This window comes from Zootoca vivipara, chromosome 8 (genome assembly GCF_963506605.1).
Source record: "Zootoca vivipara chromosome 8, rZooViv1.1, whole genome shotgun sequence".
NCBI lineage: Eukaryota > Metazoa > Chordata > Lepidosauria > Squamata > Lacertidae > Zootoca > Zootoca vivipara.
The window spans coordinates 26,083,150-26,155,238 of NC_083283.1; positions in this window are offsets into that span (position 1 = coordinate 26,083,150).

Sequence of the window (72,089 nt, forward strand, 5' to 3'; positions counted from 1 at the left end):
GCAATGGATCAAGAAGGAAAAGAGGCACTCGTGTGGTTAGAATAGCCATACATACTCCTGGCACTGTGAATATTACGCGGTATAGGAATCATTTATTTTATTACTACTTTTTTAAAATATTGCCTTTTTTCCCAAGGAGCTCACATCTATGTACACAATTCTCTCCCCAATTTGATCCTCATAACAGTTTTTACATCTCTTGGAAGCTGCATAGAGTGGCTGGGGCAACCCAGTCAGATGGGCGGAGTGGTATTAATTATTATTATTATTATTATTATTATTATTATTTAGGCTGAGAGATCTTGACTGGCCCAGGGTGACCTAATAAGTTTCATTAGCTGAGCAGGTATTTGAACCTGGTCCCCGCAGTCCTCTTCTGCCACTTTAAACCCTTCACCTTGCAGGCACAATGCCTTCTTGCTGTAGGAACTGAGAGCTCTGAAATGCAACAGCCTTATAATCTTTATTACTAATAATGAATGTATGTTTAATGCCAAACTAGGCTTCTTAATATTTGCATCTGTGACAGAGCACTTCATATCCACCGAGAGCAGCCAGGCTATCCCCTGCACGGCTCGTGGCATGAAGTGAGGGGTGCTCACCCCAAAACCATTGTAGCAGGAAAGCCAGGGTGTGTGTGTGTGTGTGTGTGTGTGTGTGGCTCAGACAGAAGCAGGTAGGGAGGGGCAATCCCTCATTTTGGACTTGATGCCTGGCAACTGTCCAAGTTCTCTGCATACCATAAAGCACTGGGGGGGGGGCGCTCGGGGTCAGGGGTCATCCATTCAGTGTCAGTTGTTTGGTGTGGATTAAGTGGATGACCATTTCATTCACCCATGTCCTCTGAGGGCACAAAGAACTGTGTGTGTTGTGGGGTGTGTGTGTCCTTACTTCCCGCCAGAGTTCAGAAAAGCTACAATATTAAAACTAAAATGTTATAAATGTGTTATAACACTATGGCACCAGATGGCGCTGTAGAGCTGAAATCGGAACTCTATGAAATTTTCCATCTTGAGCTTCAAAATGGTTTTTTTTCCAGAGCATTTTTTTGGGGGGGGGGGGGTAGCTGTGTAGATGCAGCCCAGGTCTGTCCCTCCTTTCTCTGTCTAGTCAAAAGAATGTGGTCTCCACCACATACAGCAGAGCCTTGCTAGCTGGGAAGTACCAGACTGAGACATGCTTACAGTACTTGAAAGTAAGGTCTACTGTGTTGCTTGCTCAAAAAGGAGCTGTAGTTGAGACTGCAGCTTAAGGTTGTGATTCTGCACACCAGAGATAGTCAACATGGTGCCCTCCACATGTTGCTGGACTACAACTATTGGGCATGCTGGCTGAGAATGATGAACCTAATAACACGACTCCCATCATCGCAGATCATTGTTGGGGCTGATGGGAGTTGGAGTCCTACAGCCCCATTGGAAATCCCTGCTATATCCCTGGGAGCAAGTTTCCCTTTATTCCACTGGGCCTCCTTTTGAGTAGGCCAAGCATTGGATTGTGCCACCGGCGAAGGAAAGAACCCTACACCAAATGTGACTTCGGCGCTCCCTCCTTTATTCAGTCATACATATGCATAACTCGTTGTCATGTATTCTGATAAGTTGCTGGAATACCAGGTCTTTATCTCAAACAGGCACAAATAAGTTTTTTCTCTGCGGTGAGTATACCAGAAGATGCCCTTCCTTTGTAAATAGTGCCTTCTGCTAATTGAATGCAAGCCATCTATTCACATTCTTAATGTCTGTTGCTCCCTAGATAAGACAGCATAATAAAGCGTTCCCTTCACATTTCAAATATTAAGCGATGAGGGTGTCTGTGGGGAACCAGAGGCCCAATGGAACAGAGAAAGCCAGGAAAAAGGTGCTGCTCTAAAGTTGTGTCAGGGTCACCCATCATCACAAGGGGAACTCATCCGCAAAGAGCTGTGAAGCCGATAAGCACGACAACATGCTGGTGGTCTCATTGTTAGCAGCAGTGCTAGATTTTTAGCCGCCTCAGCTTCTCAGCGCTCAATGACTGCAGCCTCATATAAGGGCTATGTTGTGATCCATACGTTAAGTCTGCAAGGTGTGGATCAGGTAGGTCTACTTCAGAATCTGGACGTCCTGATAAGATGCTATCTGCAGCATACCCTCTTTTGCAGAGTGCAATGGCTGACTGGGTATATAAAGGATGAGATCTTTTAGGTGTCCTGGTCCCAAGCTGTACAGGACACCTTGAAATGAAAATAAGATAGCTCAGTTGGTTAGAGTGTGGTGCTGATAACACCAAGGTTGCAAGTTCGATCCCCAGATGGGACAGCTGCATGTATAGGTTGGACTAGAATTAGATGATCCTCAGGGCCCCTTCCAACTCTATGATTCTATGAAACTGGAAGTTAGTGCAAGCCTTTCCATAGCAATATGGGAAGAGGCATAGCTCAGTGGTAAAGCATGCATGCAGAAGGTCCCATTCCCTCACATCTCCACATGGGTCTGGAAACGTCCCCTGCCAGTCAGTGTAGGCAATACTGAGCTAGATGGACCAATGGTCTCTCAGTAGAAGGCAGCTTCCCATGTTCCATAATGTAATATAATCAGGGTTTTTTTCCCCAGCAGGAACTCACAGGAGCTCAGTTCTGGCACGTCCCAGGTGGTGCCATTGCCATTTAAGAGAATGAGGGAGGTGTTTGTGGTGAGTTCCACCACCTCTTTTAATAATAATAATAATAATAATAATAATAATAATAATAATAATAATAATAGCAGCACCCAGTCATCTGGCTGGGTTTCCCCAGCCACTCTGGGCAGCTCACAACATATACTGAAACCTAGTAAAAGATCAAACATTAAAAACTTCCCGATACAGGGCTGCCTTCTTCTAAAGATAAAGTTCTTTATCTCCTTGACATCTGATGGGAGGACATTCCACTTCGCTTCTCATAGTGAGGGAACCAGCAGAAGACCCTCAGAGGAGGACCTCAGTGTCCAGGCTGAACTATGGGGGTGGAGATGCTCCTTTCAGATATACAGGGCTGAGGCCATTTAGGGCTTTAAGGGTCAGCACCAACACTTTGAATTGTGCTTGGAAACATACTGGGAGCCAGTGAAGATCTAGAAAATAGGACTGAATATAATATAAAGTAAGGTAAGGTAAGGTAAGAATTTGAGAAATTCTGCCCCAGAGAGCAGTTGTGTTGCCGCATTCTGGGTCAGTCTGAAGAGCAGCTGCTCGTAGAGCATATTGCAGTAATCCAGTCTGGAAGTTCTTAGCACATGGACGACAGTGGCCAGGCTTTATTGTCATATGAGCAGTGAATTCAAATTAGAGGAGGGGAAATGTAGCTGCGCAGCAGCTAAAAAAGCATAGAAGGGAGACTGGAGCTTTAAGTTCCTGAGCAGCAGCAGAGTAGCCATCAACAAAACAGTGCTGACAAATTGGGCATCCTGGATGACAAGAGTGCCGAGGGGCTCTTTGACAACTGTCTGGAAGGATGGAATGTGTGTGAAAGGGAGACAGGAATGGCTGCCGAAACCTGGCTGTGTGATTTATACGGAATAGCTTTAGCAATCCATGGTGACTCTGAGTGTGAATATTTGTCTGCAGTGTGCACGCGAGAGGTGGCTCCATAGATGGGCTTCTCATGAAACCTTTAGAGGATGTACCCCATGTAAGGGCTCTGCTCACACCTGACCAATAAGCACTACATACCTAAGCAGTAACTCTGCTCCTTTCTGTTGAGCTCTTCCCCCCTTTCTTCCTAAGGATTTCCAGTCATATTTGCCCATCGGTTTTCCATCGGAATATAGGAATCTGTCTTATATGGAGTCAGAGCATTGTTCCATCTAGCTCAGTATTTTCGACACTGACTGGCATTGGTTCTCCAGGACTTCAGACTGGGGTCTCCTCCAGCCTTCCCTGGAGATGCCCTGCAGGGATTGAAGCTGGGACCTTATGCTTGCAGAACATGGGCTCCACTGCTGAGCTTCTCAGGCTATAGGTGCTCCCCTGAAGCACATGGTCTAAGGGTATATGGTGCACATTGCAGGCTTGAATCTGGTCAGTGCTTGGATGGGAGTCTCCCCTGAGTTCTATGGTGGGAGGAAGGTAGAACAGAATGTAACAAATCTGCCTGCATTATAGTATTTAAAACCACTTTGTACTGACCTTGCTCTTGAGTACTATTGGGTTTTACTTTGGAGTGGCTGGAGGGGCAGGATAGTGTAGAACTGAGGGGCCTGGAAGTTTAGTACTTTCTTCACCGCTTGTCATTGTCAAACTAATAAATGAAAGTAATCCAGTGGGAAACTGTTTTAACTGATATAACAAGGTCTGTGGACCTTAAATTGAGGCTCATACAACAACAACAAATATTTAGGATATACTGGATCCCATTACAGTTGTTTATAAAAGGGCTATCTAAGGCATCTAACTGTTGGAGATGTAACAAAAATTAAAAAAAATCCTTCCAGTAGCACCTTAGAGACCAACTAAGTTTGTCATAGGTATGAGCTTTCGTGTGCATGCACACTTCTTCAGATACCATGAAAGCTCATACCAATGACAAACTTAGTTGGTCTCTAAGGTGCTACTGGAAGGAATTTTTTATTTATTTTTTGTTTCGACTACGTCAGACCAACACGGCTACCTACCTGTAACTAGTACTGTTGGAGATGTAATAGGGATAATGCTGCTCTAAAACATATGTTTTTTCATTGTCCTATATTGAAAGCTTTTTGGCAGAAGATAGCTGAAACTATTAACAGAACTGTATGAAACAACCTTACATTTACAGAGCAAAATATCCTCTTGGATTATATACCCAGCACCTGGAACCTTACAAAAGGGCAATATGAGTGGACTCTCCGTGTCCTTACCACAGCAAAAAGACTGATACTGATGAATTGGAAAAATAAAAATGCAGCTCCCTTCTACGATTGGATTGAAGACTTATACAAACTCACAACATACAAACAACTTGCATATAAACACAGACTTGCCATGGACAAATTCAATGATATTTGGAATCCATTCTTACAAATACTGTAATATCTGAAGAAGTGTGCATGCACACGAAAGCTCATACCAAATTAAAAAACTTAGTTGGTCTTTAAGGTGCTGCTGGAAGGATTTTTTTTATTTTGTTTCGACTACGTCAGACCAACATGGCTACCTACCTGTAACCAAATACTGTAATAGGTTAAGATCTGGTGAAGTACAATAACAACTTTGAGTCCCCCCCCCTTCTACACGGGTTCTGTTTCTCTTCTTCTTTTTCTTTCTTTTATTTACCGTACATCTCACCATGTTTAGTGCACATATAATTATGCACCTTTTGAATTTCCAATAAAGATGTTAAAAAAGGAATCCCTGTGTGTGTGTGTGTGTGTATGAAAGTACAGTGGTACCTCAGGTTACAGACGCTTCAGGTTACAGACACTTCAGGTTACAGACTCTGCTAACCCAGAAATAGTACCTCGGGTTAACAACTTTGCTTTCAGGATGAGAACAGAAATTGCGTGTTGGCGGCGCGGCGGCAGCGGGAGGCCCCATTAGCTAACGTGGTACCTCGGGTTAAGAACAGTTTCAGGTTAAGAATGGACCTCCAGAACGAATTAAATTCTTAACCCGAGGTACCACTGTAATCTAGATTATCAAAGGCTGTTGTAGGCTGTTTCCTTTTGGCTTCTTACAGCACCAGAGTAACTGTCAGAGAAGGGGATTCTTGACAAGAAAATGCTAATCCCTCCAGGAAAGGGCTGGCCTGTTTTTAGTGACCGGCAGAATGACCAAGAATGCACACACCTCACAAACAACTTTATCCTTGACTGCCTCAACCCTCAACTAGGTTTATGTGAAAGAGAAATTTTAGCTACACTGAAATGCCAGCTTGCCTTCTCTCTCTCTCCCCCCCCCCCCGCCCCGCATTTAGGAATATGTAAGAATAAAGGAGGGGTAAAGACTATCATGAAGTTCAGCTCCATTAGTTTAGGAACAAAATAATCCAGCGTGTCATTGACAATAACCATGTAATCCCCGCCAAAACACAGGGCCTTTCGTGAGAGTGATAGGAGCTAGCAACTATAAATACGTCAGGAATGTCACATTAATTCAAAGTTTTGATACATTGCCTAGAAATGCGCTCCTTGGTGGGCAGCACATCAGAAGCGTTTCCCTTCGTATGGGATAAACGGAAGCATTCATCATTTTGGCACCACTGCAAATCCTCCTTGGATTTTCTAGCATTCCAGGCAAAATGAATATTATTTAATTGTCTTCCTGCCGGCAAATCCTTAATCTCCGACCTTCGCTGTGGCTAATCCTTCACCTTCTGTCTAAATGCACACAAGCTGTTCCTCACAGATGTGGCATTTCCTTGTGGACGTCCTCTTTATCCTGTCGTTGTTACAGGCGAAGTAGGTAATAAAGAAAGGTGATAACTTTATCCTGCCATGGAAAGGGAACAAAGCAGCTTTTGCTCTGGGGAGTATGAAAGAGGCAGTTGCTAAAGAGAAAAGGGTGGCTAAGCATTTGCCTGCTACTTGGACAAAGAAGAAGGTATGGTTAGATTGCTGAACACCTGAACAGTGGAGAGTTTCTTCTCAGCCTGAGGGCCACATTACCTTCTGAGTCACCTTCCAAAGGTCACCTGCCAGGGTGGGGCAAAAGTGGACAGAGTGGCTAGTTGGCTAGTTTCTACATGTATACACACAAACAAACCCCTCTCTATCTTCCATTTAGACATTATCAGAAGCATTATCAGAGTTCCAGGACACATTTCAGCCAGACCTGAGGTTTTCCATCCCTGGTCTAAGATCTTTCCAGTCTGCATGGCACTCCACCTTCCCTGGTAAGTGTCAGACTTCAAGGAATCCTATCCCTCCCTTGGTGGGATGCCAAGAAGCAGACAAACAAGTAGAGTTCTTATCAGGTCGTTTATTCAATATTCACAGAGAGAGGCGAAGGCATGCGGACTCTCTTAGATAATGGCATTGCTCTGAGTCAAGTCCCACTCCCTCCATCTCTCTTATTCTACGTCATCCCTGCACTGGCTGATCTGTTCTTTCTGCCTCTGAGCTTTCTGTTCTACTACTCTCAAGGTACGCTTGGTCCAGGGCAGCAGTGGTCAGGAATACTTTCTAGAGACACTGTTAGCTGTATCTCCCCTGGTGCTTCTTCTTCCTGCTGCACTGCACTCCCAATATTTCCCAGCTTCTCCCCTCTGCAGCCTCTGAACTATGACCTTCTGCAAACCACTGTTTTAAATTTATACTGTCCTCTTCTTATAATAATAATAATTTATTATTTATACCCCGCCCATCTGGCCGGGTTCCCCCAGCCACTCTGGGCGGCTTCCAAGAAAACAGAAATTCTAAAATACAGAAATCCATCAAACATTAAAAGCTTCCCTAAACAGGGCTGCCTTGAGATGCCTTCTAAAGGTCTGGTAATTGTTGTTCTCTTTGACCTCTAGTGGGAGGGCATTCCACAGGGTGGGTGCCACTACCGAGAAGGCCCTCTGCCTGGTTCCCTGTAACTTGGCTTCTCGTAATGAGGGAACCGCCAGAAGGCCCTCGGAGCTGGACCTCAGTGTCCGGGCAGAACGATGGGGGTGGAGACGCTCCTTCAGGTATACCGGACCGAGGCTGTTTAGGGCTTTAAAGGTCAACACCAACACTTTGAATTGTGCTCGGAAACGTACTGGGAGCCAATGTAGGTCTTTTAGGACCGGTGTTATGTGATCTCAGCGGCCGCTCCCAGTCACCAGTCTAGCTGCCACATTCTGGATTAGTTGTAGTTTCCGGGTCACCTTCAAAGGTAGCCCCACGTAGAGCGCATTGCAGTAGTCCAAGCGAGAGATAACTAGAGCATGCACCACTCTGGAGAGACAGTCAGTGGGCAGGTAGGGACTCAGCCTGCGTACCAGATGGAGCTGATAAACAGCTGCCCTGGACACAGAGTTGACCTGTGCCTCCATGGACAGCTGTGAGTCCAGAATGACTCCCAGGCTGCGCACCTGGTCTTTCAGGGGCACAGTTACCCCATTCAGGACCAGGGAGTCCTCCACACCCGACCGCCTCCTGTCCCCCACAAACAGTACTTGTCAGGATTCTTGTCAGGATTCAATCTCAATCTGTTAGCCGCCATCCATCCTCCAACCGCCTCCAAGCACTCACACAGGACCTTCACCGCCTTCACTGGTTCTGATTTAAAAGAGAGGTAGAGCTGGGTATCATCAGCATACTGATGGACACCCAGCCCAAACCCCCTGATGATCTCTCCCAGCGGCTGCATATAGATGTTAAAAAGCATGGGGGAGAGGACAGAACCCTGAGGCACCCCACAAGTGAGAGCCCAGGGGTCTGAACACTCATCCCCCACCACCACTTTCTGAACACGGCCCAGGAGGAAGGAGCGGAACCACTGCATGACAGTGCCCCCAGCTCCCAAGCCCTCTAGATGGTCCAGAAGGATGTTATGGTCGATGGTGTCAAAAGCCGCTGAGAGATCCAGCAGAACAAGGAAACAGCTCTTACCTTTGTCCCTAGCCCGCCGGAGATCATCGACCAGTGCGACCAAGGCAGTTTCAGTCCCATGATGAGGACTGAATCCTGACTGGAAGGGATCCAAATGGTCCGCTTCTTCCAGGCGTGCCTGGAGTTGTTCCGCAACCACTTGCTCAATCACCTTGCCCAAGAATGGAAGATTTGAGACTGGGCGATAGTTGGCCATATTGGCCGGATCTAAAGATGGTTTTTTAAGAAGCGGTTTAATAACCGCCTCTTTCAGCGGGTCTGGGAAGGCTCCCTCATGGAGAGAAGCATTTACCAACCCGCGAAGCCCATCGCCCAGCCCTTCCTGGCTAGCTTTTATAAGCCAGGATGGGCAAGGATCAAGGAGACAGGTGGTTGGTTTCATTCGTCTAAGCAGCCTGTCCACATCCTCGGAGGTAACAGATTGAAATTGATCCCACAAAACTTGACTAGACAGGACTCTAGCACTCCCCCGCCCCGGCCCTGCTCCCACGGTGGAGTCTACCTCTTCCCGAATCTGAGCGACTTTATCTTCTTCTCAGGAAGGTGCAGGAAGAGGTGGGGGACGGTCCCCACCATTCCTCCTCAGTCCAGCCCTTGCCGGTAAGGCAGAGGATGAGGGGTGCCAGGTCCTTTTTAGTGGACTGTGGGACACTAAGAACATAAGAAGAGCTTCCTGGATCAGGCCAATGGCCCATCTAGTCCAGCATCTTGTTCTCACAATGGTCAAACATGCACCTGTGGGAAGCCCATAAGGAGGACCCGAGTACAACATTCTTCTCACTTGTGATTCTCAGCAACTGGTGTTCATCGGTGAAGGTAGAGTATAGACATTGTGACTCTCAGCCACTAAAAGCTTCATTCTGTATGAATTGCAAAGTTTAACAACGTGCTGTGAGAACATTCTTGTGAAGGTGTCCCTAATTACAGTTCTTGCCTAGATTTTTTAAACTCTGTAGGTCATGGCTAAAACAGAAGACTAAAGGATTCTCAACAACAGATCCTGCTTTATGGCCAACTCTCAACCCAGAAACATATTGCATATGAAATCTATACTATGTGATTATGTTCCAGTGGTTAGGTTTGCAATATTTTTGATGCATTGCTCGATCTCTTCCACATCTGTTTCCACTGTGCACATGAATCTGCCCTCCATATTAATGAAAGGTAAAGCACTTTGTCGTAATGTGTTTCCTTTATGTTGTCTGTATCTTTTTCTATTTCTTACATTGGTCAGAGCCTTTATCAAATGTGTAGCTTAGGAAATTGTTATGGGTTTCATATCAGAGTTATTTTAATGGGACCATCACTGTGGGTTTGTGTAGTCTTGGGCTTGACAAAGTAGTGCTAATAGCTTGAGATATTCAAGTGATGTATCTCCAGGGTAGCTAATTGGGAGATGATTGCTTATTGATGTAGAACTAGGCTGAAATGTTCTGAATAGGAAAAAATGATCAGGGAAGGGCTTAGGGAGTATCCCCTTCTCGCCGCCCCTCAGTCCTCCACAAACTATGCTTGATATAATATAGATCTCTTGTACTGGATGATAAAGTCTTAAACAGCCTGGGACCCAATAATCTGAAGAAGCAGCAGCTCCCTCTGTCTTGTCCTGCTTTGCCCATTCCCTGAGATCCACTGGGGAGAGACCCTTTTAGCCATATCATTGCTCATTGAAGTAGGGCCTTCTCAGTGGTAGCCTCTGATTGTGGAACACTGTGGGCCATGTTCACTGTGGCTGATGGCTGATAGGAGTTGGACTTCAGTAACATCTAAAAGGCTCCCCATACGAAACCTCACTGATCAATGGGTCAAGGCAAAGTGTGTCAGCTTATTTCATGGAAATATCCACCAGGACCCCTGTGTAGTTGCCATTTTTTATGGATCACCCCATATACTTCAGGAAAAACAGAAGCCTCCTCAGTTCAGAGTAAACACAGTCCTGAGGCTGATAAACCCAAAAATATTTTTTTTTACCTCATCTTGTTAGCTGTCTTTCTTTCAGGTAGATAGAATTAATGAACCTTGTTTCCTAGGAATGGACGTTAGTAATTAAAAAGTAATGGAGAAAAATGTTGAGTTGAAGCACTGAAATGGGAAAAGGGTGTTGAGCAATGAAAGAGCTACAAGTAGGTCATGGTTTCTTAGATCTATATAAAATGGCTTCCGGGTTTTTATACAACTGAAGTGAAGCTATGTGATTCTTAATGCACAATGAGAAAAGAAGAAGGTCTCCTTCGAAAGAGCTCACAAAGCTTTCAATGTGTTCAGCAGTGACACTTCAGGCACCCTTACGGCAATTTCAGATGGGAAATGGTTGTACGAAAGGAAAAAGCAAGCATACTTAGAAGATTTAAAATACATATCATTTCCTTCGGTTGTTATTATATTATTCCAAATGACTTGGAGGTTAGAGGAAGCACAAAAGAGATATTATTTAATTGATGTTAATTTGAGAGGATGTGGCAATTTCTCTGGGGCATGAATAAAAAAAGCACCACTGTTTGTTTTTTTAAAGAAGTGGCAGTGTGTTTCTGAAAAGAGGACAGCAAAATGTTGGTTTTGTATAAAGGATGATCACCTCAAATTCAGGATTCACAGCAGCCTATTGTGTCATCAGAACAAGTTCTTCTGAAACTAGGGGGTGCCATTGAAGATTTATGGCATTTTATAATATGTGAGCTTAACTAATATAGAGGTTGCAGTGGAGGCATGATCTAGCACACAGCCATTGCTGACATTAGATTTTCCAATAGAAGCCAACATCCCCAAACTACCGTTACTTTCCAAAGCCCCAAAATTCAGTGCTCTCTGAATTTTTCTTGGTCTGTCTCCATTCTACTTGAAAACTGCAGATTTTATTGTCTCTTTTGACACAGGCAGCTAGAATATATCATTTTTAACTTGGGGTGAGGTGGAGGGAAGGTCTGCTGCTGCCCATTCAGAAGACTCAAGGAAGATTGTGTACCAATTAGCTCCCATGGAAACAGATCACCTGTAGTTTTCCAAACAAAAGATGTACCTCACAATTTTGTCAGGGCTATTGAGCGGCCCTTCTGGCTCCATTAATCCTCTTCTGTTCAAGCTCTCAATCATTCAGCAATATATTTGGATGCCAACCTTAATTTCTGGTGAGAGCTGAGTCAAAATGCCCCTCTCTTGTTGTACCATTCACTAGCTGGGAAAGAGGGCTGGCACTTTAGCAAATTCTGGGAAGGTGGGGGCGAATATGGGAGTGGGGGAGACCTACCAATATTTCTCTCCACACTCATATCCTGCTTGTTAAGCTTCCCATATACCAGTACATCTGGTTAGCCATGATTTGAACAGGATGCTAGACTAGAGAGATGGGCCTTTGGCTCATGTGTTCTTACAGATCTTCTATACAAGCATCATTATCTGAGATGCGTAAAAAAGTGTCTACTGAATGTTTTCGTATGAAATATGATAGAAAAGGGAACATCTCCCGAGGCCTGGCATTGAAAGGCATGGTCATATACAAGTTCAAAGAGATGGGTAGCAGTTAGCCTGATGGTAACAACCAATTAGGAATCAGCTGAGCTGCCCTATGAAGACATGAAAGGAAGCAGCTTACACAAAGGTCTCTAATTTTAACAAGTCTCCAGCTGAGAAAGGGCTGAGGAAATAACCCCAGTCATTTGCTCCTCTTGTAGGAATTGTCATTTGAAAATGTAAAAAGAAACCAAAGGACAAATGTCAGAAGCTTAAGAAGGAAGCCAGAAACTTTGCAAACTTCCAAGTTGTGAGACACCGAAGAATAGATTCCTTCTCACAACAATGACCAGAACAATATACAGGGCTGTGGTTTGATGGACATGGTGAGGGACCATGACTCAAATCATGGAAGCCACACCCTGACAGTGAAGTCAAGCCCCTTGCTCTTGAGGTTTGTGCAGGGGAAGCTTGCACATAGAACCATCGAGTTGGAAGAGACCAAGGGCATCATCTAAACATTAGGAAGAACTTCCTGACAGCAAGAGCTGTTTGACAGTAGAATTTGCTGCCAAGGAGTGTGGTGGAGTCTCCTTCTTTGGAAGTCTTTAAGCAGAGGCTTGACAGCCACCTTTCAGGAATGCTTTGATGGTGTTTTGATGGTGTTTCCTGCTTGGCAGGGGGTTGGACTGGATGGCCCCTGTGGTCTCTTCCAACTCTATGATTCTATCTAGTCCAACCTACTGCAATGCAGGAATCTTTTGCCTAATGTGGGGCTCAGACCCACGACTCTGAGATTAAGAGTCTCTTACCAGGTGGCGCTGTGGTTAAACCACTGAGCCTAGGGCTTGCTGATCAGAAGGTCGGCGGTTCGAATCCCTGTGACGGGGTGAGCTCCCGTTGCTTGGTCCCAGCTCCTGCCAACCTAGCAGTTCGAAAGCACGTCAAAATGCAAGTAGATAAATAGGAACCGCTACAGCGGGAAGGCAAACGGCGTTTCCATGTGCTGCTCTGGTTTGCCAGAAGCGGCTTTGTCATGCTGGCCACATGACCTGGAAGCTATACGCCGGCTCCCTCGGCCAATAATGCGAGATGAGCGTGCAACCCCAGAGTCGGTCACGACTGGACCTAATGGTCAGGGGTCCCTTTACCTTTACTCTACTGACTGAGCTATCCCAGTTAAGTGTTCAACTGTTATTATATCAAATGCTCCGCACCTGGACCTTGACATCCAAGATAGTTTCCAGAAATAAGCTTTGGCTAAAAGGAAGTCCCATTGTGTGATAGCTAAAGCAGGAACAGCTGCACAGTGGGGCGGGTGAGCATTGCCTGCCTTGCTTCCCAACACAGAGGTCACTGCTGGTAACTGAGAGAGAGATGGGTGATGCAGCAGGACTGGCATTGTGGTGTGGATGCTCCTGATACGGAACTCACTGCACCAGTCTCCCTGTCCTTCTGCTACTCAGTTAGTAGTGCCATCCTGTGTTTTGGGAACCCAAGTAAGAAACACCCCCGTGTGCCTCACCAGCCATTACCGATTTAAAGTAGGGTCCAAGCATAGGGTCCCCTTTCATGCACATGCTATGATTTCACCCTATACCTATGTCCCCCATTTATGACGCGTGGTTGAAATTATGGAATCAAACTTTAAGATTCACCGCATGTACCGCCTTGAAGGAAAATGTATATAAGATGATGTATAGATGGTATTTAACACCAGTTAAATTAGCTAAAATGTATAGAATGAGTGAAAAAGTATGCTGGAAATGTAAAGAGAAAGATGGCGAATTTTATCATATGTGGTGGACATGCGATAAGGTAAAAAGGTTTTGGGAGATGTTGTATAATGAATTGAAAAAGATGTTTAAATATACTTTCCCCAAAAAACCGGAAGCATTTTTGTTGGGAATAATAGGAGAAGAGATTAGAAAAGAAGATCAAGTATTGTTTATGTATGCGACAACCGCGGCTAGGACACTGTTAGCCCAAAAATGGAAATTACAGGATTTACCTACAATTGAGGAATGGCAGATGAAAATGATAGACTATGCTGAATTAGCTAGACTGACTTACAAGATCCGAGACCAAGGAGAGACGAGGTTTCAAAAGGACTGGAGTAAATATGTGGACTATATGGAGAAAAACTGTAGATCTTTAAAAACACTTGCAGGATTGAAATAAATCCTACGAATTGACTGAAAAAAAGTTAAAAAGGAACTGCGAAAATGGAGTTAACAAGATACCCGCATGAGGGGAGGGGGGGAAGTCATAGCTCGGCAGAGCAAGATGTAAGAGGAAAATATAAGATGTTTTGTATAAAAGATTGTTTTTTTATTTTTAATTTGTTAAATTGGAAAATTGAATAAAAATTTATTATAAAAAAAAATACCTATGTCCCCCATTACCATCAGAGCCCAAGTATGGAAGCTCAGTTTTCCCCCTCATGGTAATAGAGATGCAGCCTGGGTCTCTGGGCCTGGGTAAAGGGAGAATCGGGGTCAACACCAAGCATAAATTTTGGCTGGCTACCTTGATGCGTTGTTGACCGTTGGTGACCAGCAAATTGCCACGCAAAAGAAATATCACCAATACCAAAAAGTCAACTTTTGTTCCAGAAGTGAGTTGTTAATAATAATAATAATAATAATAATAATAATAATAATAATAATAATAATAATTTATTATTTATACCCCGCCCATCTGGCTGGGTTTCCCCCAACCACTCTGGGCAGCTTCCAACAGAATATTTTGAACACAATAAAACATCAAATATTAAAAACTTCCCTAAACAGGGCTGCCTTCAGATGTCTTCTGAAAGTCAGATAGTTGTTTATTTCCTTGACATCTGATGGGAGGGCATTCCACAGGGCAGGCGTCACTACCGAGAAGGCCTTCTGCCTGGTTCCCTGTAACCCCATTTCTCGCAGTGAAGGAACTGACAGAAGGCCCTTGGAGCTGGACTTCAGTGTCTGGGCTGAATGATGGGGGTGGAGACACTCCTTCAGGTATATTGGGCCGAGGCCATTTAGCATAGCTGCCAAGTGCCCCGTTTTCAGGGGAAACCCCCGTTTTTACTTACCTTTTCCACGTGGTCTCCCGTATCACTTCGTCTCCCGTTTTTCTCCGTTATTTTCTCCTGCCAGCGGCCATTTTTTTCCTTTCCAATTTGCCCTTCTATGGGCACCAAAAATGGCCACCGCCGGCTTCAAAAGTCACATCTATGCATGTCCGGAAGTGCATAGAGGCGACTTCCGGTGTCGGCGGCGGCCATTTTTGGTGCCCATAGAAGGGCAAAGCTACACTGGAAGTTATGTCAACACAACCTCTGGTGTCACACGGCTGCCGGTCCCAGATTCTGCAGTCCGGGACTTGGAAGGTAAGCCATTTAGGGCTTTATAGGTCAGCACCAACACTTTGAATTGTGCTTGGAAACGTACTGGGACCCAATGTAGGTCTTTCAAGACCAGTGTTATATGGTCTCAGCGGCCACTCCCAGTCACCGGTCTAGCTGCCGCATTCTGGATTAATTGTAGTTTCTGGGTCACCTTCAAAGGTAGCCCCATGTAGAGCGCATTGCAGTAGTCCAAGCGAGAGATAACTAGAGCATGCAGCACTCTGGGGAGACAGTCTGCGGGCAGGTAGGGTCTCAGCCTGCGTACCAGATGGAGCTGATAGACAGCTGCCCTGGACACAGAATTGACCTGCGCCTCCATGGATAGCTGTGAGTCCAAAATGACTTCCAGGCTGTGCACCTGGTCCATCAGGGGCACAGTTACCCCATTCAGGACCAGGGAGTCCTCCACACCTGCCCGCTCCCTGTCCCCCCAAAACAGTTCTTCTGTCCTGTCAGGATTCAACCTCGATCTGTTAGCCGCCATCCATCCATCCTCCAACCGCCTCCAGACACTAAGTTAAGCGAGTACCTCAAACCGCCTGTAAATAACAGCAGTTTCACACACTGGATTAAAGGATGCACTGTCTCTGTTGTCTTGGCATGACCATCACTTAATGTGTGCTTTATTTCTTGGCATTGCCATGGTTACTGACCAGGAACTGAAATGACTGTGTGATATGCTTTCTACCCAGCCACAATTACCCTGAACCTAACAGCCAGTCTCTAGTAATTAAAGGAGGCAGGTTTGAAGGTGTGTCTGACAGAAATCGTTACAGCCGAAGGAGGGGAAAACAACAACAAAAACGTTGCTGTATTTTGGGGGTCACCCTTTCCTGACACGGAAGCTGCTTCAGCATCAGCAGAGTAATTGCAGATGTAGCCGAAAGTGGAGTACTTTACTTTAGCTACAAATGACATCCTTTCACAGGATAAATGCCACGGTAAAGTCTAGGCAGATCCACAAAAACAAATCTATCTTAGTTTAAGTAGAAAGGAAACAATTGATTTGCTTTGGCAGACGCATGAAAATGGTTTCCCTTGTACTTTCTCAAACGTTGATTCTTGACCTTCAGACAAATCAATTCCTCACGGGCCACAAAGGGACCTCTAGGACAGGATGAAGCCCAAAAATCAGGTGTCCTGAACTCGTTGGCAAAGTTACAGGTAGGTAGCCGTGTTGGTGTGCCGTAGTCGAAACAAAACAAACAAATAAATAAAAATTCCTTCCAGTAGCACCTTAGAGACCAAGTAAGTTTGTCATTGGTATGAGCTTTTGTGTGCATGCGCAAAGGACAATTTGCTGATTTCAGAGAGAAAGAAGGGTTGGATTATTTACAATCAATCCAAACTCATTAGTGTGATGCTAGACACTTAATTAATGTGGATGTCAAGTTTTATATATATTCTTCTCTTTTGCGCTGGGTGACATCATTTGATTTCACACCAATATGTGCCTGATTTTATAAGGCATGGAACAAGTAATTTTTTAAAAAAGCAATCTAGACTTAGTTAAAATTTAGCTATTATTAATAATAACTAAAGTATTAACTATTGACACAACTGTCAAACATGCAGAACACGAAATTATTATTGTTATTTGCAGCTTCCAACAAACAACAGATACATACACATATACCCTCCCAAACCAAATTTCATTTATCTCAAATGATCTGGTTGAAATGACTAAAGAATAATGCCTGTAACTAAATCTGCAATGTGGCTCTTGATGCATGTAAACAAAGCCATAACACACACACACACCCCACACACAATATACGGCTCTTGCTTTTAGGAAATATTTTGTTGGCATCTGTCTTGGGAGACAATGGAGGAGTGCGCCTTTGGGGGTAAGGTCAAGCTGCTGGAAGGTTGCAGCACCTGCTGTGACTGTGGAGACTAATGCATGAGAGAAATGTTTTGTTGCAGCTGGGGCAGATGAAGGTGTCTGGTTTTGCTGCTGTAGATGTACCACGGTTTCTTCTTTCTGTGCTTCTCCCAGTGGTCTGTCCTGCTCTGGTCACTGCTATGACCTGACTCACTGTCTCAAGGCACTGCGGCTGATCTGCAAGGGATTCCCACATGGCGTGGTTGATGTTGCCAGCCTTTATGTCACGTTTGCAGACAACTTTGTAATGCAGAGTTGGATCTGCCAAGTGGCCTGGTGCCAGAAGTCAGCTCCCCGTAGAGCATGTCTTTGAGGATCCTGCCATTTTCCATTTTGTGGATATGACCAAGACAACGAAGACGTTGCTGAGACAGGAGTATGAACATGCTGGGAATGTGGGCTTATGGATGAACAAACCGTAGCAGTCCATGGGGTTGGCTTCCTCCTCTTTAGTATAAGCATCACCTTAGATTCTTCTAAGGCTGAGAAGCATTCCATTCATTTTCTCTCACACATCAGAGGGAATGCATTGTCTGAGATGGCCTTTGCCAGCAGCATCCAGTGCAGTGGTCTCCAGGTGTTGTGGACTACAACTCCCATCAGCCCCAGCCAGAATAATTAATACCTATTCAGGGATGATGGGAGTTGTAGTCCTCAACATCTGGAGAGCATGACGCTGCCTGCCCCTGGCATTTGCTACCTGCAGTGTGTGTGTGTGTGTAGACTTGTACAGTAATACCTCGGGTTATGAACGCGATCCGTTCCGGATCGCAGTTCGTAACCCGAATAGTTCGTAACCCGAACGCGATGCGCAGCGCCATTTTGCGCATGCGCAAAGTGCGATTTTCGCGATTTTCGCGCTTTGCGCATGCGCAGACTGCCCGTGTGCGTGCGGCAAAAACACTTCCGGGGGTGCGCAGTTCGTAACCCGAACTGTTCGCAAACCGAGGTGTTCGTAACCCGAGGTACGACTGTACTAAAATTAATGCAGTATATTTAAAATTGGCTGCCTATCTAATTAGGAACTCTTTTCATTTGATGGAAATATTTTAATTGCTAAACGTCCTACCTGATTAATTGACCACGCCTACAGTCCAATATGCACTTGCCTAAGAGTAGGTGCCATTGAAGTTTGGGCTACAGCTCCGATCAGCCCCAACCGGCATGGGCAATGGGGCAATGATGAGGATTAGAATTACAGCATCGTGGAGTTGGAAGGCACCTCGAGGGTCAATTAGTCTAACCCCCTGAAATGCAGGAATCTTTTGCCCAATATGGGGCTCGAACCCATAACCCTGAGATTAAGAGTTGTACTCTAATACCACCTGGAGAGCACCATCGTGGTTACCACTGCTTCACTGGGTAACCTTGGGGGAGGGAAATAATGCCTTTTTGCCTAACCTACTCTGCAGGGCTGGTGTGAGGATAAAATGTGACTGTTCCCTGTCTATGCCCGCCTCTGTAGCAGGCATTGTAGCAGAAGGGTAGGGGCTAGAGATGAAAAGCTAAATAAACAGCAGTAGTGCAATGCGATGTGATGTTAGCAAGGGTAGGATGTTCTCATTCTGTTAACCATTAAACCAACTCTCTCCAGGTGGTTCAAAGTTCAGATCTGTAACTCTTCATCGCTGCTAAATAAAGAATTAAAGCACAGAACAGACAAAGAGGTTACCATGGCCATCTGTACCAGCAGAGATAAGGCAACTACCTTTAAAAAGCACCTTTCTTGTTTAAATAGGACACTGCAAGCTTGCAGCTCCTGTGTAGGCTGTGATTCAGAATCAAAATGTGTGGGTTCTCCCCCCCCCCCCCTGTTCTGAAAAGTGAGATAAACATTCCATATTCCAGTCATGAGTAAGCCCCACGCTCTTATTTTCATTCATTCTTATATAGCAGCACCATCAATGCATTTATAGCACTTTGCTAAGTAACAAAGAGATAGGCCCATGCCCCATGGATGTTACAATCTGCTATTGAAGACAGGGGAGGGGGTGAAAAGGGCAGAGGAGGAAGTTGGCAGGGAGGATAATAAGGGAAGAAGATTATGCATTCAGTTCAGTTACATGTGCATTTCTGGAGGTCTGGTTGGTCTTTCCAATTGGGATTCATTTAATGCATATTTTATGCCATTGGTTTTTACCACTGGATGGGTATTTTAAATGCATTGCTTCCCATCCCAAATCTCAGCATGGGGTGGATAAGAAGGGAGTAACATTTTAAAAGAGTAGACAACAGCCTGGGGCAGCACTTTGCAGGAAAAAAGCCCTTTTTCTTCCCAATGCCCCCTGCCCATCAATTCATCCCACCACAAACATGTATTCTACAGAAATGTCCCACAAAGCAAACGCCTTAAGATAACAGTCAGAAACAAAGCCATAATGGGATATGGTGCCTGTGGGGCAATGCCCTCCCAGCCTCCCACCCTACTTGTCTGTGTACTGATTTTCCATTATTTTCTTCCATCACCCCTGCACAAATATTATTTATTCTTAAGGTATTAGTTATCCTTTTTATGACATTCAGCACCAATAAATGCTCTGTAGTGACATTTTATTTCCCACAATGCTGTGGGAATAAAGATGGAGGCTGCTAGTTGCTCATCTGAGCCACGCAGCTGTTTGGCTCTCACCAAAATGTAGACCTCGCCCCTATGAAGCTATTGTGGAGACTGAAGGTCTCCGCCTCCCCACAGCTGCCTGAATCCCCTCCTCTCCAGGGTTTTCCCCAAGGAATATGAGACTGTGTCTTTGCTATTCCCATTTCATGCCTCTTCTAGTTCTGGGAGACCAGGGGAGGGAGGAGCTTATCGCAGCAGGAGGGGGAAACTCCCGTGTCTATTCTCCAGTCAGACTTCTCTCTGCCTCTTGGCCTCTCTCCTCTCCTGCTTCAGCTTCTGCACTTATTTCTGCCACAGACTCTCCCTGCTCACTAAATCCTGTTACCTCTTCAGTGTCCAACACTTCCTCCTCCCAGTCTTCTCCCTCTGACCAGTCATCTTTGTCCCATCACCAACCCGCAGGCTTTGAGCCTTTGTCCCTTGAGGGTTCCCCAACTGGTTCCTCCCACCATTCCTTTTCGTCCAACCAGTCCCCAAAACTCTCCTTAGCTGATCCATGCAGATGATCTGATAACGCCCCCCCCCCCCATGAAATGACATGTGATGACTGGGAAGGGATGATCTGCATTTTTTTCAGGGTGCTTAGGTTCAGGCACCCCAGTGCTACGTACACTTTATTTTGCTCCTCCTTTACTGTAGTTGAAAAAATGGTAGGGTTTGGGAGACATATAGAAATTTGATTGGGGGATAGCTATCTCTGCCTTATCAGGATATCATGATGTCATTTCAAGGATGTTTCAAGTTTCTGGCAGGAAAGTATTGCAGACAATATACTTGGCATCAATGGCTCTACCTACCTTCCTTCCCTGAAATACTAGTTTCAGATAAACCACATTGCACTTGTACCATAAGGCATATTGGGGGGGGGATGTCATTATAAAGTAAACAATAATCATTAATTGGCATTTCAGACTGCTGTTAGAAATATGCATGCATTACTTGACACAAATAAAAATGCTGGTGTTTGAATATTTATCCCACAAGCTGTCCATTAAAATAGATGAAGGTGTTTCAGAATTGTTAAGACACCTGTTTATGAAAATATAATGCAATCATAGGAATTCATTTCAGCTGCATCCATGGCTTTAAATAGCTTCCAAGGTTCATTGCTGCTTTTCACCATAATTTCATGTTTGCTACAGGTTCATGTGATGCTATTCAATGGAATTTTTTTTGAATTTGACAAAAGAAATATGGAATTGTTGCTTTGGTAAAAAAAGAAGAAGAGTAATCCTTTCATCGTGGGTATGTCAATCAGATTATAGAACAATGAAAGAGCGATCTATTTTTTTTATGCCCAAGAAGAATAGCAACGTAAGTCTCTGGGATTTCAGCAGGCATTTGGCATGAAAGCTTTGGGGTTTTCTGCTTACAAAGAGAACAAGAAACCAAGTGATAACGTCAATCACAAAAAAAGCAAGTCCCATGGGATTTCTCAAATGTCATTAGCATTCTAATGAAAATGGGTTTCAAAATTAATTGAAGAGATCTCTGGAATCTTAGCTGCTATTAAGAAGAAGAGAAAGTTGGGGAGGGGGAATAGAATGGCCAGCAATAATCTCATTTCATTGTTTCCTCCGCTTATTGTCCTGGATCTGCTGAGTGAAGAACTCAAGACTCTGGGCTTGGCTTCTGATGAAGGTTTTAATACATAAATCAGATCGGTACTCAGGCAAGGCACAGGTGACAAAGCACGTCAGGTACACAAGAGGTTAAGCAGAAGCTAAGAGGTTGATCCAACAAGCGACGACTGTCCCCTGCATCTTCCTTTTGAAGAGCAAGGTGGGCCTAGCTCATGCGTAGGAAGCAACAGAGACCCAGGAGTAGGGAAGTAAACAGGCACTCCTTTGAGTAGGTTGGAACTGCAAGGTTTGTTCATGCTGGCACTGGAGTCTCTATCTCCTTGGAGATGGAGGTGGTGCCAGCTCAGCATCTGATTTGCTCTCAGTTGCTTCTCCAGAGGCTCTTCAACGATGGGGGTGGGTGGGGAGGGACACTGGGAAATCTTAGATATGCAGCATAACAGGCGGGGTTGACTGGAGAGTGAAAGACCATTGGGTTGGATTAGGAAGTAACAGTGAGTTACCCGGTTAACAGAAGTGGATGTCTCAGCCCACCCATTCAATGGCATATCCCAAGGCCCCCAGAACACTGGGGGGGGGACCCTGAATGGGGTGAGCTGTGGCACGGGGGTGCTAATGGAGAAGGGAGAGAACTTTGCAACACCGGTAGAGGCACGTTTGATGACTGGAACTCCCACTTGTGGGAAGTTCTCCCACCTAATTTGGGGGATCCCCTTAGCCCCCAGTGCCTATCCCACTAAGAGGATCCTGTGATGCTTGGTGAAGCATTTTGGGAGGGCGGTGCCATGGAGAGGAAGGGGTGGACAAGCAGGTTTCTATCAGTCTCATTACACATGCTTAACTCTGGATCCAACCCAACGTCCAGTGTTGGGTAAGAGATGGCCTATAGGAAGCTACCATATACGAAGTAGAACAGCTTCCTCATTTGTCCCAGTAGTGTCCCTGTTGACTACTAACAATTCTCCAGATGTCTTTCCCATCACCTGCTCCCGGAATCTTTCAACAAGAGATGTTATGATTTGAACCTGGTGCCTTTTGCTTGCACATCCTGCTACAGTGCCTTCCTAGAGAGCAACACTAGCCAGTGAGTCTGATGACGATGATGACGATGGTGAAAACAACAACTTCTGTGCTCTGTCTACCTAACTGGGTTGCCCCAGGCACTCTGGGCAGCTTCCAACATAATATACAGAAACACAATAACAGCAACATCATGACAGAACATCACATGGTCTTTGTTTGCTGTGCCTACCAATTTTTAGGGGAGAAACATAGCACTTATATGGATAATTAATGTCCTCTCCATATTTCTGTTGATGGGATGAATACATCCCTGGAACATCAATGTTTCCATGATAGCATCTAGAATTAAGTAAATTCTGTTTAGTGACCTCTCTAACCTGGAAAATGGCTCTGGGAGCTGGTCTCGAACTGCGCAGAGTTACAGCATGTTTCTTTTTAACAAGCTAGCATCAAAGAAAGCTTCCTTGAAAGGGAAGAGGGGTTTTATGAATGCATTTCAAAGTTGCAATGGGGTTTTTAACGACCTGTTTTCACAAAAATGTGGCCTTTGATACAAAGATTTCTCAAGAGTTTGGCATTTGGATAAGAATAAGGTCTAACATTAAAATGCCGAAAGTGTCCACAAATTAGTATTTGGGGGAACAGGTTTCACCTTAATGGCATTAATGAATGCAAAGTTATGCAAAAGTATTAAGAGAATGAATCCAGATGAGACAAATTAGAATGCATTAAAATATTGCTCAACAATGCAATTAACCTTTCCAAATTGCGGAAGAAAATGAGCATTAGCTTGATTTTAGAAAAAAGACTGTAAACAAAAGTGTTAAACATTGAAAAACTACCAAATACACCTTTTATTCTCCTGTTAATTGCAGCATTTTCTAAACTTCTGAAAACTGATGGATCAATGGTCTGATTGAGTAGTCACTCTTAAATCCCAGAAAACACCTTCTGGACTTTAAGGTGTTACAAATTATGAGATTTATTACTTCACTTTCTTAGAAATGAGTGGTAAACCTGATGTATTCGTAGGCTTTCTTGGTCACTCTGTTGAGTGGGTCCCTGGACATCTGCCCTTAAGTCTTCTGTGAGGGATCCCCCCCTCACTGCTTTAACATCAGAGGCTCTCCCTGTGCTTCTCTACAAACAGGAGAAAAAAACCTCGAGTGTCCAAATTGGACTTGTCTCCAGAGTACCTCAGGCGCTGCGTTCGAAACCTATGGCCACCAGTGGGAAGTCCCTCCCATGGACCCCTACTGCTACAGTGTGCCTCTCCCTTAGGCAACTATGTGGCTCCTTTGGCTTTGCTAACCAGCCCTTTGTATGACAGGAGAAAAAGCAAACAGTTTCCTCTTCCCCAGGAAAGCTTTGTTCTCCCCTCTTTGTCACACCTCTGAGGGTACTGAGACACTGCCGAGTCAGTGAACGTTTAAGCACATTTAACTTTATTATTTAACTTATAAACATGAGTTTCTTTGGTTCTTAAAAGCACATATCTTCCTTTTATTTAACACAGACTTGTTACTACAGCTCCTGCATCCCTCTCTGACACTCTACTCTCCACAACTGCCAACTGCCAACTGCCAACTGCCAACTGCCATTTAGAATCCCCTCAAGCTCCGCCTCCCAAGGAACACCTGCCAAAACTGGGAGTGATAGATTAACCCATGATGAACTGTAGTCATCATCAGGCACTATTCCGTCACATCTTCCCTTGACAGCACCGCTGCCTCAAAGTACGTCCTGCGTTCTGCATTGCCACTGGAGAATCAAGGATGCATGCAGAGACACTACAAGCAGACTCCTCTGAAGGCAATTGTAATCAGCCGGAATGTAACAGTGGAGGGGAATGTGTGGCCCTCCAGATGTTATACTCCCACCACCCCTGGCCTCTAGCCATGCTGACTGGGGCTGATGGAAATCCCACAACATCTGGAATGATAAACGAGGTTCCCCACAACTGTAGCACAGATACTACGGCCCCATCTGCACTAAACATTTACATCAGCATTATGCCACTTTTAACAATCATGGCTTCCATCAAAGTATCCTGCGACCTGTAGTTTGTTAAAGAATGCTGGAAGTTGTTAGGTGACCATTATTCCTCTCGCAGAGCTACAATTACCAGAGTTCCTTAGAAAGACAGAGTTCCTTTCTCTCGATTGAAGTGCAGAGTGTTTGAGGACCAGGACATTCGCAGGGAAACCAAAATGCTTGTTTACAAAGCTATTGTACTACCAACCTTACTATTTGCTTGTGAAACATGGACCACTGATAAACGCCATCTCCAACTCCTCAAAAGATTCCATCAACCGTGTCTCCGAAAATTTTTACACATCACTTGGGAAGACAGGCGAACTAATGCCAGTGTACTGGAAGAAGCAAAGATCACCAGTATTGAAGCAATGATTCTTCAACATCAACTTCGTTGGACTGGTCATGTTGTGCGGATGCCTGATCGTCTTCCAAAGCAACTACTGTATTCTGAACTTAAAAATGGAAAGTGTAACACTGGTGGTCAACAAAAGAGGTTTAAAGACTGTCTCAAGGCAAATCTTTAAAAATGTAGTATAAACACTGACAACTAGGAAACACTGGTCTGCGAGTGCTCCAGTTGGAGAGTAGCCTTTACCAAAGGTGTCATGGGCTTTGAAGAAACTCGATCTCAGGACGCAAGGGAGAAACGTGCTAAGAGGAAGGCACGCTTGGCAAATCCACATCACGATCAACTCCCTCCTGGAAACCAATGTCCCCACTGTGGAAGGACATGTGGATCCAGAATTGGCCTCCACAGCCACTTATGGACCCAATGTTAAAGCCGTGTTTATGGAATACAATCTTACTCGGCTATGAGTGATCGCCGAAGAGAAGAGAAGAGAAGAGAAGAGAAGAGAGAGAAGGGAAAGACAGATTGATTGTTGAACCACTTTGGGAACTGTACACCTCTGAGGGAAACAAACAACTCTCAGCACTCTTAAGAAACCACATTTCCCAGGCTTCTTTGGCGGAAGCCATGACCAGAGGCGCCATCTTGTGCCTAAGACGGGGGGGGGGGGGGGCTGGTGTGTTCTGCAGAAGCTGGCCACTGGACCTTCATTGTGTTATGCTCATTGTGCATGTGATGTCATGTGCACAATGCACACAGGGCCGCCACAACATTGAGGGGCCTGGCCCCCTTGAAACAAAAATTGAGGTGGCCGAGGTGCCTTCGGCCCCCTAGAGTAGGCATGCCTAGCCATGACTATTTAAACTGGGAAATGATATATAATGAATTGAAAAGGATGTTTAAAACAATTTTTGTTAAAAGTCAGAAGCTTTTCTTTTGGGAATTATAGGAACAGAACTACCGAAACTGTATACAGGGCCGGCTCTAGGTAGACCCCCGGTGGCACAGGGCACCATGGCGCCAGCCCGCCAGGAGGGCGCCGCGAGCTGCGCCCGCCCACCACGCTGGGAAACGGGGCGGGGGGGGGCACCGGAGGGATCCGTCGCTCCACGGCGCCAGGGGCGCTTAAGACGGCCCTGACTGTATAGAAACTTATTCATGCACACTACTACAACGGCGAGAATGTTACTCGCCGCCAAATGGATACAAAACTTATGGAATATGCAGAAATGGCGAAACTTACCAGAAGATTAAGAAATCGAGATAACAAACTTTTTTTTTTTATAAAAGAATGGAAATGGTTTATTGAATATTTACAGATAAATTGTAAAAGATAAGAACACTGGCAGGATTATTGTAATAACCTGCAGTTTTATAAGAGTATATATTTAAAGTAGATGAATAAATGAGCAAATTAAGTTAATCTGGATATGCAGAAGATATTAAAAATAAATTTAAGGAACCACAGAAAGAGGGGGAAGGAAGTCAAGTTTTGAAATGTTAAAATGATTGTAAAATTAGTGAAATGTATAAAACTGAAAAGCATTTTTTTTAAAAAAGGATTATTTAATGTGGTATGATCCTGTTTTAATTCTATAGTGCAGATGCAGCCCAGGTCTCTCTCTCTCTCTCTCTCTCTCTCTCTCTCTCTCTCCCTCTCTCTCCCTCCTTTCTCAAGAGAAATGGCAAATACAGAACTAGTAACCAAAATTTTCAAGGAGAAGATGCTGTAATTTAAAGGTGCCATAGTAACAGGTTTGAAAACAAAGGTCATAAGAAGAATCTGCATTCTACCACAATGACTGATAAGATGTGTTGCTATAGAGACTGAGGGCAAAATGACCTATTGAGGGGGAGAATGATGAATGCTTAAAAGAATAAGCGTTAGAGCCTGCTTCCCTATCTACCGTGATGAACTGCTCAAACTTTCCTGGACTCTGACTCTGAATTTTTATTTTTTCTTACTTTTGTACACTGCTCAGTTTTGTTTGCGATAAATCATATGTTGCGGTTTTGTAGTTTTAAGGAAATTTTATTAAATGCCATTGCATGTTTATTGCATTAAGCAGTAAACAAATGTGGGAATGGGACCTTTTTTAAATGAGAGAAATACTTTAAATGAGAGAAATGAATCCTTGAGTCATTTGCTTTCATCCAATTTTAATAATCACATTAGCTTGTATTAATATATTTTTTATAAAGGTAAAGGTACCCCTGACCATTAGGTCCAGTCCTGGACAACTCTGGGGTTGCGTGCTCATCTTGCTCTATAGGCCGAGGGTGCCAGCGTTTGTCCGCAGACAGCTTCCGGGTCATGTGGCCAGCATGACTAAGCCGCTTCTGGCAAAACCAGAGCAGCGCACGGAAACGCCATTTACCTTCCCACCGGAGCGGTAACTATTTATCTACTTGCACTTTGATGTGCTAGGTGGGCAGGAGCTGGGACCGAGCAACGGGAGCTCACCCTGTCATGGGGATTCAAACCGCAGAGGTAAAGGACCCCTGGACACTTAAGTCCATTCAAAGGCGACTATGGGATTGCAGTGCTCATCTCACTTCAGGCTGAAGGAGTCTCCTGGCATTTGTCCACAGACAGCTTTCCGGGTCATGTAGCCAGTATGACTAAACCACTTCTGGCACAACAGGACACCGTGAAGAGCGCCAGAGCGCACGGAAATGCCGTTTATATTTTTGTATACAATAAAGGGCTTATGGGGATGGGAAACTGAGCAGTTCATTTTGACAAGAGATCCATCAACCCCGGATTCCTTTGGGTTTACTGTTTTGTGGTAAACCTCTACGTTTAGGGAGTTAGGTCAATATTCCTGTTCAAAAGCAGGTTAATACCCGAGATGCTTCTGTGCAACAACATCTGGAGGGCACCATGTTTCAATCCAGTCCCCTAGATGTAAAGAATCCTAGAACTGTAGAGTTGGAAGGGACCCTAAGGGTCATCTAGCCCAACCCTCTGCAACGCAGAAATCTCAACAAGTCCTGAAGAGCAATGATCACAAATGTGCAATACTGGTTTCCCCTAGCTTCCAACTTTAAGGAATCGTCCCAGCCAAATTGCTGGCCATACGTGGAAGTTAGCTTTTAAACTAATCAGGGCAGTATCCTCTTAATTTAGAATGGGAATAAAAAGTTTATTCATTTTTTCCATTAAAAAATCCTTATCCCCTTCAGGGCAAGAGATCTTTTGCAAGTGTAAATTGCATAAGCTCCACAAAAAAGTGTGGTTAATGATGGAGATCAAGCAGCAACAATCAAAGCTAGAGAGCTACTGGGAGCAGACCGACATTTCAACAACGCAGCCCATTTACTGGAGGAAGCCTCCTGCCCTGTGGCAGGACTGCAAGTTAAGTAGTGCTGCCTATACTGGGAAATGCTTCCCACACTCCTATTTATATTTCAGAATAATATGAATGCTGCTATTATGCTGTGCTTACTATCTTTGCCTCTTTTCGTTGCCTTTGAAAAGCACAATAAACAGATATGAAAATAGCTCCCCCCGCCCACTTTGGCAATCCAAAGCCTGAACCATGTTTGAAAGTGGTTTGCTGGGAAGTTCCCTCCATCCCCCTTTGCCTCCCTGTAGCTGGGCTATATTTAAGCTTATGGCCTTGCACTTTACATATTTAGAAAACAAGTGGAACCTGCAACAAAACGCTGCACTATAAATTGCTCCTGTTCAGGATTCCAGCCAGGCATGTCCTCCCCTGGGGACTTCGTTCTGCTCCTCAATGGTGTTTCAATAAGTGATTTTATTCATTTTCACAAATATTTGGACCTGCATGGTACAAGCCCTAGAAGAAACCAGAAGCAAATTCTTTGGCGATCACTCGTAGCTGAGTAAGTTGTCTTCCATAAACACGGTTTCAACAGTGGGTCCCTAAGTGACTGTGGAGGCCAATTCTGGATCCACATGTCCTTCCACAGTGGGGACATAGGTTTCCAGGTGGGAGTTGATCACGGTGAAGGTTTGGCAAGCATGCCTTCCTCTTAGCACGTTTCTCCCTTTCATCCTGAGTTCAAGTGTCTTCCAAGCCCATGACACCTTTGGTAAAGGCTATTCTCCAACTGGAGCGCTTGCAGACCAGTGTTTCCCAGTTGCCAGTGTTTATACTACATTTTTAAAGATTTGCCTTGAGACAGTATTTAAACCTCTTTTGTTGACCACTGGCATTACGCTTTCCATTTTTAAGTTCAGAATAGTTCCTTTGGAAGACGATAATCAGGCATCCAAACAACATGACCAGTCCAATGAAGTTGATGTTGAAGAATCATTGCTTCAACACTGGTGATCTTTGCTTCTTCTAGTACACTGGCATTAGTTCACCTGTCTTCCCAAGGGATGTGTAAAATTTTTCGGAGACACGGTTGATGGAATCTTTTGAGGAGTTGGAGGTGGTGTTTATAAGTGTTTCACAAGCATACAGTGAGGTTGGTAGTACAATAGTTTTTTGGTTTCCCTCTGCACTTCAATCAGGAGAAAGCTGCACTCGCAGAGCTCAGGTGATGCTGGATTTCGGCATCAATGTGGAAAGATAACTGCCCAGGTAGGAGAAGTGATCAACATTTTCCAGCGTTACACCATTGAGTTGGATTTGTGGTGCTGCAGAGGGATTGTTTTGTGCTTGTTGGTGCAGCACTTTGGTTTACAGTGTATGTTTACAATAAGAAATATTCTCTGTCTCTTGGATTTGGACCTAGTGTGTGTCTTTTGAAGACCCTCCATCCTTGGAAGTTTTTAAGCAGAGGGATGGCCATCTGTCATGTATGATCTAGTTGAGATTCCTGCGTTGCAGGGGATTGGACTAGATGACCCTTGGGGTGCCTTCCAACTTTACAATTCTATGAATCTCTGAAGATATAACTAGAAAAACTGAACATGAACATAAAAAATAAGATAAACCAACAACTCCCACCCCAATCTCACCTGTGACCAGGTAAGCATTCATGTATTTAAAATGTTTGTTCCTTTGTTTAGTTTTTCTATGATTCCCACAATGCATTTCACCCTAGCAGACAGTGGTCTATGGCCACTAAGCATGCTTACTCCTCACTGGGCTGCTTTGAGGGTTCCCTAAAGATTTTTCGTGAAGTGTTTCTGTACTTCTGCAGAAACGCTTCGTGAAAAAGTTCAGCCAAATCTCCTGATCTCTCTCTCTTGTGTGTGGAATGTGCTGATATAAGATATGGCTGGTATGGGAAGGCTGTTTATTATGATGTTAATGTTTCATATGATTCCCCCCCCCCGGTATAATGCATTTCTATAAGTTGCCTGGAAATCTTTTAGGTAACAAGACAACAACAACAACAACAACAACAACAACAACAACAACAACAACAACAGACGCAAGTCTTGATAAGCCTGGTACAAACTGAACAATGAGGTCTTACTTGTCTTCTTTTTCTAGTGCTGTGCCAACTCCCCCCCAGTGGTTTTTGTTTTTAACCATTCTCCATCAATTAATAAGATAAGAAACTGCACTTGAAAATCATCAAAGGAGAGAGAAAATGCCAGTGGAATTCTTATTAGTACAGCCTTTCATTGTGCTTACCCCACTTTGGAGGTGGCTGAGGGTCGATCGTATGTACCATCCTTCCATTGGTTCTGCATCTCATCTCATCTGTGGCCTACACTCTATAAGCCTTCCCAGATGCTCTTGCTTTAATTAATATCATAGGGTTACATATCGTGAGGTAACACTGCCCATGGGACTTTTTCAGATCATGAAGTGCAGGCAGCTGGGGAGGCTGCAGAGTAATATTTACTGGTAAAAAAGAAAAACCACACACAGCTCCCTCAACCAGTAATGTAGCAGAAAATTCAGAAGTCCAGGGTCGCTTCATGACAATCCTAGCCACATCCCCCCACAGCCATGCCCCTTCTAAAATCATACAACCTTCTAAGATTACATAACCATCATAATTACAGATCCACTGCCGCCGTCTTGTGTTCCCTTTCAGCTAGATCTCCTGTTTTCTGTGTACATACTTGGGAAATGATTTGGAGTGCTCAATATATTCTTCCGGAGTGACTTCAGTTGCCTTTTCTGTGAAATTCCATTGTACATAACCGAACTTGCACACCATTCTCTTGAAACTGAAGCACCTTGTGTTTTCAGTGTTCCTAATGGATCATACAGCGGTTAAAAAGCTCTCCTTTTATGCTGACTTTGCCACTCTAGGATGCTGCAGAAAGAGACCCTGCTGCAGAAATAGTAACTGGTCTTCAACCTTCCCTCAATCCCGGACCATGAAACGTCTGTCCTCAGCCGCCTCATAACGGTAAGGTAAACTCAGAACCCCACACCCACAGAAATTCAAAATAAATTCTGAAGTGCTCTGAGGCAGAAAAAGGAAAGTCTCTTTTACAGGGGAAGAAAACTTTTGAGCAAATGGATGGCAGATTTTGCCACAGTGCTTGGTTCTTTCATTATGCACTTTTAGTAAGGTCCCTAAAAGGCACCTCACCATTACTGTATATACCCTGTTCAGTATACCCAGCAGCTATCAGTAAAGCAGTGGGAGTGGGGGAGAGGGAGAGCGGGGGAGGGGAGTCACAGAAAGAATATGCCACTCTGTCTTCCTTAAATACAAAAACCAACAACTTGGAAAAACAGCACCACGTACCACTGTCATTGAAGGAAGGATCTGGAATGACTATGGACTGACAGAAATCATCCTAGGGGGCCTGGAATTGTACCATTTGGGAGAAGAAGAAGCTATTTCCATGGCAACAAAGAATAAATTATTCAAGGAAAGAAAGAAAGAAAGAAAGAAAGAAAGAAAGAAAGAAAGAAAGAAAGAAAGAAAGAAAGAGAGTTGCTGAAGGAGGAGGATTCAAATATGGGTTGCTGAGTTCTTTCTCCAAAACAAGAATGCAGGTTTAGCAATCGAGAAAAAGCACACAAACACATTCTCTCCCCCTCTCTTTCTGTATCTTGTAAGGGTACGAGAAAGTGAGAGCATGAAAAAAAAAGGCAGGTGGAATTGCTACCTTTAAATCATTTTTCTCAGATCATGACTGCAAAACCCCAATCTCAGCCACTCTTCCCCAACGAACCCCTCAGTAAAGTACTCTGCAGATACTTAGGTTTCCAGGCCAACCTCATCCTTTCGCATTGGCTGAACCATCAAGGCTTTCTCCTCCTTGTGTTTGCACAGAAATGCGCAACAGAACTGTGAGCGGTGGAGGCTGCTCCATTGTCTGCCCTCAGCCACTCTGCACCTCCCAGCCGTCTTGCTTTTAAGTGGTCCAAGGTGTGGCAGTTTCCGCCTCCAGTTTCTGCATCCTCCCCAGTCTCAGGTGTAGAACTCAGCAAGGGCAGTGGATGGGAGCAAAACTAGAATGAGTTGGCTCTGCCTGTCATTGGTTAATGGGTCCCCTTACTGTTGGGGTCCTAGCTCTCCACTTTACCAGTCCCAAAGGGTATGTGGCACTGCTGAGCCTGCCTCTCAGATAGGGCTATGTTATAATCTTGAGTTGTGTCACTTTTCCCTATTAGTTAAATATTTTGAATGGCCACTGATTTCAAAACAGCCCTCTGCGCAAAAGGACATCCGGTCTAGGTCTAGGTTTAAAGATAAAGGTCACATCTACATCACATTTAATGCACAAGCCACCTGGTCAAGTCCTTCCTCATGGCAGTGAGATATATTTCCATTTAAATACCGGTAACAGTGGCTATTTCTAAATTGGTATCTATGCATGTGACTCATATGGAAATGGGTATCATCCGCTGTCCTCTTTTTGGTGATGCAGGCATAGCAGCTGCCCTGTTTTCAAAATCCCGTTTCATGTTTGCTAGCTGTCAACTCTGATTCCCGCATAACATATGCCATCCTGTGTGGTGCCCAAACGGAGCTGAGTTTCAGCAGCTTGGTGCAAAGTTATTTTACGTCAGCGACAGGTAAAGGTAAAGGGGCCCCTGACCATCAGGTCCAGTTGTGTCCGACTCTGGGGTTGCGGCGCTCATCTCGCTCTATAGGCCAAGGGAGCCGGCGTTTGTCCGCAGACAGCTTCCGGTCATGTGGCCAGCATGACAAAGCTGCTTCTGGCGAACCAGAGCAGCGCATGGAAACGCCATTTACCTTCCCGCTGGAGCGGTCCCTATTTATCTATTTGCACTTTGATGTGCTTTTGAACTGCTAGGTGGGCAGGAGCTGGGACCGAGCAACGGGAGCTCACCCTGTCGCAGGGATTTGAACCGCCGACCTTCTTATCAGCAAGCCCTAGACTCTGTGGTTTAACCCACAGCGCCACCTGGGTCCCTTACGTCAGCGACAGCACACGCCGCAACTCCAGCACCGATAACAGGGGTTTATACCTATCATTCATCACGGACCTAGTTCAAGTCATCATAATGGAAAAATGAAGAGCAAATTAAGGTCCATCACTCGTTATTTAATCTCTGCTTGTCTGAGAAGGGTCACACACTCCTGTTGCCGGGAGCCTGACAAGCTCTGGCCTTCACAAATGGCCAACCTGGCTGACTCTGTGTTCCAAAGTCTATTGGATTTTATTTTGTTTTATTTTTCCTCTAAATGAAAGATCACCCGAGTATATATGAGTTAAGGGTTTTCATTCAAAACGGCACTAGCCAAATGCTTTCCAACAATGCCTTGCTGGTACAGATTGGCTGAGCAGCCTCAGAACCTTTTGCTGGAAAGGGACAGAGAGGTATCTTGATACCTCCTTGCTATGTTTGGCACATAAAACTGGGCTACAATGCAGGGGAACACCTGAGCACTGGGGAGTTGTGATGCTTACAGTGAAATTACGAAGCGAGAAAAATGAACACTATTTATTAATTAATTGAGCCAGAAACCTGTGCGTGAATCGAGCAACCTACATTTTCTGCGATAATTTTAGAGCTGGTTGTCCCTTGAGTTGACAAACCCTATTTTGCAGGAAGCAATGACTTTACTATCAGATTAATCCTAATTTATAGTACTTAGCAGGAGGGAAAAAAATCACCCGTGGGCAAGCCTTTGAAATTATCATGATAATCAGATTAATAAAAATAATACAAACCTGTAATATAGGCCATTTCATTACCCCGTGGCTCTCCAGATATCTTTGGACTCCTTGTTTGCATCAGCTCTAGCCAGCATGATCAGTGGTAAGGGAAAAATGGTTCACTGGTCAGCTCAGCAATTCCTGGAGTGTCAGAAGCTAGCCATCCCTGTTCTAGACACTTAGAATCATAGAATCATAGAGTTGGAAGAGACCACAAGGGCCATCCAGTCCAACCCCCTGCCAAGCAGGAAACACCATCAAAGCATTCTTGACATATGCCTGTCAAGCCTCTGCTTAAAGACCTCCAAAGAAGGAGACTCCACCACACTCCTTGGTAGCAAATTCCACTGCCGAACAGCTCTTACTGTCAGGAAGTTCTTCCTAATGTTTAGGTGGAATCTTCTTTCTTGAAGTTTGAATCCATTGCTCCGTTCCGCTTCTCTGGAGCAGCAGAAAACAATCTTTCTCCCTCCTCCATATAACATCCTTTTATATATTTGAACATGGCTATCAAATTCATGTAAACTACATTGTTGAGTGGTCTTGAGTCCAATAAAATCTATTTACACTGTAATCCTATCCAATACAAGTCTACTCAGAAGTAAGTCTTTCTGAATTCAATGAAGGCTTTTATAAATAAATAAGCAAGCTTTGATTTTCCTGTGCTTTTCCTTCGTGGCACTTGAATTTGTTAGAAGTCCAGAAACACATTTGTTTGGTTATTTGAAGAATTTTTTATCCCCTCTCCCCGAAGGTTCCCACAGAATGGCTGACAGTTTACAAAAAACCTAGCCACTTGCCCCCAGGATTACAATATAAAAAGATATAACACAAAAGGAAGAATGGATTGGGAGGGAGGAGGAAAGCAAACCCAGACATGTTGTTAGTTCATCTAATAACTAGCTGGGTGGAAAAGCTCAAGCAGAAAAACCCACTGGTTGTCTGCTGCATGAATGGAGAGACCCCCAAACTCTTTTCTTCCCTTTTCTGTTGCAGACTGATGGAATGGCTGTTGCTAGGTGACAGTTGGAAGGGAGGAGGGCTGCTTTGGCTCAGTCGGAGTTGGTACATAACTTCTTTTCTGTCCTCTGTTACAGCCTGATACAATGATGGCTGTCAAGTAGCAGCATACACAGGCACTGTCTTTCCAATACAATTAGCGTACTGCAGTTCCAGTTTAGTTAACAATTTAGCATCTGTGGTGGCCACTGTGAGAACAGGACGCTGGACAAGATGGACCTTTGACCTGATCCAGCAGGCCTCTTCTTATGTTCTGAGACCTTCCATGTGTCCCTATTTTCCAGGGACAGTCCCAGTTTGATTCCTGAATGTCGCTTTCCCTTAGGACGTTCCTATTTTCAGCAGAGAAATGTTGAAGGGTATGGAGTTATGCAACCCTCAAGCCAAGGAGATACAATCTTTAGAAGACATCTGAAACCAGCCCTGCATAGGAAAGTTTTTTTTAATGTTTAATGATGTTTTTATGTATGTTGGAAGGTGATGGGGCAACCTAGTGAGATGGATGGGGTCTACATATAATAATAATGATAATGATAATAATAATAATAAATAATAATGATGATAATAATAATAATAATAATAATATTATAAGACTCCCTATTTTCATCAGAGAAATGTTGGAGGGTATCTGTTCTCAACAGTGTTAAAATGTGACAAAGGTATTTTATTTATTGCTATTCACTACTTTAGACTTATTTGGCTTCTATGATGTTATCTAAAACCTTCCGATCCTGTAAGTAATAAAATACCAAGAAACAACGGATTGGCTTCCCCCGGAAGTTTCGTCCTGAAGTCTAAGGACGAAAATAGCTTTCTTGTTTATTTTCCAACAGCAAGCCTTTTGCCCTCGTGTGGCTAATCCTAGTAACTGCCAGTGACTATTCCTGCAAGTTTAAAACAATACAACATTGTATTACAACACGTTAAACCGTCCTCATGTCCATGTGCTGACTCCCCCAACAGATTCACATACTGAGTCATATAGGAGTCATAAGCTGCATAGGAGCTTTGTGTGAATTTAGGTTGAGCTGTCAGATAATCTTTGATGCACAATGTTGATCGCTCTGTAGTTTAAAGCATGCTTTCATATTTTCCTGTCCCTTTGCATGCAAGAAGACAAATTTGTATATCTACCTCAAGAGAATGCATGGTGTCCTAACTGTTCAGAGGACCATCAATGAGAGCTTGCCTTACCGTAGGCTCCTGCATGTCCTCAGAATCTTGAAGGTCTGTACACCACGGGTGGTTAACTTGTGGTCCTTCATATGTTGTTGAGTCCGAACTCCCATCAGCCATAGGCAGCCCAACCGATGGTTAGGGATTCATTCATTCTTAATTTTATTTTTCCACAAAAAGAATCATGCTCAAAGTGGCTTAGAACAAAGAGAACAGGAATACATCTCAGGATCAACCATGGCATGAACTTGTTGGCATCCATCTGTCTCTTAGGAGACAATAGAGGAGTGCACCTTTGGGGGTGAAGTCAAACCATTGAGTTACAGCGCCTGCTGTGGCTGTAGAGACTGATATGGGAGAGACATGTTTTGTTGCAGCTGGGACATCTGCTTGTGCTGCTACAGATGCTCCATGGTGTCAATGGCATGCAGTGAACTTTTTCGTAGGGGAACAGAAAAAAGAACCAGCGAGCTTGGAAGTTTCAACTTGGTCCTAGAAATACTTCTTGCATGGTGTGGCTCATACTACGGCTCCTGCAACATCTTCTTATAAGGCTTCCAAAGGCAGGGGTAGGTTAGCTTGAAACACCCCTTCCATGATGTTGCTAACAGTCCCTCTCACCATCCTAGGGAAGATGAGAATTGTCACCCAACATTTAGAGGTCCAAAGGTCCAAATCTTCCCTTCCTGTACATATTCCTGGGACTTCAGTGAGCCAAAATGCTACTGCTATAGAAACTAAAAGTTTTGCTTCCAGACCTCCACCTTTTTGTGCCAATAATAAAACCATGACATTCTCACTGAATAATTTGTGGTTTCAGTTTTAATTTTTTTTGAAGTGTACATCTCAAAATGTAACGTCTGAATGTGATGTGCAGTATGATGAACACGTTTATCATACTTTTGCAGCTGGGATTCAGCTCCTTGTTCAGTATACAAATTCAGTAACAAATCCATGTTTCTTGCTGGTGTAATGTGCGAAATCAACAGGCGGCATATAGGACACTCTGGAAAGGCAAGTAATTTATTTCATTATGCACAGATATGGTGCAGACATTTTTGGCTGTTGGTCGCTCCTCAAACTTTCAGTATGTATAATGAAGGATGATTTGCAACAGCTGCTTCAATTCTAATTAAGAAACGCCAGAGAGCTCTTCAGTTTTTGAGTGCTAGAACCTACACAGAGGGGTGTGTGTGTGTGTGTGTGTGTGTGTGTGTGTGTGTGTGTGTGTGTTTCCTGCTCCACTGTTAATATTTCCTGGAAATTAGGATGGCACTTCCATCTCCTGTTAAAATGATGCATCATCTGGATTCATTACCTAACCCAATATGTGGAACATCTCAAGCAGATCCAATTTTGCAGTCATGCTGGAGACGGCTCAGTAAACCTGGGCAGGGCAGAAGAGCCTCTTTGGAGTAATTTAATGCCTATTCTGCAAGTTCTGCAAGAAGTCACGCAATGTGGCTAATAAATATGGATCATCTTTTGAACCATATGAGGAAAGGCTGTAATATTTGGAGCTTTTTAGTTCAGAGAAAAGGTGTGTAAGAGGAGACATAATAAAGGCATATAAAATTATACAAGCTAAGGAGAAAGCCACTAGTGAAAACTTCTCCGCTTCCTCATTATACTAGAACTTGGGGACATCTAGTGAAGCTGAATGTTGGAAAACTCAGGACCAATCAAAATACAACACTTCTTTTCCATGCAGTGCATACCTACCTGGAGGAACACGAGTTCCCCACCCGTGTTCTCTTTTGTTGGAGAAGAATTCCGATTCTTAGCCTTTATTTCCACCAAAGGGGCGCAACAATAGATGCTTTGGCCCTTGCCCTGAGACTTTTTCATCAACTCAGCACATGGCAGAGCCAGGCCAAGGGTGGCTATGCCCCAAACTGGACCCAGAGGAAGTGTTCTCCGACTCAGGGTCTTTTGAGGTCAAAGGCTTGAGTTCTGAGCAGGAGGCCAGAATGTAGTAAGTAAAAGGGGGCAGCATAGACAATCTGGTTGGGTCTGCCCTCCTCTGCTCCCCTCTCCTAATTAACCTCCATCTCCAGGGCCTGTCCTGGGGCATCACTGGGGGACCACTCCATGACATCATCGTGGGCCGCCCCTAGGTTTCAGGTTTGGACCCTGAAATTCCAGGGTCTGACCTGGCAACCCAACTTGTATCCTTAAGCTAGCTTGAGACCCTCAGGTTAGATGGAGTACACTATCTTGTCACCAGGGCTAAAGTAATATTCAACAGCCAGTCTGGTCAGCTTCTGCAAATGGAAGAAAGAGAGGAAAGCATTTTGTTCTTTGAACTAAGCAGTAAAATGTCCTGAGCTAGTCCCGGATGGCTCTTGCTCATTGCAGTTGGCTTGCACTGTGATACAGAACGTGGGCTCTTTGTGCCCAATAAGTTTTTGTGCTCATGCAATCCAACTAGAAAAATAGTCTAATATAGCTCAATGCGAGTTACAACAATCGTTCCTTTAATAATTTAAGTAGAGGGTGCGAATTGCCTATTTAATTTCATAGGAGTGTTATTAACACATTTTCTAGTGCAATCCCTTCTTGTTTTTTCCACTCAATATGTTTTTTTCATACCTGAATGGAGATCCTCATTGTGGGTGTCTGAGGCAATATTTGTAGTAATTATCCTTCTCTGAAGGAAGCCTAGGAAAATAGTCTGGGCCATTACTGTTCTCTTCATAGCTGCCCAAACACCGTTAAGAAATCAAAACACTTTTGCATTGCATTTTGAGCACCTAGTCTACCTAAATAAATTGTGCCTTCCTACACTATCAAAATATGATAGGATGCCTTACGAGTGTTCTATGTCTCTTACAAATAAGAATTTGAAATGGAGAAAAATTGTGCATTTTTGAGATTAGACGAAATGCTCTGCATCCTTGCTCAAGAAAATGGCTCTGAAGAAGGTGTGGGGAGCTGGATTTTGTACTCCAACTCCCATGAGCTCTGGCTTAGCATGGTATATGGTCAGAGATTATGAGAGCTGTAGTTCAACAGCATCTGGATCTAATCTGATTTAAAAAATATGCCTTCTTTCTTAAATCCTATGGGTTGAAAAGTTTATATAGGATCATAAAGTTGGCAGGGACTTCAAAGGAGTCTGAACTCTTATCAATGACACAAACCCCACTATTACAGCACCCCTAATAGGTGGCCACCAACCTTCTTCTTAAAAACATTTAATGAAGGAGAGTCTGATATCTCCCGAGAAAGGGCCTTTCTACTATCAAACTGTGGGAGAAACAAACTTGTGGGCAAACAAACCTAACAAATGCGTATTCTTGCTGGTTAGCATGAGAAGGGACCAAGCTCACAGAGCTGGATTGCTGATAGACCACAGAAATACAATGGGAAAAGAGGGCTCTATGTGATGTCATTTCCCCTCCTCTCCTGGAGAGGAAGGAGCATATAGTACTTCCTGTTACTCTCTTTCTTTGACCAGCCATGAGAGCAGGTGTGCTTAGTGCTTGCTTCAGTTCAGGCAGATGCCTGAAGCTGGTTATACTATAAATTGAAGTATTTTACTTCCATAGATTTGCTGCTGCCTTTGCTGTGAACCAATGCACAATTATAAAGTAAGTAAATCTTATCTTTAAACTTACTTTGCAAGTTGCCTGATTCTTTGTTAAGTGGGGTAAGGAGGGGGAAGGCAGCTTATACTTCATGGCAGGACATGCTGAAAACATAGCTGCTAAGTTTTCCCTTTTCTCGCGAGGAAGCCTATTCAGCATAAGGGAAAATCCCTTTAAAAAAGGGATAACTTGGCAGCTATGGCTGAAAACAAGGTTTTACAGCCTAATTCCTATGCTTTTAATTTTGCTGCCAAGGATGAGATTTTGAAACTCACACACCTGGGCACCGGGAGAGATAAATTGCAATTAATGTATCCCCTCCTACCAATTAAAACCTATCCCACATGAACAACTCATAACACCAGGAAGCTCTTCCTAATGTTTCTTCTAGACTTATTCATAAGACAAAATGGAGTTATCCTCCATGATTTTGCAATGACCCTCCTAACATTCAGCTTTGTTGGATGGCCCTGGGTTCAAGTATTACCGTATGTGAAAGGGACAAAAGCTTCTCTCTGTACTCCTTTCTCCACTAATCTTCAACAGAGAGGCACAGCCAGGGGCTCCAGAGGAATAGCTGAGAGTGCAGCTCGCCATTCCCGGTATCTGCCACCTAAGGCAGTTGCCTCACTCTGGCAAAGGGTAGGACTGTCCTTGCATGTGCTCTCTCTCTCTCCCCCCTCCCCCCTCTCTGTGTGTGATGCGCACTTGAGAGAGAGAGAGAGAGAAGGGATTGTAATTGGCTTTTGTGCTGAAGTAGAATAATTGATGTTCTTTGGATTCATAGTATATGAATAATATCTCAGATGAGCTGAAAAGTAAAGCAACTCAAATGAATAACATTAATGAGAAAATACTGTATTAGTAGCCTGCCTACATAAGGTAATTAATATAATTTTCAGCAAAAGACTTTTCCTAAGAAAGGATTCTAATTAAATTAAATGTCACTCAGCCTAGCTTTCCATCTTGCCAGTTTACCAACTAACAGCTAACTTATTATGGAAAGGTTTTGACAATTCCCTGCATACCGATTAGTGAACAGCGAGCTCTTTTTTCCCCTTCACACTTTAAAAGTATTATCCAGTTTCTTCTTACTTCAGCTCTTTTCCTATCTTACATCACCTCATTTTGTGGTTTTCCCCTTCTTTTTAATCACTTTGAAGCTCTTTTTCTTTCTGTGAAGTGATAAAATCAATAAACTAACTCACTATAGCTCAGTCGATGGAGCATGATACTCTTAATCTTAGAGTCGTGAGTTTGAGCCCCACACTGTGCAAAAGATACTTGCATTGCAGAGGTTGTACTAGATTACATTATTTTAGACTGCTCTTTAATTGTGTATTTAAAAAAATTAAAAAAATGTTTTTAACTGTTTTTATGTGGGCTTTTTTGGGGGGGAGGGTCATTATTCAGCTGTTCCTGCTTATATTGTGATTATGTGTTTTGTGTTTTTATGTTGTAATTTTATCTTGTGAACCACCCTGAGACCTGCGTGTATAGAGCAGTATATAAACTTTAATAGTAGTAGTAGTAGTAATAATAATAATAATAGACCCTTGGGGTCCTTTCCAATTCTATGATTCTAAATGATAAGTGAGACAAACTACCTGCCATTTGTAATATATGGGTACCTGGGATTGTGAAGCACAGCACAGTTTGAATTATGTGGACTAATCTGTAAAGTCTGTAGGCATGAGGATTAGATTAAATCACCTCAATCTGGAGATCTGTCTGGACACAAGAGCTTCAATAGCGAGCACAACCAACCAAATAGATTCCAGAAGCACTTTAAGAGTGACAACAGTAGACTTGTGTTATAATGTGTGTACATGCGTTTGATGCTAAAATGAAAGGGACACTACAGCACCCCGTCTCGGGAGATTTGTGGATCCTGTTCTATGGTTCCATGTTGATAGTCTACACTACTGTATTAAAAGCATGAATCATGATTTGTGTGCCTTTCAACCCATTCTGCCAGGAAGCTTTATTTGACAACAGTGCTTACGATTAGTCCCTCTCTCCTCTCCTCTCTTCTCCCCCCACCCCATCCCACCCCCCACCTTTCAAAACATTGATGCAAGAGATAAAAGGCGGACAAGAAGGTCATCCGGTTCTCCAAATTAGCAGGATGAGAGATGAAATCCCGCAAAATGTAATTAATGGTCTGGTTGCCAAATGAGAGCTGAACACAAGTAATTGAGAAACGCACATCACCAACACTTATCTGGAATCAGCCAGACACCATTTAACAAGCACTCTGAGCTTTTCAGCAGGCTTCCAAATACAAGAGCCACAAAGGATTTGGAAATCCTTTCCAAAACTAAACCTCACAAAATTATCTGCAGATAACATGTGCAGCACTTAAGACTTTATTCACACTGAAGTGGGGAATCTGCGTTTGGGTCCGACCACTCCGATTGCAGGTGGGGAGCCACATCAACAAATGCTTCTCTATAGAAAAATAATGAGGTCTGATATAGTCTCTATTTCGACAGTCTAGTTTACTATGCATAGAGGTTTGGTATTTTGTTGTTGAAGGATCATTCAATCATATGAATACTAGAACCCAGGACTATCCAATGAAGATGAAACTTGAATAATTCGGGACAGATGAAATAAAGTGCTTCCTTTTGTACTGCATAGTTATACTGTAGCATTTTCTCCCTCAGGAAATGGCTGCCCTTTTGGATGACTTAAGGGCATCATATTCTTTCCCTGAGCTGATATCCTTCCAGGATACCCTTTCATATGCAGTGGAACAACTCAGATCCACTAACCCAGGCACCCCCAAACTTCAGCCCTCCAGATGTTTTGGACTACAATTCCCATCATCCCTGACCACTGGTCCTGTTAGCTAGGGATCATGGGAGTTGTAGGCCAAAACATCTGGAGGGCCACAGTTTGGGGATGCCTGCACTAACCAGTGCAGGATCCTGTTCGCTGAGCTTGCCAACAGGTGCTGGGATGGCAACTTAGTTGGCGCTAATGCTCACCAAGGTCAGCAGACCAAGTGCCCTTGAACCCCTGGAACCTGGACCCACCTATTATGCAGGCGGGAGGAAGGAAGTACCTGGAACCAAACTTCTAATGTTCCAAACAGGTGATCAGGAATATCAAACAGCAGATTAACAAAAGCTTATTTCTGCACATTGTATTGCAGCAATCCCACTGCACATTTATTAGTGTAGACATGCCTCACTGAATGTGAATGTTTAATTCCCATTTGTCAGTTTCCTCCAGATCTCTTTTACAGCAACCACCAAAATATATTTCAAAGCTATCTGGAAAATTTTAATTATTGTTTTAAACTGTAATAATAAATGCTTGCTGCTATTCCCACCCCCCTTTTCTTTCAAAGCAATGACACGCAACCAATTGAATTCACCATTTGAGTTTGGGATAGTCACCTTCTGGCACACGGCTTTCAAGAGGTTACTCTTGTTTAAATGAAAATTATTACCAAGCATAAAACCCAGGCACAAATGGCACATCACCTTTTCACCATTCTAGGATGATACGTGGGCAGATTTTCTGACATGCAACCCTCCAACAGCTGTCTGATCTTTTAATCTGATGCATATGCTCCATCTAATCTCTCACCATGGCTAGAGAATATGGAACTGCAAACACTTTTTTGCCATGCACATTCTGCAGACTGGAATGTCCTCCTCTGAGTCAACAAAATATTTTTATATTCATTTTGATGCATCTATTTAAGAAATCTAATGCAATAGATTGATGATTTATTTTTATCTTTAAAAAAAATGCTACATAGTGTACTGTGTAGGTGTATAATCTGATCGCAAGGCCTCCAAATGTTAGGTCAATGTGAGGCATCCCTTATTTCTATTTATTCATTTACTCAATTAAGTGTCTGTTCCTTTGATACAAATCTCCTTTTAAACTCTCACAAGACCAAAATTCTCCAGTCTAGGATTATTGAAATTGATTAAGAGATCAGTGGGCAAATGTTAATTTGCGTGTTACAAGATCAGCTCTGCCAACTCCCTTGGAAGCAGTAGAAGTCAAACGCGGCGGCTGATATTATTGGGACATCTAGAATTGAAGGCTCTAGATATGGTGAAGCTCTAGAACCGCACAGGCAAGATGTTTTTCACTTTAGCTAGGCCTTTGAACTCAGAAGAAGCGACTTAGATTGTCTAGTTCACGCTAACCATAGATTTGGCTTATTTTATTTATTTTATTAATTGTATTTAAGCTATCTATATACTAATCTATAATCAAAGTTTCTAAGCGGTGTACGTCAAAATGGAAAAGCATACTGATTGAAGCATTCTGGTGTGCAAGTTCCTGATTTCAGGTGGTGGCTTTTCAATTTGCCATCTTGATCTTTTTAGCCATATATCTAGGTCAGAACAGTTGGGACCAATCAGTAATATGTCCTGAATGATGCCACAGCTGCTGCCATTTCTACCTGTACTATCGATTGCCTGCTGCTGCCACCAACAGCTGCAGGACATTAATTTTGAAAAGCTAATTGCACTGTGACACCTGCTTAGGGTGGCCAGAAGCAAGTGAGGAGAGGGCTCTTGGACCTTTCTAAGGGAAAATGGGGTTCAAGAAAGGAGTGCACTTTTGTCGTGCCCAGTTTTCACTTCCCCAAGAAGCCTGGGACCCAGGGAGGCTGGGATATGGCTATTACAACGAGGAGGACAAATTTTCCCGGATCATTAAGGTATGCCCAACTACTTCATACTGCAAAGACAATCCCATTTGTGCACACACACAAATAGAAAACTTGCCTTGAAACAATTGAATGGACAGAGAACATTTAGAACAAGGCAGATAATCTGATTGTGATTGGCTCTTTCCCATCTTAAGTTCCATCAGTGGGGAAGGTGGGGCATAAATATATTAATAACAACAACAATTTCTAAAAAGATTCCAGGAAGTAAAAAAAAAAAAAAGGAAACGAAGAAGTGCAGTCGTACATTGTTTGACGAACAGAATGCGTTCCAGGAGTCCGTTCGACTCCTGGAACTGTTTGAAAACCAAAGCGCAGCTTCCGATTGGCTGCAGGAGTTCCCTGCAGCTAATCAGAAGCCGCAGAAACGGCGCCGGACGTTCGGCTTCCGAAAATCGTTCGAGAACCGGAACACTAACTTCCAGTTTTCAATCGTTCGGGAGCTGAAACGTTTGGCAACTAAGTTGTTTGTCAACCAAGGTATGGCTGTATTCTGTGAGCTTGTTGTAAACCATAATATTCAAAGATTACCGTATACAACAAAATAACCAGTAGGGGGAAACATTCATGAAAATTGTCAACATGAGCATTAAAAAAAAAAAAAGTACAGGAAAGAATCACGGAGAGGAGTAGTAGTAAGAGGAGGAGTTTGGCTTTGATATCCTGCTTTAACACTACCCAAAGGAGTCTCAAAGTGGCTAACATTCTCCTTTCCCTTCCTCCCCCACAACAAACACTCTGTGAGGTGAGTGGGGCTGAGAGACTTCAAAGAAGTGTGACTAGCCCAAGGTCACCCATCAGCCGCATGTGGAGGAGCAGAGACGCAAACCCAGTTCCTCAGATTACGAGTCTACCGCTCTTAACCACTACACCACACTGGCTCCTCTGGCGAGGAGACTGGATTGATTCTATGATTACTCCCTGTGGTTGTATGGAAAAGGAACAGAGCAGAGCACAGGGGTGGCAAGCAGAACATACCAGGTTCAGCCCCTGGAACCTCCACTTCAAAAAGGATTAGTAACAGTAGGTGATGGAGAACTTTGCTTTGAATATTGGAGAACTGTTGCCAAGCAAGAGCAGATAAAGCTGGGATAGGTAGAGAAATAACCTGGCCTGGACTACATGCACACCACCCATTTAAGAGTCATGGCTTCCCCCCCAAAGAATTCTGGGAACTGTAGTGTTATGGGCATACACAGAACCCCTTAACAGCACCCAGGATCCTCCATGACAGTTAAAGTGGTGTAATAATAGCTCTTTAACTGTATGGTGTAGCTATAACCTGTGGCTCTGCCCCTTCCCCCAAACCAGGCTTTTAGCTTTTGCAGGTCCAGCTCTCTGGAATCAGTTACCAGTTGATACCACACTGGCACCTATTAAGGATAGTGAAGAAACAGTTTCCAGGATTCTTTGGGAGGCGAGGAACATGCTTTGAATTTGCTCTAGGCCAGGGGTATGGTGTGTACACAGCCAAAATATCTTGCCTCTAGAGGGCAGTGCTTGTCAAGCTGGAGAATGGGCTTTCCCCACCTCTTAGACCTTCATCTTTTCTCCATCTCCCCGTTGCAAATCAATTATTTGCCCCCTTTTCTATACTTGTGAATTATGCTCTACCTTCTCTTTTGGCAATGTGTGTCCCATAAGTGGCTTCTGTAGCCCTGTTCAGAAAGCCTCGTCTCTTTCCCCAGGCGTATAAATTTCAAAAACATGTTTGAGTCCTTAATTTTCTCTAGAAAATCCCCCCCCCAAATAGATCACAAACAAATAACAGTAACAACCTTGACAAGCTGCAGTGTGTACTTTGGGTGTATTTGCATTGTGTTTGAGGCCTTTTTGACCATGGACACTTCCGGTTTCAAATTCAGTCTGGCATTGGGTTTAACTGGTGTTTGATTTTATTCTCATGCTGTCATTTAACTTTTCTGTTTACATGTTTTTAAATCTTCTTGGGTTGTTTATGCTTTGTTTTATTTTTGATAATACGTTTTTATCACTACCGTGGGTTTGCTTTAGGGGGAAGTATGGGATATAAATATTAATAGCAATGATATTGTTATTAATGATATAAAAGGGAACTTTTATTATCAGGCCTCTGTACAGAACTCTCTTAAATAAACATGTTAGGACGAAACCAGGCGATCTGGCATTCTACATACCGTACTTTTGCGTGCATAAGACTAGGTTTTTTTAAAACTAAAACATAATGTTAAAACAGGGGGGGTAGTCTTATACATGGGGGCAATCTCCCCTCCATTTTCTTAATTTTGAGTCCCCCAAAATAGGGGTCGTCTTATACACGGGGGCGTGTTATACACAGAAAAATACAGTATATTGTTTTTAGAAAAATAGAAATGGCAGGTGGGTGAGGAGGAGAAGAGAGGCAGAATCAGTCCCCATGGTATCTTCCTGTCCAGAGCTAAAAGGGGAAGGATTTTTCATTCAGATACTGGAGTGGGGGCTAACCACTACCCCTTGCCATGTGTCATAGTTCAGATTTTTTTTCTTTTAAAGAGAAAAATGAGGAATGAAACAAAATTAAATATAAGAGGTAGTTAATAGGCCCACCTCCTTATCCCACTCCTTAATGTTGAGGGAGAGGATGGTGGACAGGCGGGGTTGGGGGAGGGAAAGGGAGGGGTATGATTGTTTTCATTTAATGTATTTGTCTTTCTTTCCTTTTTTCCCCTTTACTCTTCTTTTCTCCTTTTATTCTTTTTATCTATTGACTCTTTTGTAAAGATGGTTTTGTATTAATGTTGTATTTTTATTGAAAACATACATGTACATATTGAAACGTTTTGCAATAATAATAAAAATAAATAAAGAGAGAAATCACACACACCACCCTGCCCCAGGTATCCTCTGCCTTTGCACCTTTCATTCCCACCTCCTATGTGGAGCCTGAATCTGGTCTACAGGCTCAACAGACCACAGGTGCCTAGACTTCCTTAAGTGCTTTGGGGTTATTGGACTGACTATCAACCACAGTACTAAGAAAATTTCTTTGGCTGCGGGATGCAGGCGTTCAACAGGTGTGGCATCACCCCGCCAGGGCATCTTGTATGCTGGGAAATTTTTGGCCTGCTAAACAACCACCCCACAGCTGTTAAAGGCACAGAGCCTCTGCCAGGAACAACCAGCAGCAGCAAAAGAGAGAGAGGCAGCAGCCGTACCTGTTGCTTTTAATTAGAGACCAACAGCTCAAGGTTCTTATGTGCGCTTTAGAAAGTGAGTGGAGAGGAGCCATTCTGGAATTGTCATGCTGAGACCCATCCCATTAATATGGTGCAGCTCTTTCCTTTCGCTGTTAGCAAATATACTGTGGACCTCATCTCTCTGGTTGTTCCAATAAACCTCCCATTTTTGAGGGGGCCGCCACCGCAGTTGGTTCCCAAATATAGATGTGTAACACTTGGATACTGCTTGTAGTTCTTAGGTAATCTTCTTCAGTCAAAGGATTATGAGGGCTTAGGAAATAAAGCAGCAGCCTTTCACCTGCCCAGCGGCACGCTGCGCTCTCTTGCTATGGCACTGCTTTCGTTTGTTTCAAACAGGAAGCATCTCTGCCACAAGATGCCTCGCATGACACGCAGTGAACTTTGCAGAGAGAGGCCTGGCTAATCAAGAGATTAGGTGCCTTTTGAACACAGGTGCTGTAAAAGGAGCCTTCCTTTGGAGTTTCCATAAGAAACCCAGACTTTGCAAACGGGGTGGGTACCAGTTTTGGAAAAAATTTTTTGCACGTCAGACTGACAGAACAAATTATTTTGGGGGTTTCTGGCCATGTGGTTGACCCTATTTAATGGGCACCTTGTGCATTTACCCATACAATTGCACACTTCGCTTCCTGTAACTCATCAGTGGCAGCCAGGGCCAGCCTGCCCATGAGGCAAGGGGAGGCAACTGCCTCGGGCGTTAGGATCCAGATGGCGCAGCCAGCCTTCAAGGTACACATTGCTTGCTGTCAGTACCACTGCTGTGGTGCCAGCAGAAACTGCAGGGCACTCCTTGGAGACTGGATCTAACTCCTCCTCAGCAGCCCCCCTCCCAAATACTGCCTCCACAGTGGCCTCTTGGTGAATAGGAGGCACTCCTGGTCTCCACCCACCTCTAAGGAGGAAGTGGTAGGGCTTGCCCTCAGGGGTCCCTCAGGATCTGTACCTGCCCAGTGTAATTCAAAGTAGGCCCATTCCACCCCACAATGGCCTTTGTTTTCCAGTTGAACTGCCAGCTAAAGTTGACTTGATTCCCATCCTGGTGTTGATCTTTATTTTCTTTGTGTAGTAAGAAGAGAGGTGCATTCTTACCACACTGATGTAGATCTTCACTCCCCCCTTCTTCCCTGGTGGGAGGGAGGTGCCATTTTGTGGTTTGCTTCAGGTGCCAAAATCTCTTGAGCCAGCCCTGGGGGAAGAAATGGTGGGGGGGGGGGGGCACAGAATGGGCAAATGGTTGTGAGAGAAAGAAAAATGACAGCCTATACTAACCATGGGAGGTCAGAAATGTGAGAGTAGGGGAGCTCTTTGTTACTTATTGCTCCTGCTTGGAATACATTCCATTACATTTATAAAGGTAAAGGGACCCCTGACCATTAGGTCCAGTCGTGACCAACTCTGGGGTTGCGCGCTCATCTCACATTATTGGCCGAGGGAGCCGGCATATAGCTTCCAGGCCATGTGGCCAGCATGACAAAGCCGCTTCTGGCAATCCAGAGCAGCACATGGAAACGCCGTTTACCTTCCCGCTGTAGCAGTTCCTATTTATCTACTTGCATTTTGACGTGCTTTCGAACTGCTAGGTTGGCAGGAGCTGGGACCGAGCAACGGGAGCTCACCCCGTCACAGGGATTCGAACCGCCGACCTTCTGATCAGCAAGCCCTAGGCTCAGTGGTTTAACCATGGCGCCACCTGGGTCCCTCTATTATTCCATTTATAATTATATACAAACTGTTTTACTTCTTTTTAATTGTATTATTACACTGCTGTAACCCACTCTGAGAATTTACAGCAGAGGGCAAGGAAGAAATCTGAAAATTCGATAAAATAAATATGCTCACTTACTTGCAACACACTCTGTGGGCAGGGGCTGGCCCTCCATTTAGGCTGATTTTGGGAGTAGCAAATGGTTAGTTATTTAATGTATTATTGTTGTGCTGCCAGAGCGAGGCATATGCAGGGAGTTTTATTTTATTTTTTTGCTTTGAATGCCAAAATAATGTGACCATCCTTGAGAACTAAGCACTTTGACATTAAGGGCATTAATGCAATTGATGTGCATGTTAAACAATATATATTGGGGTGGGGGGCATCATTCCTTGGAAGGAGCTTAGCCCTCCCTTCCGCGGATGTGGCAGGTGCTGCCTTTTTGGATGTGCTGCAAAAGCTGAAATCTTATTTTATCTGAGGCTCTTGCAAGTAACCTGCTCTCTTGTCAGAAACTTTAAAAAAATACCGCCAGCTTCTGGAGAGAAGGCTAGAAAGGACTCAAGGAAATATGCAGTTCAGTTTAATAAGGAAACAGTAGATGCCAACAGGAACAAACTTCAGATAGGCTGTGGGTAGGAAGCTATTGTGAGGACATCCATCAGCTTCTGATTTGTGAGAGGCACTGCCAAGCTGAAGCTTTAGTTCAGGCATCCCCAAACTTTGGCCCTCCAGATATTTTGGACTACAGTTCCCATCTTCCCCAACCACTGGTCCTGTTAGCTAGGGATCATGGGAGTTGCAGGCCAAAACATCTGGAGGGCCGCAGTTTGGGGGGTGCTTGCTTTAGTTTTTTTGTTTTTGTTTTAAAAAACCATCACTATGATAATATATGTTGGACAGATGCAAAAAAAGGACAGAGTTCCTGCAGCATTAATAGTTGTGTAGAAGAGGACACTTCTACACAACTATGTAGGTGCAGCACAGGGCTGCTGAACCAAAGTGGTGTCATCCAGATAATCCCTGGCCACTGCCCATGGCTGGGGCTGATGGGAGTTGTAGTCCAACAGGATCTGGAGGTCACCGCATTGGTCAGCCTTGTTCTCGATATTGTTGGACTTGAGATCCTAGCATCCCCAGCCAGCGCAGCCAGTGGTCATGATGATGGGAACTGTAGTAGCAGAAGCAACATCTGGAGGGTCCCAGGTCCCCCACCCCTAGCGTAGTGTGACAAGCTACACCTGCTGAAATTCTACCTTCCACACAACTATTAGGGGTGCAGGAGTTCTGTCCTATTTTGTCTCTGGACACCCCTAGCTTCTTCATTATTGCACCCCCAGTGAGCTTCGTGGCTGAGTGGGAATTTGAACTCTGGTCTCCCCGATCCCAGCTGGACTCTTTAGCTACTGCATCACACGGGTTGCCAGTGTAGAAAATGGAATATATGATAGCTTGTCACTCAAGGCTGGGTAAAGCTTCACCTGCTGAAAATTCCCCTCCCACAAATGGCACAGGGATTTTCAGTCTTCCTCCCTCCTCTCCCTAACGCCAATGCTAGCTAGGGTTTCGGCAAATGAGCACCGACTGCCACCTCAGTTTGCTCAGTTCGACGGCGTCAAAGGATTAAGGTGCTGACGGATGGCACGTGTGTTAGATCATCTCGCCTTCTAATCAGCATTACTGTGCACTCTGATTCCATCTCCCACATGCAATCGCTGAAAGAAGGGGGCTGGGCTAGCTGGCTGGCTGGCAGGCAGATACCCATCGGAGAGTTTCTTCTTTCTGAACATTGTTGAAGCTTCAGAATTTTAAGAGTGTTAGGTGGACTTCACTTCGCTTGGATTCTTTCCATTTCCCCCATTTTTATTATATGGACTTAGCATCTAAAAAAAGTATACTTATTTATTTGGAGTATTTATACTCCACCTTCGAATCACATGATCCTCAAGGCAGCTTGCCACAAGTTCAATAATACAAAACAAAAGGTGGGGAAAGCCCACTTTTTGATTGCTCATTTTTATTTTGGTCAATTGCGAAGCCTCTTTCTGAGCCCTGCTCTTCAGCTGGATCTAAGCATCTCAGCCAATATCAGTCAGATTGATATCAATCAGAGCAGTTCAGCCAATTGAAAGCTAGGGGGGCCCTATGTTTTCCTAACACCTCTGTGACATTGTAGCTTCACCACCACACCCTTCCCATGTGCTGCAGCAAAGAAAGTTTCAAGCCGGACAGACTCCACCCCCCCCCGAAAAAAACCATGATTCTATACCTTTGTTTGGTACTTTCCCCTACTTTGTCCATGTAGCCATAAGAGTCAACAAGAGTCAACATTTGATTTCAATGTTGTGGCTGTGAGTCTATAGTTTAGATTCACTACAGACATTTATAAATATGAATGCATCTATTAATCACACTTGTAAATGTTTCTTTTCCTAGAGAGGAGGAAGTAACATATTACAAAAACTAGTGCTCAATATTTGCTTGATATCATTCCTTTCCATGTTTAGAATGTAAACTGAATTTCAAGTTGAAACAAATCTGGCTTTTTTCAGTGTAGCAACTCAAAAAGTGTTTGATACCTGTGATAACTTCTTGCGCTTACAACATGCAAATGCCAACTTCTTTAGAAAAGTCAGTAGAGCACGAGACTCTTAATCTCAGGGTCACGGGTTCAATCAAGCACCATGTTTGGCAAAAGATCCCTGCATTGCAGGGGGTTGGGCTAGATAACCCTCATAGTCCCTTCCAACTCTACAGTTCTATGATTCTATGAATTCCTTAGCTTCAGTGCTAATGTTTTTATGAAAACTGCATAAAATGGGAGCCTGGAGAGAAATATAATTAGGGAGAGTAACAGTACTGTGATTTCTCCCCTATATATCAGGAAATACTGTAGTCTTACAAAGAGCAGAATTCTATTTATGTGCTTCGTGGGGTCGTTGCCAACCAGGGGTTGCTCTCGCAAATTGTGTAATTCTATAATCTACAGCTGAAATACAAGCTGGCTTCTAGCTTTCCTACGGTGGAGCTTTGCCTATTTCAGCTGGTAATCCGGAAGCAAACTGCAGACTGGATTTACAGTGCCAGGTCACACAGGGATCTCTTGCTTTTCCCTTCTCTTAGAGGTCATTTCCCTTGGCAAGCAATCCTTGTCGCTTGCCCTGTCCATGTCTAAAAAAAAAAAGCAGCTGTGATTTGGGACTCCTTCTTCAGATGCATTTCTTCACTGGGGGTAGGAAGGACCAGGAGTCTCCACCTGTCTTTCTGGAGCTCAAGGAGTAAGCCTTTAAAGTGTAAATACTCCTAGTCTGAAACCAGATCAGGAGCATTTACATCTTAAAGACTTATGAAGGTCCTTGGGACATTCATGGACACTGTGCCTCAGCATGGGGAGATGTGGGTTAGTTTCGGTGTTCTTAAGCCTTGGGTCTGCAGATGTTAGTGGACTGCAACACCATCATCCTCAACTAGCCTAGCCAAATGGTCAGGAAAGATGGGAGTTGTAAGGTTGAAGAACACTGGGTTAGTTCAAGTTGTTTGGAATTCTTATCAGCAGTCATGGAATTCCTTTATGCCTGGTTTAGAGGTTACCATAGCACGATGGAGAGCTGCTTTCCTACAGCTTGATCCCACAATGCTCAACTAATATTTCTGAAAGTCCAGGATAAACCACTGCCGAATGGAAATTCCCCCCAGACATCAATTCCGCCTTTGAATTCCTGGTAATGTGTGGAAGCCCTAGGCAATTTTGGTGATATTGGCCCTTTAAGATTGGTTTATAGAAATGGGTGAGACCCTCAGAAACAATGAGCTTCCATACAGCTATCTCCCATTAAGGCTTCAAGGCTGGTGTCACAAGGTAATTGGGTGGAAGAGGGGAATGCCCATGGTCTAAGTTCCCATAAAACCTGGGTTGGTGGGAACTCTCGGCAGCCAGCCAAGCCGAGGTCAGTGCCTATTTGGGCTTTTGGCAGTATCTTGTTCTGTTGCTCAGCCTACGGAGATTTAAGTGTAAGCGTTTATGTTAATTAGCTGGGTAAGTTAGTGTTTGTTGTTTTCTTACCTTCTGAACGATTTTAATCTCTGTAATTGTTTGGAGTTTTTCCTCTCTTGTAGAGTTTTGCTTTAGTAAAGTTTGTGTGTGGTTTTATGGAATTTGGTCTGGTCTGAGTTCCTGAATCCTTTAATTTTGACCATGCTTTTCGGAGCAAAGGTCATGCATCACAGCAATGTGCCTCTAAATATCAGCTCTCGCGAATCACAGGTAGGGAGAGTGCTGTTGCAGTCAGGTTCTGCATCTGGGTGGCCACTGTGAGAACAGGATGCTGCACTAGATGGGCCTTTGGGTTCTTCATATGTTCAGGCCCACTAGATGGTATTGACCACTTGACCATTTGATTGTTAGTCCTGATAATGTACCATCTCTCCACACCCACTCCAGAAGGTAGAGGAAAGTGTGAGCTAACAGGTTTTTCAAGAACAAAGTGTGCTATGCTATACTTTGGGAGCTAAGTGGCCTCGAGGGAAGGAACTCATTCTCCAAGGGCCGTGAACTTGTTGCACCCATGACCTCTGTCAACAGGCAGATAGTCCTACACATGGCATTTTGTGCAATGCACTGAATGGCTCTCACAACCCTGATGGCTTTCTGCTTGCATACTTATTATTGTTGTTTAGCATTAGTTTACCTTGGAGCATGGAATTTGTTACATCACTAATGGGGGAGGCAGGGTAGTTTGCCCTGGGCTCCTTGCAACTTTGCTGAACTTTCTTCACCGCTTAAGTCACTTGCCTTTGTATTTTGTCACAGGGGTTGAGATGTTGCATCAGCTGGCACTACCTTTCATCTCATGGAAAAGATTCCAAATCACCACCATCATCTTTATTGCTAAGCCCTTAAGCTAGAATCATCTATTTTAAATAGCAGTATTGCACCCAGTAATTGCAGCTGCCCGTATCCTAGCCAAAAGGAAACAGTCATCTTTTTGATCAGGAGGCGACATCTGTTTTTTATGGAAAGAATGCAGTTTCCACTTTGCTCCATCATGGTTTCACCTAGCTAACTTACCTGCTTCTATATACAGTAATGGGTGGAAAGGAAAAAGGGGGTCAACAGGAGAGGTGGAGAGAAATGAGAGAGAAGACACAGGCAGATGTGAAATGGACAAGACCAGTAAGGTGGAGAAGAGAGAAACGTGAACCTGATAATGGAAGGCAAGATGATATGACAGGGCAGGTGTTGGGGGGAAAGTAATATGGTCAGAGCAGAGACAGGAAGATGATCCTGGCTTCACTTTGGTAGACTGGAGTGAAGTTACATTCGGACCTCAGACAGATGGAAAGTAGGTAGCTCATTAGTAACACTTGCACTTCTTCTGGCTCAGCTGGCATGAAGGACACCTTAAGGGCTTAAAGGTCCAGGCAGGCATTTAGTGGAATGCATTTGTGGCAGAATGGCCACCTTAATTTTTTCAGCGACTTTATTGCGTGGGGTGCCCTAATTCACTACAGCGCAAAATGTAACATTCAATGGCAACGTGCATAATATTTTTTGCCTCCCCTGGAAGCACCACTTCCTAGATTTTTGTTATTCCCAAAGTTATGAATCACACCTAAAAGTAATTTGATCTTGTTTTTATAACCCATGTCTGCTTTGACCAGCTTCAACTCTTTCTCACATACCTCCTGTTCACTAAAATGTATACAAACAACTCAACCAGTGAGTGAAGCTGATGAGTGGAGCTTATTTAAAAAGGTGAATGCCTTGTTTCCTTGCTCCAAAGGTCCCATCCACTTAGGGCCCCCAGTTATCCTCATGCAAAAACTACACCTGCATGCCAAACCATTTTTAAGGGCACAGCTACAGGGACTAGCTGAAAAACTGACAACCTTGCTTCTCTTCTCTATGAAGCAGGGACACATGGCATTATTTTGGCTTTACGGTTGCTTCAGTTGACCAGTTTATTAGGCATTCATGCTGGTTTGCTTGTGAGGAGGTTATCTGGCATTGCATCAAGCAATTGTTATCTCAGACTTTTAAATTCCTATTCCTTTTGCTTTCCTTCATTGCTTTGTACTTTAAAACAGTTAATCAGCCACTGAGCCATTCTATGTTCCTCCACAGCATTATTTTTTTAAAATTTAAAAGTAGGTTTTTAAACATAAATAGGCCCAGGTCTGTCTACATCTCCAGCTGTGTGAGAAAAACCAAAACCTCAAATTTCTTAATGAAATTACATGCCCTCTCCCATATACTCTACATCAGGGATTCCATCATCTTGGATCACTGACCAAGTTGGTTGGACCTGGTGAGAATTGGGGACCAACATCCTCTAGGTGGCCACAGATTTTCCACCTCTACTCTAAATGTTGTCTCTATCCTTTGTATTGAGACAGAACTGCAGGGCAGGTGCTACAAGGGAAAAAGATTAAAATGAAGTTACTTTGCAATATAGTCTCAGTGCACAACCAGGAAGCATTTTAAAAAGAGGGGGGGGGACGACAGCTGATGTTTTGAATTGGACCCTGTCAGGAACCTGGTCTCCTGGGTCTTAATCCCCATGAAAGCTCTCTTTTGTCCACAGTAACAATTACTGTACTGTGTTCTAGTCTGCCATTCTGCTTTGATCTCTTTATGACTAGGTCTCTGTTGCTGCTGTTGCTGCTGCAAAAAAGTAAATGCCAAGCCCGGGGTGTGCAATTGAGTCACTTGCTGAAAATAGGCAGGTAGGGATCTTGTCTGTTGCTGGCTGATACCTCATCTCCTGTGAAGTTAAATGAAGGGAAACTAGCTATATATATATACACATACAGCACACCTTAGAAATAATGTCTATTTAAACAAATTGTAAATGAATGTTTACAACTGCCAGAGTAGACTCCAGCGTAGATGTTGCTTTCATGATCACTCCTGGTTAATTGTTGCGTATAATGAAAGTGAATCTGAAAGGAAAGTTTCTCAAAGGGAAGCGCCTGATTCTACAGGTGAGAGAGGTGATAAGGATGCTTCACCATTCTGTAGAAGAGGGAAACTTCTGATGTCGCAGCAATGTTGGGGGCTGGTGGGCAGGAATAGACACTGCGTGTTCTGAAATCTTCCTCCTCTTCATGCTGTCATTAAGTAATTTTAGACTCTGAATTTAATGATCTCCTGGGGGAAGGGCTCTTTAGATAGTAATGCATATTAACTTCACTTACTGCAAAATGTTGTAAGCTGGCCCTGAAGTGGTTGGGGTCCCTGGGCCTCTACCATGAAGTCCTAAAGTCCTACCCTGATGGTACCACAGCTCCTTCTACATAGAAACTGAAGAGTACACTGTGTGTGTGTGTGTGTGTGCGCGCGCGCATCTGAAGGAATGTCTGGCTGTGAGTGGAGATGGCAAGGCAAGGAATATTGTAGAGCTGGGAAAGGCACAGAAAATTGGGACTAAGATTATCAAGGGGCTGGAGAAAACATCACTGCATTTGGGGCTCTCTATTTTTTACTTTTTAAAAAGTTAGTATGGGAGTGCAAGATAGAGGTGCACAGTCAACTTGCATCTTGTGTGTGGGTTATGTTCAAGGGATGAGTCATATATGCAAAAAACACATCTATGCAAACCAAACGACTTGTAACCTCCCCATGCAAGCATCCTCCCTTTCTGGAGCCAGCTTTTAAGCTCTCCACCTTGCTTATCAGGATATGGAAGGCTCCTGTGAGATCTCACAAGGCCGTCCGAGATCTCGTGACAACCTCTCAGAGCCCGGTAAGCAAGTCTGAGAAAAATCTATGGCCCCCTTTAGTTAGTGGACTGAAGATATGACAACACTCACAACTCATTGCTTGTGGACATATACTTTGTATGGACAAGTATAATAATATATTTGGAATGTGTTTATAAGATAAAAAAACAGGTTAAGCCTCTTGGGCTTGCCAATCAGAAGGTTGGCGGTTCGAATCTTCACAATGCGGTGAGCTCCTGTCCCAGCTCCTGTCCCAGCTCCTGGCTACCTAGCAGTTTGAAAGCATTCCAGTGCAAGTAGATAAATAGGTACCGCTGCAGCAGGGAAGATAAGCGGTGTTTCCGGGTGCTCTGGTTTCTGTCACAGTGTTCCGTTGGGCCAGAACTGGTTTAGTCATGCTGGCCACATGACCTGGAAAGCTGTCTGTAGACAAACGCCAGCTCCCTCGGCCTGAAAGCAAGATGAGCGCCGCAACCCCATAGTCGTCTTTGAATGGACTTAACCGTCCTTTACCTTTATATTTGTAATGTGTTTATAAGATAACCAATAGGTTAATAAATAACCATAACTGTATTTGGATAATAAAAAACACTTTATAGGGCTGCCATGTGTCCTCTTTTTCCAGGACACATCCTATTTTTCAGGGGTAAAATTTCTGTTCAGGTGGATTTTTTAAATTTGCCAAAATCTCGCTGGCTATACTTTCTGAATAAGACATAGATATAACTGGTAGCTGAAGACTTGCGTTCCTCTTCTCTTCTCCTGACCCCCTCAGCAATTGCAGCTTCTGTAGCCTACATATAGTAGAGGTATTTAAATGAGAGTCGTCATAGCATCTTCTTTTTTGCTCTTCAAAATATGGCAGCACTAATTACCTATGCCCTAAGCAAGCATATATGAAATTCTAGTTCTTTGCCTATATAGTGAAATACATTTTTCTTTTATTTAATTCAATTGAGATACTTTGAATAAACAATTAATTTTTTTTACAAAATGCCCGAGAGTTTAAAAGCTCTTTCCACACTGGAGTGGAGGAAGAGCTTTTAAGTTCTCCACACTGTATGCATTTAATTTGTGCAATTTCAACTGGCCAGCTGTCAACCATGTAAAACTGAAACTGAGCAAATTCAAATTCAAAACGTTCAAGTTGTGAGTTGACTGAATTAGGTGTGGAGAATGTGAGTAGAAAAGTTTTTTTCTCTCTCCCTTGCTCGTAATGTTAGAATTCACAGCTGAACATTGGAAGATTCAGGACAGACAAGAGAGAGTGGCTGCTAGTGTGAGGGATATGTTCTGCCAGTAGTGTCTGAGGAGGCAGTATTTCATTTGTTTATTTATTAAATGCAGTGCTTTTTTCGGGGGGGGGGAATGCAGGGGTAACGCATACCCCTAAACATTTTGTGAATCTAACGGGAGAAGAAACTAAAAAAATATTTATTTTTAGTTTCTTCTCTAGCATAGTGAATCGTCAGTTCTGTTGCTACCCCCGATGGCGGCCTCATTTCCTGTCACGGTGTTTCCTGAGTCTCAGACGGAGGCGAGCGTTTAATGTGTGGAGCAGGAGTTGGACTCTAGCACTGTGATTGGTCAGTTTCATTGTTACCACCTCCGATGGTGCCTTCCTTTCCTTTCCTGTGTTTCCTGAGTCTCAGGCGGAAGCGTGTTAGCGCACAAAACCTCATGCCAATGTAGAAGTTACTGTGAGCTGTCAGCTGTGTAATATGAGGCAATGCATGTTCTTTGTACCTTTGTCCATTTACTGTATTTATTTTCCCTGATTTGAACTATAAAATGGTCATTTTCTTGAGTCAAAATGAGAGTACCCCTAAACATTTTTTTAAAGAAAAAGAAAGCACTGATTGAATTATAACTTTCCCCTAATGGAGGTCAATATGCCTCTGAATGCCAGTTCCTGAGAATCACAGGTGGGGGAAGTGTGGCGGCACTTGGCGGCACTTGCTTGCAGGCTTCCCATGGGCCTCTGCAGGGGTGTATCCAGGATCAAAATGGGGGGGGGGGGAAGAGAGGGGAAGAGAGAGGGAAGGAAGGAGGGAGGGAGGGAAGAGAGAGAAGGAAGGAAAGAAGGAAGGAAGGAAGGAAGGAAGGGGTGAGAGAGAGAGAGGGGAGGGAGGGAGGGAGAAAAAGGAAGAAGAGGGGGGAAGGAAGGATGGAAGGAAGGATGGAGCTCCCGTCTGCCCCGCCCCCCCGCTCAGGCTGCTCCTCCCCCCTCCCACGTTCCTGTCTGCAGCCGTGGAGGGGGCAAAAACAGCCCTTTCCATAACCCGCAGCGGCTTTTCCCCTTCAGTTTTCGGAGGGAAAAAGTGTGGGTTACGATCCGTAAAATACGGTATTTTTTTTTTGCTTGGGGGGGCAGCTGCCCCCTCTGCCCCTCGCTGGGTACACCCATGGGCCTCTGGTTGACCACTGTGAAGACAGGATGCCTGACTAGATGGGCCTTTGGTCTGATCCAGCAGGGCCCTTCTTAGGTCCTTATTAATGCTTCCCCAAGTCACTCCCCAATACTATGCTTTCCCCTATCACATTCCTCCCAGCACATATTGGCAAGTGGTGTAAAAGTGTCCTGTCCCCCCCCCCCCCCGGGAAATCAACAGGGGAGGGGGTAGTTAGATATTCCAGCTGCCTCCGACCATCGCCTTCCAAAGCTGTGTTTGTATTGAAGCAGCCGCCGCTGAGGCTTTAATACATGTATAGTCATACCTCGGTTTAAGTACGCTTCGGTTTGAGTACTTTCAGTTAAAGTATTCCGCGGACCCGTCTGGAACTCCATTACTTTCAATGGGAAAGTTCGCTTCAGGTTAAGTACACTTCAGGTTAAGTACGGACTTCCAGAACCAATCACACTCATACTTCGTGTTAAGTGCACTTCAGGTTGAGTACTCCGCAGACCCGTCTGGAACGGATTAATCCACTTTCCATTACTTTCAGTGGGAAAGTTCGCTTCAGGTTAAGTACAGACTTCTGGAACCAATTGTGTACTTAAACCGAGGTACCACGGTATTTGCATGTAATGCTTCATTTGGTTCTGAAAGCAGCCCAATGCACAAAAAAGACCACAAGTCAATTAAAATTTTAAAAAGGTAATGGTTAAAAATAGACATTCCCTTGGTGGTTCTTTTAGGACACGTTGTTACACTCCCTGACAATGCTATGAGATAAACTGTCCTGGTTTACTTATGAGTGACAGCTGGGCAAGCGGTGGTATAGGTGCTGTGGAAATAATAATAATGTGCTCCCGCCAATTTATTTATTATATTTGTATCTCGGCCATCTTTCAGGTTGCTTAAGGCAGTAGGCTCAAGGGCTCTACCATTTTGTTCGTTAAAAGCATTTTTATTTCACCTTTTAGCCCCCATAAGGCTCCTGGAGCCGTCAGACTTCCTGTGACATGACACATAAGGAAAAGTGGATTGGGAGGGAGGAGGGGAAAATAAACCCCACTTGTTGTTTTACCCTCACAGCAGCTTTGTGAGGTGGGTTAGGCTGAGAGAGGGAGTGGCTGACACAGCCTACTTCACAAAGTTGCTGTGAGGGTAAAACCACAAGTGGGGTTTATTCCCCCAGGTCCCTGAATGTTGTTGAGTATTGTCCCCAAGAACATCAAGATGCATTTCCATGCCCATCATAAATGAATCAATAATTTAATTTAGAGTTTAGGCTACCAGATGGAATCAGGCTATGGCTGGATAATAATGTAAGGAGGGATCTAATTGCCACAAATTTGAACAAACTCTACATCAGTTGCATTTGCCTCTGCATTTAAACTGAAATTGATTTATAATCTTTCTTAAAATTACTGTCAATGCCATGGAGAGTTGCATGCTGATTATTTGCATATTTTTTGATCTGTAAAAAGATTGACCCTTTTTGGTGATTGGTGAGGAGAAATATAGAATGGAAAGGATATAAGTTCCCTGCAGTTCTCTAGTTCTTGAGCTTTTAAATTACCGGTATCTGTAGAAGTAGTTACTAATTTGTTAACAAAGGCTTCAGTAACAGTAGCTACTTACTATAGGAGGAGGAAATATATGCCTCCATTTTCTGATTGGTTTTATTGGAAATGGGCTATAATGATTACACAAAGGTTGGTACCCAACTAAGGTTGCACTCCTAACCCTCTTACCTGGGAATAAGCCCCACTGAACTGATTAGAACTTATTTATGAATAGGCATACATAGAATGGTGGGTGCCTATCATGGATGACTTATTGGCCACCATAAACAACACAGGCCAAATTCCCTCTGGATGGAAAATGAGTGTTATTTTCCTGATTTATAAGAAAAGAGGTAAGAATGATCCACAAAACTATCGACCAATTAGCTTGTTGGAGATTTCCTCAAAGCTATATGCATGGGATCTCTTTCAAAAATTATCAGGCTGTTTGAAAAGTAACAGCATTATTCATGAGGATCAAGTGGGGTTCAGGGGATGACACAGTACCATTGATCAATGCTTTGCACTGAACCATATTATAAGAAAATATAGTAGAAACATTACTGATATTTCTGCTGCATTTGACTATTAATCAAAATAGACTATGGGAGAAATTTCAGATTGTCAATATCAACTGCAGACTTCTGCTATTGAGCCAAAGAACTATACAGAAACACAGAAATGAGGGTCAAAGTAGGTTTAAATGATGGTACGGCTGATGCTTTTACAATGTTGTGAGGAGTGGAGCAAGGTTGCATTCTGGCTCCCACTCTCTTTAGCTTTTATATTAATGATTTGGTGCCATATTTAGCCAACGCAAACTCCTTCTCTCCAGTAATTAGGAACAGAAAGATCTCAATCTTGATGTATGCAGATGATTTAGTGCTCCTCTCTCTTTCCTGGTTGGGCCTCAAAAAAAACTTGCCGGTGTTCGGAACATACTGTAAACAGGAAAGCCTATCTATAAATTACTCCAAGATCAAGATTGTGATTTTTGGCAGACACAGTCCTAGGTATAGATGGTGCTTGGATCAGCAAGCTATGGAACAAACTCGTTCATTTAGATACCCAACCCTCTGTTGGTAGTGTCGTATGGAGGCAGTGGATGTAAAGGCTCAGAAAAACCATAGGGGCACTGATGAAGTTCTAAGGGAAGGCAGCTGATAGAACCTGCCTAAAGATATTTGGTAGCTTACCGAAATGCTCTATGGCAGGGGTCAGCAAACTTTTTCAGCAGGGGGCCGGTTCAATGTCACTCAGACTCTGTGGGGGGCCAGACTATTTTTTTTGGGGGGGGGAGAACAAATTCATATGCCCCACAAATAACCCAGAGGTGCATTTTAAATAAAAGCACACATTCTACTCATGTAAAAACACGCTGATTCCCGGACCGTCTGCAGGCCGGATTTAGAAGGCGATTGGGCCGGGTCCAGCCCCCAGGCCTTAGTTTGCCTACCCATGCTCTAGTCTATGGCATTGAAATCTGGGGCTCTGATTCAAACTGCATTAAAGTTTTGGTAACTGCAGAATACCCCCCCCCCCAAATAATCTGTACTTTCTACCACCAGGAATATCAGCAGCTCTTCTTTGTACAGAATCCAGGTGGCCAACAATTAAGGCAATAGTGGACTGCATTCAGTTAAAGAATATATTTTTAAAAATTGCTGCTATGCCTATGCTGCTCTGGGCTATCTGGAATTGGATGGTACCCAACTCTGGAAACCAGCTTGTCAAGATATTTTAGACTATTATTACATTCCAGAATGGAGCTCTGCTTTGACCTTGAATAAGTGTCAACTAAGGGATTGACTCTCCTGGGTAGAATCCAGAAGGGAACTGCAACTAATTAGAAACACCAACTTTCCCCCTTGGTATCCATTCTTGAGAACAGAGCATTTTAGAGCTAGTTATCTGACCAAACTCTCACCAGCTTCCTTAAGAAATGCCTTTATTGCCCACTGAAGTCTTGGATGGCCGCTACAACTAGGTCCCATACACAGACAACCTTTGTATTTGTGGTCAACCTCAGGTGAAATACATCACTCATTATCTGTTAGTCTGCCTCTTATAGAGCAGGCACCCCCAAACTCCGGCCCTCCAGATGTTTTGACCTACAACTCCCATGATCCCTAGCTAACAGGACCAGTGGTCAGGGATGATGGGAACTGTAGCCCAAAACATCTGGAGGGCCGAAGTTTGGGGATGCCTGTTATAGAGAGACCCAAGAGATTGCTTTCTGAAACCTTTGTTCGCACAAGCAATCAGGTACACCCCAGCAGAAATGGTCCAGTTTCATTTGAGCGACAATAATAGCTTCGTAACACACAGTGGCCCTCCATGCACTGGCTGGAAAAAAATTAAAATAAAATTATTGTAGTGATTTGGATGTAGCCATGTTAGTTCATAGGAAAAATTACAAAAACCATAGTTGGGAAATAATGTATTTATTATAACCAACCAGAATGTCACAAAATAGTAAGAAAGCTTTCAGGTTTTATAGAACTCTCATGAGCAAAATGGGGAGAGTGGTGGATCTGGCTTGGTGCTGAAGCCATGAAGCCTTAAGACAGAGTGTAGGGAGAGTTGGCAGACATTTGATGCCTCAAGTGAGTGGTAGAATGCCTGAAAATGTCATACTGTTTGGATTGAAAACACTGAAGTTACAGGCATCAGAAGACTGGCAAGTTCCACATCAGTTATGGAAATAAATGAAAAGCAAATGGATGAATAACAAAAGAAACAAAAATGTTAATAATTAAAGTGGATGCAGTAACTTATTTTTAAGCCCCAACTCTGCTGTAATTTTGGGAATTGGAATCTAGGATCGCTACTTGTGAACCTGATAGTGCTTCCAAGGTGAGTGTATGGGGGCTGCTTCCAAATCTGTGTTTATTTCTTGTTTGCATGGAGATAATAAAGGGAAGGCCCTCAAAAAAGTTTTTTAACATTGTTTATTCAGTTTTTGAAAATAAATGCATTAAACTAACAAATTGTGTCATCACCTTGAACTAAACTACACAATCAATCCATTACTGTCAATATAAGGACACACACTTAATTTTGCCTTTTCTGGGCGGAGACTGTAAATTCATTTCAACATTTATTTTCTATTTCTTCCAAACTTCTGCATCTGTGGAAGCAGTCTGAAAACTGTGGGTAGCTTTGAGAGTAGTTTGGGATCCATCCAACTCCATTCTGGCAAATATTTATTGGTGTATGATTTGGTACCACTCCTTTCTGTATGGCACAGGTGTCAATTATTATAGGCATGGTACAGATGAAAAAGCCTAGGCAACTATTTGCTGTGCTAACCAATTAATGCATTAAAGGCTGCTAACACTGTCTGACACTTTAAGGATTACAGACACCCTCAAGTGAAGTGAAACCATCTGCTGTATTGTTCCACAAGATGGTGTTTTCCAACCTCGGTGGGAGCAAAGTTTGCACAAGCAAATAAAGTTTAATAAACTAAAAACATGCTTCCCTTTCCTGAGCTTAATTTCACCTCTGTCAAAGCTGTCCCTGGTCTGGTATGCAGGCAGCACAAATGTGTTTTCAGCGTGGAAGCAAAGGTTCAGGTTTTTAAGGGTTTTTAAGGTTGTTCCTCAATTTTTCAGCAGTGCCAGGGATGGGAAAAGTCCCCTGTGCCCACCCTCTGAAGCGCATTGCTGCAATCTAGAGTGCAAATGGATCCTGTAGCCAACTTGAGGTCCATGTGTCCTCTTTTTGAGGGCTGTCAGTCCAAGTCTGACCATAGAACCAAGAACCATAAAGAGGAGAGAGCAGAAGCCATGAAGTTTCCCATTGACAGTTGCACCTGTTCAGCAGAGTGAGCAGGCACACAAGTCGCTTGGTGCCTTCCCTACTCTGGTGAGATGCATTTCTATTTAAAATATAGTCATGATCTCTGAATATGCATCTATGCATATAAATTACCATTGGCAGACTGAGATTTTCCTTTGTCTTTTTAAATGTGATGCAAATCCACTCTCTTGACGATGCCGGCCACCCTTCAGAGAAGTGCTAAGCAGTAAAACAGCCCCCCCCCTCCCTTCCATCCTAATAGCATGGGAAATGCCTGCTGGATCAGGCCAATGGCCCATCTAGTCCAACATCCTGTTCTCACAGAGGCCAACACGATGCCTGTGGGAAACCCTCAAGCACGATGTGAGCACAAGAGCACACACCCCTCTGGTGGTTTCTGGTAACTGGCATTCAGAAGTATTCTGACCATAACCTTATCTTCCATTAATTTGTCTGGTCTTCTTCTAAAGCCATCCAAGTTGACGGCCATCACTGTCTCCTGGGGGGTGTTAGATCCCTAGTTTAACTATGTACTGTGTGAGTAAGTGTGTTCAATCTGTCCTGAATCTTTCAACTTCTCTTCTCCAAGCTGCTTTGTGTGGCAATGTCCCTCCCTCCCCGGAAATAACGGACACGACACAGTGAAATAAGGTTAAGTGGGTGAAAAGGCCACAACTTTATTGGTTAAGGATGTTGAGCGGTATTGGCTTAGGCATTGGACCCTAACCGACTATATCCGACTGTAACCCGTGTGTTACAGTCTGGGAGAAATTAACCACCAGCAAGGAGCCCCCAGTGATATGTATCTACAGGGACACCTTCTGTGGCCACCGTTGGGGGGTGCTCTCAGGCCCTGACCTCCGTAGGCCCAGGACAAAGCTACCGCCCCCGGAACCCCTTTAACGGGATTAAATCTCCAAATTTGGGCAGAGGATGACGTACTCTGCCCCCCCATTCTTGTTCTATGCAGATTTCCAATGCCTAACCGCCAAACCAAGTTGTGACGAAATGCTATGAGGTAGGCGAAAAAACCAGATTGGCTAATCCAAGTGGAAAAAATCCTACCCGGCCCCACGGCCAACCGAGGCGACCGACTAATTCCATAGCAGCGTCGGCCTACCTGCCTAACTGCCTAGCCAAGAGGGCGGGTGGGTGGGTGATCCGAAGCTTGCGGTGCTGTGCGACGAAAGAGGCAGTGTTCCCGCCTCCCTCCAGATTTAAACAGGGAGAAGGGCCCGCCTCCCAGCCGGCCCTATTGGTCGGCCGGGGTGTGACGGAGGCGGGAACACTGCTCTCGCGAGAGGGCTGAGCTACAGCCCCCTCGCGAGGGTCGAGACGGGCCACGCCCACAACACCACCTCCGTGAAATGCGGAAGTGGTTTTGTGTGGCAATGTCCCTCCCTCCCCGGAAATAACGGACACGACACAGTGAAATAAGGTTAAGTGGGTGAAAAGGCCACAACTTTATTGGTTAAGGATGTTGAGCGGTATTGGCTTAGGCATTGGACCCTAACCGACTATATCCGACTGTAACCCGTGTGTTACAGTCTGGGAGAAATTAACCACCAGCAAGGAGCCCCCAGTGATATGTATCTACAGGGACACCTTCTGTGGCCACCGTTGGGGGGTGCTCTCAGGCCCTGACCTCCGTAGGCCCAGGACAAAGCTACCGCCCCCGGAACCCCTTTAACGGGATTAAATCTCCAAATTTGGGCAGAGGATGACGTACTCTGCCCCCCCCATTCTTGTTCTATGCAGATTTCCAATGCCTAACCGCCACTCGAGCCCAAAAGGCTCGCCGCCAATACCCTCACACCCGTAACCAATGCTCTATCCCCTTAATTATGTCAGCTAACCAGATGTCGTTCCCTTGAGGGGAAAGGTGAACTCCGTCGTTACGATACAGGGCTGCTTCAGTGCGTACTAGTTCTGGGTGGGAAATTATCTGACCATTCAAACTTAGGACCCTGCGCAATACAAATGAATTCAATAGCCTCCTGGTTCTGTTCAAGGCCTTCGGGCAGAGCCCCTCACGCCAAACGCGCCTCTGCAACAAGGCGGACCATAGCAACGTCATCCCCGGGAAAGAAGCCAGCAGCTTTTCAAAGTCCTCAAAGATAGTCCATTTCAATTTCACTGCGTTCTGATACGCCAAATCATTCTCCCCCAGCTGTATGACCAGCGCATGGGGGGGCCCGACTGAAGCAGCCCTTTCCAAGACAGCAGGCAAAAGTTCTTTCCAGCGCATACCGCGCCTGGCAATCCACGATACTTTCTATCCTAATCCCACCGCCTCCTCCTTCATTTGGGACGGCTTCTCGCAGGGTTTCAAAATTCCAGTTAATACCCCACCGTTAACTGGTGACCCACCTAACCAAAAGTCCGTCCGCGATAGGCCAGATATAGCAATCAAGAAAATTAATAAAGAAATAGCTGCAGGCAGGGTGGCGGGCCCATTTATGACACCTCCCATACCAGACCTCCACATTTCCCCCCTAGGCATGGTACCAAAAAAGACCCCAGGCGAATACAGGCTTATACACAACCTATCTTTCCCACCCGGCAAATCAGTCAATGACGGCATCCCACAGGACCTTTGCACAGTGAAATACGCATCCTTCGACCAGGCTGTTAAGCTGGTTAGACAATTCGGTAAAGGAGCTCTGCTAGCCAAATGCGATATTGAATCAGCATTCCGGCTCCTCCCGGTTCACCCTCATGACTTCAAGTGGTTAGGTTTCAAGTTCGAGGGTGCGTTTTTCATTGACAAAGCCATGCCGATGGGTTGCTCTGTCGCATGTTCAGCTTTCGAGGCCTTCAGCACATTCCTGGACTGGGCACTCCGCTTTAAAACAGGCCTAGCAGGTGTTACGCATTATCTCGATGATTTTCTTTTCGTGGGAAGGGCTAATAATGGGGAGTGTGAGAGGCTCATGAAAGAATTTGCCTCCCTTACTCGAGAGCTTGGGGTGCCACTTGCAGCTGAAAAAACTGAAGGGCCAGTAGTTCGCCTAACTTACCTGGGTATAGAACTGGACACCGTGGCCCAAGCATCACGCTTACCTTTGGATAAACTGGCCGCTCTTAAGGAATTAATCTTACAACTGATTCCCCTTAAAAAAGTAACGCTTAAACAGATTCAATCCTTGCTTGGACATCTCAATTTTGCATGCAGGGTAGTTTCGCCAGGACGCCCCTTCTGCCGCCGCCTGGCTAGACTTACCGTAGGTCTGAAGCGCCCATACCACAGGGCCCGTTTACCCAAGGGAGTAAAAGCCGATCTAGAGAATTGGCTAACCTTTTTGGATCACTTCAACGGTGTATCCCTTTGGCAGGACAATCTGAGCCTGCGTTCAGATTTCCAAGTACAATCAGATGCAGCCGGGTCCTTGGGTTTCGGTGTCTACTTCAAGGGCAGGTGCTCCGGTTTTTAAACATTGTTTATCACAGAGTTAATGACCATCTTTCTGTATCATAATAGTGTCTTATGACTGCAATTCATTCTGCTGACATTAATTACTAAAATGCTGGATTGACTTTTTGGATTTATTTATTTCAGGCAGTTCGGATTCTTCCTGCTCTCATGTTGGCATCGAGTGGTATTTCAGCAGCGCTGAACTTTGCAGATGAAGATCCCCTCTGCTAGGGATGGCTGGATCAGTTGACTTCAGTTCCCTGAGTTTCTCACTTTTCTAGTCTTAAATTCAACTCTCCACATTTCTACAGCAATTTGCTTTTAAAAGAAGAAAAAAAGAATCCTCATGAAAATTCATACAATTTTTGTGCCAATTTCTCCTAACAAACACATTTATTGTATGGAACTCTGCCTAATATACACATTTTTTACAAGCAATTTGCTCTAATTTTGATGCACACTTCACCTTACTTTATGCATTTTTGTACACATTACTTGGTTGGAGAACAACATTGCAAAATTCGGAGAGGTGCGAATTTCAAAGTATGGCTGTATTTCAGTTTGCGTACAGTGGTACCTTGACATCTGAATGAAGTCGACAACCCCGGAAGTCTTTTCACTGCGTGTGTCCTGCGCCTGTGCAAAGCAGCATGCGCGGTTAGCGCATGCGCAGAAGTGGGTCTTCGACAACCGAAAAATTCGACTTACAAAGACAGCCGTGGAACGGATCGTCTTCGTAAGTCGAGGTACCACTGTATTATTTCAGAAAGTGCAGATTTGGTAAAGTTCACCTTTAAATGTGAACTTAATTGAAGCCCCCCCCCCGCTTTACAAGTACCTTTCACAGCAGGAGTACTGTTGCCTCGATAATTGTTCTTGTGCTGGCCTTAGCATATGTAACATGCAAGAGATTGTTAAACAGACTCTTGGGCTGGGGTGTTGTTACGGGTTGTTGTTGTTGTTGTTTTGTATCTTCTTGTATCTTGTTTGATCTGTGTGGAAATTGTTGAATTTGGTTGTGAACACGATTTTGGCCATGGAAAGGCAGCATACAAATAAAACGATGGATGTAGTATGTATGTATGTACCATTCCACCACGTGGCTCTCCCTTCATTTACATGCCACAGAAGCCAAAGGCAATTCAAGAAGCTAGATGGACAGTTGCACGGTATACAAACACTGTGGACACTGGCCTTTACACATACAGAACTTGAACTCACATGGAGCAACTGTAGAAGCAGAAGCAGCCATGTTCGTAAAGGAAGCTTATTTTGTGGAAGTGTCGATGTTGGCGTGCACTGGAAGTGCACTGCTTTTGTGAAGGTTGCATCTCTGCAATCTGTACAGTATTTTCTAATTCTTGAGGGCTTAAAACAAGTGGTCTGGTCCACACTTTTGCAGTACCGGCAAGTTCTAAATGAATCTTAACGTTTACACAGCAGTTTGACATTCCATCCCAAAAAGTGACATCTGGATTTTGTTTGTGATTTGCCCTTTCCCCATTTAGTTGGGAGTAACATTGCTCATCTGCTCCCATCATAGCTCCATTTTAACACGAAGAAGGATTGCAGATAAATGCAGAATTGCACTGAATTCCCAGACAACTGTGCAATTGCCTCAGACTTTGGGCTCTCAAATTTCAGTGGCTCCCTGTGTGACGCTAAAATGTGATGCCCCTTGTCTTGTGCGTTCTATTCTAGGGTTCCAGGATTGTTGTGGCACCCCCTGCAGTGTGGCACCCAGTGCTACCCTAAAACTGCCTGTGTGTGTGTGTGTGTGTGTGTGTGTGGTGTGACGGAATAGATTTAAAAATGGCAGGACAGGAAAACAAGAGAGTTCAGAAGATAGTGGCAGATGTGGTAGGGCAGTGCCATGGAGACCCCCTTCCTGTCTCTGGTAAGGCAAGGTGGAGGTATTGTTTGGACTGGGAAGGTGCAGAGATGCAGCTAATCTGGCATCCCAGCCAATGAGTCCACGGTGCCCTGATCTCACCATCACTTTGAGCTGCCCAGGCCCCTCCAGGTAACCTGCTGTGACATTGATGTCGAGAGTGTGCTAGCATGCAGGAGCAGTAACAATTGGGCAGTCCCTTTTCATCTACTGTATGTGTGCATCTTAGAGGTTTTGTAGAAAGCGAGTTCAGTGAAAGCGTCCATGCTCTGCAATCAAAGGTTCCCAGGTTTAGTGCCCAGTATCTCCAGGGAGGGCTGGGATAAACCTTTGCCTGAAACCCTGGAGAGCCATTGGCAGTCAGTGTAGAACAAGGTTATGTTCATGATACTTGCCAGTTTTCCAATCAGCAGCGCCAAAACATGGATACGCCCCCCCCCCTTTGAGGCTGAACTGCACATTCAGCAAAATCATGAATTGTTTCAGAGAAGCACACTGTGAATCAAGGAATAACACCTTCAGTTCCTAATTTGGCTCACCAAATCACAGTAGCATTTGTTATAATTTAGATATAACAAAGGAACTAAGTTGCTGCCCACAGTGTTAAGGGAAGAGCAGCGAAACAGTCTATGCAAAGTTATGTGCTTAATTCTTCAAGCACTGCTTCACCCACAGATCGCTCGCATGTGCTTCAGTGACCTCCCAATTTAAGGCATTAACGTGCGTATTCCAGAGCCCCTCCGGAATAGGTTCTTTTGAACTCCCTCAATGTCAGCAAGTATTGTAATAGAAAGGCTGCTTTCTTCAGGTTTGCAGAGCAGAGGTGTATATCAAAGGCACAATGGGTGAAGTCATTTTACTAAAGTGTTCCTGGGAAATGCTTTGCATGAACCCAATTATGTCATGGTGGGCACCCTTGTCCTCCTGAGACATGCATTTCAGCATGCTGACCCACTAGTACAGGAATGTGGCTCTCCTTCCTCAGTCCCTTCAGCATTTCCGTAGCCTGACTTGACATTTCGTATGCCACAAATAAGGCACTCCAGCTGATTCCACCAAAGAAAATATTGTCCGCAGTCTGGGAGAGCTTTAGGTAATTAGCAACTGTGGCAGAAGAACAAGGTCACTGCTTGTCACGTGATCTTTCTGCGTTTAGCTGTTAAGAACAGTAGATGCTGCAGTTCGTGATGTATCAGTTTCTTAAGTAGATAAGAACTGAGGCAGGAATGAAAACTGAGGAGAAACGAGAGGTTTAAACTCAGCTATTTCTTTTGTTAGGCTAGCCCACACCAATGTGCTCTTTCCTATCTTGAGATCTGTTTCACAACTTAGAGGGAGGGGGTGGAAAATATGTCAACGTTAAAAACAAAACAAAAAACCGTGGTACGTCTGTAAAAATAGGGCAATAGCATAACAATATAGCTTGCAATTTCCTTCTTCTGTTCATCTTTTTGTCTGATAGCTATATAATTCTTAGCCTGTTGGGATGTAGTCAGTGTAGCAAAATCAGTGCAAGGAATTCCCCATGCTCAACAGATGTTCTTCCCCTCTCCTTCCCCAGCATGCCCCCAAAATCTCTTCAGATTTGGGGTGGGGCAAATGTGGGGTACAAGAGAGGGGTAGAAGAGTGTGCTAGCACTAGCGTAAATGTTTAGTTGAATGCTGCCCACTGGTTCCTGCCAAGTCATCTGAAGATTTAAAAAACAACAAACCCTCACTCTGCCCCCAGGAGCTATTTTCAGAAATAAGTTGGTGGCCTTTGGACGGAATCTAAGAGTTGGGAAGATCTTTTGTTCCCTGACACGGCCAGAGAACAAGTGTTACCTTTCAAATTCCAGTACAGTCATGCATGCAGCGGAATGGAATCATTATGAGTGAAAAGGAAACAGTTTGAATACTTCTAAACTTATGGTGCTGGAGGAGACTCTTGAGAGTCCCATGGACTGCTAGAAGATCAAACCTATCCATTCTTAAGGAAATCAGCCCTGAGTGCTCCCTGGAAGGACAGATCG